This window comes from Mya arenaria, chromosome 4 (assembly GCF_026914265.1).
Source record: "Mya arenaria isolate MELC-2E11 chromosome 4, ASM2691426v1".
NCBI lineage: Eukaryota > Metazoa > Mollusca > Bivalvia > Myida > Myidae > Mya > Mya arenaria.
The window spans coordinates 2,596,192-2,668,280 of NC_069125.1; the positions used below are offsets into that span (position 1 = coordinate 2,596,192).

The following is a 72,089-nucleotide window of genomic DNA, read 5'->3' on the forward strand; positions in this document are numbered from 1 at the left end:
AGTTCCAGTGTTAGTAACATTTGCCGGACATTCGCTTAATTATGTCGAATCTTCCACTCATTCAGAGATATTAGTTTACTCTAAATATGGGATCCAGACAACAACACGTATTGAAGAACGGTGCCAAAAGGGCAAAAACCATTCCACGCTATGAAATGTTGTGAACTACATTGCGAGGGTTATTGTCTACTAAAGTCCGTAAGCATATATCGAAAAATCATTATTCTAACTATTTTGTATGGATGCAAATTGTGTAATAACCTCAAGGCATCGGATCTTGATATTACCAAATGAACTCAACATTATGTTGTTAAAATGATCCAAGGCTTTAATAAACACATTCGTTCCAACCTGTATAGGTTAATGATTGGACTATATCGTCTAATAAGCTTAGTCGAGATCCGCCAATTATCTTTCATGCAAAAGATAATGGAAATGCCTGTGACATTTATAAGAACAGATATAACATTTCTTAATCGTCAAACAAGAATTCCAATGCTTGACTTGTACATATGCGTAAACAAATACCGCTTACAAGATAATCTTAATGATTTCATATTGCATAATGTAGCACGTACGAACTCGTGCTGGAAACACTGTCAATAAAACCGTTAAACAGACATAATTTACTTTATGTCACAAAAGCCTTACCAGTGACAGGGACTTTCTACTGTTCAAAAACCTCCATAAACAAATTGAACCATGTACTGTGTGGCAGTCAGCAAATAACCGCTCGGACTTGAAACTTGCGCACGTCATTGCTTACTTGTGACTAGAACCTAACCCTCTTTACTGCACTCCGTGTGTGTGTTTAAATTGCGAACGCGTTTTTTATGACAAAACCCAACATACTATTTTAGCTTGTCCATGTACAGCAACAGTACGTTAAAGGTTTTAAAGTGACCTTAAAATTGTATATGGTCAACATGTCGGATTCGATTTAGCTAAAAGGATTTGACTATTTTCAGAGATTTTGTTTTTGGGAGAAATTACGTACAAAATGAAGACTGTATTCAATTGCTGTTATGCAAGCTCAATTTTCGTTATCATCGACTGTCATCAACAGCTGAAGTGAGGCGTTCTACATGAAAGGTCCAACCTTACTATCACAACATGCGCTATGCAGCTACTAAATTTCATTTACCCTCAGGAGCAAGTATGTGCAAATACTCACTGTGGTAAATTTACCCTAATTTGCTTCGTGTCTGGGGGTTATGTAAAATCCCCCGTAATTAGTTTCATGTCAAATAAACATCTTATCTATTGATTTTTTTTCGAGTTGAGCTATCTGGTCTCTTTTGATATGTTCGGATACAACTGAAATATATCTGTAGATTTTCGAGTCCTTTGTTTGTATTATGTCATACGAAAGGAGATTCTAAGCCAGTTACTTTGCTACTAGACTCGTAATGATTGATTGCAAGATATATCATGATATATTTCTCTTACACACATATGGATAGAACATGAAAACAAGTCAAAAAGCCCTCTTATTATTAATGTTCAAACACAGTCCAATTAAGTACACCTTAATCGAACTCATACGATAAAATTGATTTTTATGACTTGACAACAACTTTAAACTAGAGTCACACCAATGCCGGACCTAACACGGACCACTAAGGATTAACAACGAACACCCCGGATCAATCGGGTGGTCCCCGGGTAGCGTAGATCTTACTGTTCCGGTTCTGGTTCCGGTATCTCCCGGTAAAAATAGGCGGTTTACCGGCTTGATCCGGGATGATCCAGGACATTTGTGCCCCTCCCCCCGCAAAAATGCATTTTTATCTTACCGTTGCTATCCCCGTGTGCCCCTGATTTGGTAGTCGGATGTTCCCGTATAACCCCGGTCTGACTCGGTGGATTAACGCGCCGGCGAGTATCTAGGTCCACCCGATGTTATACAGATCTTGCCGGTTCAAACCGGTAGAACCCCGGTCGAGCGCTGACGAAGCAATCGTGTCATCCGGTGTCCCGCGATAGAATGTATGAACCGATATGAGCATAAATAAGCATCATTTTTCTATCATCTGTCGAAGAAAGAAGCATCTATTGTAAATGTTGTATCATCTTTGAAAAATAGAACAAAGATAGATCCGCCTGTTAAAAAAAGTGTGATGAATAATAAAGTCTTCACCAGATCGTAAATCACAATCACCAACACCGACGCAACATCGACAGAAAAAAGTGCCAGAAGGTGACAATTCCTAGACCAGGAACCCACCTGTGACTGTAAAGAAGCATGCGATGAATGTGTAACAGAAGAAGAACCATCATCATATGACAAATCTATCTTGGGCCAACAAATCCATCCAAGAGTTACTATCACTTGAGCGCCGCAAGATTGGGTCGAAAAAGCAACAGACGATTGCGCCACTTATTTTGAGGGATGGACAGGGGGAAGAAATTGCAGATTGGTTAAAGTCAGATGAGTGGTTGTACATGAATGGGAAGTGGGAGTACAAAGATATTGCAAAGAAGAAGTCAATGTGCGATAAGAATGCAGCAGATCTAGGAGTCGCGGTGAAGTCCTTTATGACGTGGTAGAACTCTGTGATGACAAGGGTTGACAAGTAAACAGCACAGACCAGCGGTTCATGCCAGGGTGAATACGGACAGGGACGAGCTCATACTAAAGAACTTGGGATTCCTCAAGGCTAATTTAGTACGGTTGCCACCGTGTTACTGTTGAATTTTGTGTATTTATAATAATATGCCATTCCAAACCATGGACGCTGCTGTTGTGAAAGTTAATGGCATACTGAAAGGTGATATAATTGAATAAACTCGTTATTTTTAATCGTGCTAAAAATGAAATAACATTGCTTTCAATAAAGTTCGTTACTTTTAAATAATATAGCATTTTCATGTGTATTATATTTATTTCCTCTTCAGTATTTCTAGATGAAGACAAAATTACAGGCTACAGTTGCAACAAGGGTTAACATGGAGACTGCCCTGCTAATTGACTCTGACCCGGAGGAGGTAGATGGTGGGTAACCATCCTCATAGCAAACAGCCCAGCCAGGATCCTCTCAGGCTGAAGAGCCATATATACTTCCACCACGCCACAAAAGTGCATACCCGGTGCATTATCGCGCCAGCACAGGCGTCTCCCGCTCAGCTATAGGGGTCGTGGGTCGTGACAATGGCTGTGTTGTTTCATCCGTCACTTATGGACCGGTTCTACCTGGAAACATTTCAGCATTTCAGCAGGTCCAGAGAAACACAAGAGAGAGTGACCATCCTACAATGATCTACAGCCACAACAGATGTAAATAAATGAGCCCTTGCAATCACTTCGGCGCAACCTGTTGATGGGCCAACTTTTCCTGACAATTTGCCAACTCTAGGCTGTTTCTGGTCTGGATCATATAATTCATCTTGCTGATGTTCGATTCTCACAACTTATACATTCCGGGAAACGGGATAATTCGGCATGAACCCTGAAAACCCGGGTCAGTCTGTAATGAAACGGGGGTCTACCGGCCTCAACGGTAGAGATCAGGTGATGCGCCGACAATTAACGGCGTCGTGCCGGACCTACGTGGATAATACTATTATTATTATTATTATTATTATTACTATTATTATTATTATGTGTTTTATTGCATTTTTTTATTCTGTATATTTCCATTTGCCAAAGACATTCACATACTGCTTTTGCCAATAAAGTGCGTTTTAGTGCTCAACGTCAGCCTTGTACCCTGCTGCTTGTTGAAGCGACGTGTTTTTTCTCCATGTGATTTTTCATAGATAACGTTCCCCGTTTGTCGCTGAGCCTACATGAGCAAGGACGAAATTCACCTTTAAATATGACATACAATCATAAATTTTCAAACTGTACGTGTTATTTTTCAGTCGGCCTGGTTAATTTGGTTGTGTTTCTTTTGTGACGTGACATGTTTATACAGGTATCCGCGGGTATTGACGATCGGGTACCCCGGTCAACAAATTCAGTTGAGCAGTTGGCTAGTGAAAGAAGTCCAATTCTAACTCGCAAACAAATTTAAACATTTTATAGATCTTTTTTTTTCAGCCAATTAGTATATATCATAAAAGATTAGCAAATTTTATCGTACGCTAACCTTGCTGCCGTTATAATTGCTATATAGCTGTATTTTTTTTGGTTGATCGGTGCAGTGGGTTATTAACAGGCATTGATAACCGTTGAATGAATGTGAAAGGAATTATTTGATAGCACTTGATGAATAATGTTGACGATTACTCACATTTGAATGGGACTCATATTTTTTAACGATTCCAATTTCTATTGAAAACCCATTTTAAATTAACCAATTAAAAAGAAAGTTTTGTTCCTAAATGATATCAACGACAGCCGTATCAAGGTAAGTACTTATTATTTTGGAAAAGTAAGCCACACATAAATACTGACGAACGATACAAAATAAATATTAATGAGGCAAGGTTACTGGAATACAGAAAACATTCATCATAATACTCATAATAAACAAGTTTAAGATTCAATTGTTATTGCATACAAAAAAAATTTTTTTTAATATACTAAGAGAAGAAATGTAGTATGCCTTATGCAATTGAGGCATCGTCTTGAAATAAAAAAAAGGTTTAAAGGACCTAAACACAAACCGGTAGTTGAAATATATCTCATGTCTATTTGAGTCCAATCGGTCAGCAAAGTTTTGATTATTGTAAGGTTCGCATGTGCAAGGCTATGGAAGGATATTGTAATAAAAACTCGAGCTTGTCCATTTTGCTTTATTGCATGGCAGCGTTTGAAAAGAAGTCATCTTGGATGTTATTTTCGCTTAGTAAGTTGGGTTTATTCAGTTTAATAATGAATCAATTATAGACGGACTTAGAATAGCTTGACACCTTATTTTAGTAAATTTATATTAATTTTAGATGTTCTTTTGTGGCTACGTCCAGTTGTATTTTTGCACTGACATTAAAATCTCACAAAAGCATACTGCAATAAACCCGTATCATCAAAACATACCGCGGGTCAATATCTGCAATTATATTGGAAAATAAAATTGTGTTTAGTCTAAAGAGCACATACATACGCTCCATAAAATGTTGTGTAACACTGTCCTCACATAACTGAAACTAAAAGGTAAGTGTTATGGTATCAGTCTAACATTTACAGCTTCATTCCATATCATTTTGTCCTGTTCATTTTTTAGAATATTATGATTTGTAATGGCAAGTTGTGTCACAGCATCCCACTGACATTGACCACAAATACACTAACTAAGAAAAACTTTTATTTACATTGCACACTCATAGTACACTGGACAAAAATATAAATATTCTGAAAAATGTCACATTTTTAACTTTAACTTGTTATCGTATTGTTTATTGACAGTTATTTTTCCTACAGTTTATAACAGAAAACCTCGATAAGCATTGCTATTTTTTTCAATTTGAATTTTGATCAAATGATTATACGACAATTTTGAAGTCTATAATTTTGATATGAATATTGTCACATCTGTGCTAAATCATCTACCGATTTAGTCACTGTTTTCCAAACGCTTGACTTTAAAAACAAGTTGACCATTAGTTGGCTAATTGTTTTTCAATTAAATCGTGTGTAAAACAGTGACTATATCGTTAAATGATTTAACACAAATGTGACACCTGTGATTTTTGTATCAATGTGGTCCCTCATACCAGCGGCGAATTATATGAATAATAAATATAATACATCTGTAGGTTAAACAACTAAATGAAATGAAACGGCCTTTTTTGTATTAAATTAAGCGCTAAAATTTGAGCAAACTGTTACTAAACATTGAATATATTGCATATCCTAGTGTATATCCATGCCAACTTGGCTTGTATTACATGTAAAATGGGGAAAAAACACTGTAAAAATCCCCTAAACACGCGGTGGCCAGGCGATATCTTCAAAAAAACGACGAGTAATAGTTATTGAAGAAAAATGAGTGCATCATATTACCATTCATTATAATACATTCTCCACAAGATGATTATACTGCTAAAATAGATATAGATAATATAAGAAAATAATTGTCATGCTTATAAAGAAGAACATCAAAACATACAATTATACGTAAGGTTCAGGTCAGGGATACAATGTGTATGCAAATACCATATTAACATAATCATCTAACGTAGTTCATTTAAACATATCCATTATTCCAAACGCAAAGCAAAATTGTAATATCTATTAAACACATCTTTACAAAGCAAAATACTAAGGTTAAATAGCAACATATCATTACAGTCTTGGTTTGTTATTTCATTATTTCCTAAAGCCAAATCTTAATGATATTCAGTCTTTCTTCTTCTTTCAGCTTAGTCTGAATCGATATGTTTACACAAATTAAATCAAGATTACTTCAAACGCTCGTGCACTTGAACAGGGATTGTTAGGTTTTGTTAAGTTAAGCTTATTAATAAACCGAACACGGTGAATGTAGTATCGGCGTTTTTTTATTTACCACTTATGAGCAATGAGGTTCGCAAGCTTTCAGACAGAGCTAATATTAGCAGACTACCATACAGCACATGTCTCAAAATGTTTATGAAGATTCTGAACAGTGCAATTATTTGCTAATCCGTCGCGCCAATGCCTTAATTCCGTTTTTTATTAATTTTGGGCAGGACCTTTTCAGCTTCACTTTAAAAATGTGATATTTTGCACGATAAAACTTCTAATACTCTGTTGAAACCGGTAATTGTATAACAAGGCTCTTATATCTGATATAAAGCAAAGCATATATTGTCTTGTGTTATGGTTAAGATATATTATCTTATACATAGTAGCAAAGTCAGAACATTGGCAACGCCATTATAAGGTGTGTTTTTTTTCAATGAATCTTGATAGTAGATATATCCCCACCTTTGACTTGCACATGGTCAATCGAGAGTTTTCATTGAAATTTTGGATCATTTTCACAATATGTTGCTGAGTTATAATGCCAATATCAAGTTCCGACTTTTTTAGTTTATTTAAATAATACAAGCTCAGTAGCAATTTTTTTAAACATAAACCCGGTTTAATGGCACTGGGTAAACACCAAAGACATAGAGTATAAAATTACAAACAAGAAACATCGAAGAACAGTACAAAACTCCAAAAGCAGCACAGTGCATACATACTATATATACAAAACTAGGTATGTTTATCAAGGATTGTTAGGTACCGCCTTGGAACGGTCAGTAAAATGTATATTTACTGGGGGGTTTAACCAGTTTATGTGCACAAACCTCACTCTTATTCCAACATTCCTAAATAAAGATAAAACGCAAAAGGTAAATCTTATCAAAGTATGCATTTACTTGAAGAAACTTAACAATAAAACAGATAACAATAAACCTCTAGGTAAACCCCAAGTTCTTCTATGATAAGGGATCCCAACTCTATCTGCAGACGGAGGAATACAATTCAAAGCATTTAATGCAAAAACTTTTTCAAAGATACGATGCAGCCATTGTTTGAAACTATGAACATCACACACAGCCTGCTTTATAAAATAAAAGGTTTAAAACTGTGTGATCATAGAGTTTCATAATAAAAAGCATCATTGTACGGAAACTGGGAACAAATAAAGGAAAACATTATTAAAAATAAAAGCGACATGTATTAGCTAATATTTCCTTCCAAATGATTTGAAAATGTAACAAATTTGAAGAAAATAAAGTCACATGTCAATACACTCCGAGTCAGCCAAAAAAGATTTTAAAGATAACATGAATTAGCAAATTCTTCATAAAATCAAAGGACTGAAAGCTTAGTTATGTTAGGATATAGGTATATGTTAGGTATATTCAACCCTATATTTTGTTTCAGGAATTCATCTTCAAAAAGTAGAAGGCAAGTGCTCTTCAAAATATTGCCTTTATATCCACGGTTTAAATAAATTCCAAGTAATTCATGGAGATTATCTGTCCAACTACATGCTGGAAACATTTTAATTTTACGAATTCTCTTTAAAACATCACTATAAACGTCGGTATGAGCAATATTATTAGCAATCAGCGATTTAAGACTACTATTGTACTTTAATATGAGATTATAATGACCATAAACAAATTTTGAGAAAGTTTTCTTTAATTTATAATATCTGAAACCCTGTTTTAGAAGTTTTTTTGTCATAAGTTTACTGCGAGAGCTCACTTTTTTACATCTGTACATATTCTAGCACATCTTATCAACTGTGCAATATTTAAAACTTACTTCGCTGCAGAAGTGTCGAAATAAAGCATTTTCGATACATGCTTATACTCGTAAACGGACTTAGACCATCACTATGCTTCCCATGGCAATTCATAGAACGGAAGGAGTTTGTTCCTTTTGAAAACGGTCCATGCGTGCTTTAACTCGTATCCAGTATATACAATTGACTAAAATTCCTACTTGGATGGAAAATTCGACATACTTTAGAACTTGTCTTCCAAAAGTTACAAATAATGACGATGCTTGGCATTTGGCCGAAAACGGCATGTAACCTTGGCTTATTTATTTCCAATGTGTTAGTATCGCATGATCACAGACGATTTTCAGCATATATTTTAGGCCAAAGACTGTAACAGTGGTATATTGTCCAACAGGGTTAAGTTATCTGCAATCTGTTGCGCCAATGTCATATTGTTTACTATTTAAATATGCCATTCATCAGTTCCAAGTAATTTCAAACTGACTATACGCCCCCTTGCCGGATTCTTCTGAGAATATTAATATATTTAGTGGAAGATTCAGTCCACCGAATACTTGTTTGAGGGTTTTGTTGACCGTCAAATATTGTTTTTAATAATTGTCCATGAATTCCGAGATTGCATATTTTAGAAATAAGATTTCTGCAAAGCAATGACAACAACGCTTTTTTTCAAACCTGGAGAAACATAAATATCTTTGTCGGGATCTTTAATATTAAAGGCAGGTATACAACTAATTCCAATTTGAAATCCTTGTTGATGCCATGCTCGAATCTTCGATTAAGCGTTGAATAAAGGAAGACCCGCCTTTTACTACTATCACTTGACCGAAGATTGTCATTTCGTTTGTTTATCGGAATACTGACGCAGGACCCTTATCGATTTATATCATTGAACAACACTTAACGAGTAATACCAACTAGTTGCTAACTGTGTGAAACGTGTTTTTCAACACCGAGTCTGGCCTTTCCTGCATTTTATCTTTTACACGCGAAACTAATGTATATTTGATCAATATGTTGAGCTATCATGGCATATCAGGGTCAATTCTGGAACAAGAGCAGCTTCAGACGTGCCGCGAACATAATAAGTACGCTCTCGTCCAGACGTATTTGTTGAAGTAATCAAATAAAAAAGTTTGCTTTATTGTCGCCTTGTCATTTCCTTTATTTGCGATACCTCTAATCTTAGCTCATAATTTTATTCATGTTTTTTTGATGTTCGTTACAATCTGGTTTCTTATTTGTTTGTCTGATCCGATATTGGTTTGCACACGTTTGTAAAAAATATATTTCATTGTAAGATAGGTATTTAGGTATTGTAAATATACTGCCATTGTATACAACGTTAAGGAAACATATTTCTTGTATGTTGCATTTGCATAAAATCAAATGAAGTTTGGCGGAAGCAGATAAGCAAGTTTAAGCGACTGTACGGGAATCGTTGAAGAAACAGGCTGCGGAACCAAATTGATCTTTCGTACAAGAACATATGAAGTATTCCGGAAAGCCGAAGGCATGTGTTTTTCTCAACAGAAAATGTTAGGAACAGCTGTACAATAACCGTATATGTTGATGAAGGGGAGCGTTTAATTGGGCTAATATACCACTGTTTGAATGTTAAGACGACTCTCTATATACGCAACATGTACATTGAAGTATTTCGTTGTTTGTTTAATTGAAACAGTTGTCCATCAGTCAGCATTTTAATGACATTAAATAATATTATACATAGATACATACTTGGAAAATACGCACCGTTTTTATGGAGAAAACAAACGATGTTCCATTATCTTAACAGCTAAATATGAATGGAATGATTCTGAAATCCTGTGTTGGGACTGATGCTGCGAGTATTCAAGAACGTCAAAATAGAAATATTTTCCAAAGTACTTAATACGATCTTGGCATTGTTGATTGATCTTAAATAATTCTAAGATGCGCATATTAAAGCTTCGACAAACAAGTTTTCACAATTCCAAGATACAATTGGTAGTATTAAACGTCAGGTTTGTGTCTGCACTAATGAAACTAGCAGCGATTTAAAAGACGTGAAAATGGAAGAAAAGTAATAACATGTGATAACATGTCAGATTTAATCATCAGACGCTTGCAATCAGTTCCAATAATAATAATCTCTTACATAAAACACTTACGCAAAACATACTTACGCGCATTTAAACCCTTCCTAGCCAAGAGGCACTGACTATACCAAAAGAAATGACGACCACTATGAATCCACAACCGGATAGAGCTGTGTTTCTATGAGAACTGTAAAAAGTGGACTAGCAATATCAGTAAGCCAAGAATTTATAAATATACAAATCTCAGGCCAACCCGACTTCCGGTTTGAACAATGTACGGTTTAATTCCCGTGCTTCAGAGAGGTCTGATACTCTAAATAATCGGAGACAGTATTTTAAAACGGACGTGGCTTGCCTGAAAGAGTTGATGTAGAAACTCTTTCAGGTGAAGGAATATGGGTTCATATCGGTGACTTTAAGATTCATCTACTGATGTAATTAGATACAGTTTATAACCGTGTAGTTCTCTATAGTTAAAGCAAAAACTCAAAAAATGGTATTTTTCCTCCTAAAATGGTACGTTAAAGTAATGCTATACTCATTTTCAGAGAAGGGTTACCAAACGTACAGATGGACGTAGATCCACTAAAAAAAGGCTACGTCATAGCAATTAATTACTCTCATCAAGCATCTACGATGATAGTCGATGAAAACGATTTCATTGAATGGTTTTCACTGTCTTGTTTTATATCGGAATACCTTTCTTACGTTTTCGAATATTTAAATTTAATATCAATTTGGTGATTTAAATGTATTTTAAGGTATGCATTGCATTAAAAGTACAAAAAGGAATTATTTTACCTTAACAGAAATAAAGCTAAGTAATTATGATGCACTTATTCAACCAGCAATCACTCTAACATCCTGAATTGATCCTCGGGCAAGTTTTGTACATGGCCTTTCGCGTTTGAATAGCTCTTTTACGACTGTTCAATTAAAAAACGCTTCTCAAATAGGATATTTGTCAGCTTTTGCATTGATCCATCTGTCTCAATAAGCGAACAAATACCCTTTTCAAAAGTCTTAATTTCAAGTTATCGCATTGCCCCCAAGAGAAGGCGGTGCAATAGTATGATCGTGCAAATTGTCATTGTGAAAATATAATTTAAATACGTTTGATCATAGTCATAAGAGCGATGCACCATTATCATTGCGGCGACTGTTGGGTTAAACAACCCGGGTTCACGGCGTTCTTACCGGTTTTATTTCCCAATCAGTTAATCGACAGTCCAACGGTGGCGATATGTTTCGTAATTAAAGGAACAACCTACATTGTAGGATAAAAAGGAAATTCATTATAAATGTTTGGCTTCCGCAAACCACATATCTCGATGGCCACCGGTGAGGTATTTGTCTCAGCTGAGCCTTCATTACTATTTGATGGACGTACCGCTTAAGTCAATATCCCCGACTGGCTGTATATTCGAAGGTTGCACGCTGGACCCTGCCTCAATAAATGAGAAAGGAAAAACTATACAAGTTGTTGAGATTCATTGGCGCGTGTGCTTTGTTTGCAATCGCTCTTCGAGCCAAATTTAGTACAGAATTAAATTGAAATGTAAAACATTTAAACCTATCGATGCGTGAGGACCGCACCTGAAGCTCTGCGTGGTAGAGGAAGGAAGTGACGTTGTCTTTTTCGGCAAATTTCTCCAAATGACTGATTTTTGACGAATGTACCGAAAGAGGCCATGACCAAACATTCAAAATGGTGAGTCAGTCATTAAACCTCCGAGGCGTTTGCACTTTATTCGCTGATGAAAAAACAGATCGAAACCCTTAAAGACAGTTATTGTGCACACGGCGTTTTATTTTGGTCTTTACAACATGCAAAACGATCGACATTATATCGACTATTGTCGCATACCCCTCCATGTCTCGGACATGTTCTTGACCTTGTTGTCGTCATGCACCAACCAGTACCGCAGCTGTGGTCGGTAGATCCTCGGAAGGGTGGTTATTGTTTAACATCTAAACGCAAAGCGATTGATCATCAGACAGAAGGCCAGCAACTCTTGTAAATTCGTTACAAAACTACTTCAGTGAGCTCGCATTTGTTTAACTTGGTAAATTTCGACTTCTCGTCTTCTATATTGTCTATACTTTATAGCGGGGATGCTCACAACACAGTGCGACATATTATTTATATATTGAGGAAATGATAGATTCCTGTAACATGACTGTCCCATATCTCTGTGTGAATTTTATGGCATTCGTAATATGTACATACACTCTAAGGTGAATGCGTATTTAATCAATTTGAGCCATATATCGATGAATACAATATGTTCTGAATATTTTTGATCATGCAAAAAACTTTTGTGGTGTTGCAATGACGTTTGATCACAGGGAATACGTATAATTGACGACGATGAAACAAGTGAGTTCGTTGACGTTGCCACTGTCAAAAAGGCCACTTTTATAATAAACATTCAATATTCGATGAGGCATTATTGTTCAGCGTGTAAGTAGGATGACACCAGCGAATTTTTCACAAACATTGAATATTGTAATTTCTTGACACCCTTGGACTTCCCTTATCGTAAAGAGACTACATATTATGATACACCGATAAAAAAGATACATTAAAATATCATGTAGACTAAAGCTAAGTACAACTAGGTTAATGAATAATGTATAAATTTCATATTGAGAAAACACTGACTATTTTGTTACGGGTTTTGGAAAATATTTGCGGCAAACTGAAAATTAAAATATTTACACTGAGCAATCTATCTTATATCCTTTCATGAATTATTCGCGGTATTAAAAAGTTGTAACAAGTCTCAGCATGCTTATCACTTTCCACCCCAATACACCCTTTAGAAAATAATGCTATTTATCTGTAAGATTGTGCAAGGGTTGCACATAAAATCTACTCAAATTTCATTGCCAAAATTGAGTCATCTTTAGACAGTTCATGTTTCAGGTTGGAACGGGGACTTGCATGTCAACTCACGTAACCATGTACTGAAATAGACGTTGTGCAAGTGGCCAATTCGAATTCGTTTTAATATCCACGTGATATCGTTACTACTCAACTATTTGTGTTCGCAACGCCGAACCAATGGTCTTGATGGAATAATGCGTCATGTCAACGTTTTGTGTATAAAAGACAGCGCGTCTTGTGCTCTGGGCGTCAATTCTTCATTGAATTTCTAGTTTCAGACTGTTGAAGGACAAAACAGGACAGCAAAATGGTAGGATCATTTTACGTTTTAATTGTCTTCATTTCAAATTATTTTATTATTCAGAGAGATTAAATTATATCTGTTTGGTGTTAAAATTTTCTTATAATGCACAACGTACGTTTAATTGGCAAGATTTTGATATTATCAATTTTCGGTTGCCTGAAAATTTGTAAATGTTTTTTATCAATAAATGTTTAATAAGATGGCAAAAAAGTGAAAATATAATTTGTATTTCAAAATGTTTAGGACTCTAACTTATATTACAGATTAGTGCATCTGATCTGAATTTAGATTATGCACAACAACATCATCTACTACATGGGATTTGGCAAGACGAATATACTTAGTACAATTTAGAAACGGAATTTACTTTTCAATATGCTAAAAATGTAAAAATTGTTAAAATTATTGATAGGAATATTATATAGTGTTACGCTTGCCAAAAACGTAAAGTAGACTAAGTCTCAAATAAAGAAAATATTTTCGATCAAATGAAAGTTCACGTTTTCGCTCAAATGAATGTGTTTCATGCCAATTCGTCGGTATATTTATGCAAACGTTTCGGGTTTAAAAAGTTGTTTTTATTTCTTTACATATTTTGGTCAACTTTATTCGCACTCACAAAAACGGTTTTTGTGCATTTTCAATATATTTTTTTTCTTGAATGTATCCATTATTTATTTATTTTATTCATTGGAACTTGTTTTACTTAGATTTCGTTTCGCATAAATTGTTTTAAAGATTTTGATGTCAAGCCATATATCAAACCTAAACGAAATCAAATGCAATCGAACTATGAATAATTTTTGCCATGTTAAACAGTAAATGTTAAAACTTTGTGTGCTTTCATACTTTTGTCGATACGTTTATAATGTTTAGAGTCGCAAAACTAAACGTATTTTGCTAACATCATACAGCATCAGGCCCATTGAAAACGGACAGTCTGAACTCTAGATTCGGACAAAACGTTTTATCAATTGGCAACAAATCAACTTGTTTATTCCTCTTACAAAATATTTGTGGAAAAAAACACTTTTGTTTAGTAAGGTAATTAAGCAAATTTCACTAAATATATACCAAGCTTTAATTAAAAAGAATATGCGACTCTAATTTTAAAGAAAACTGTTCAGAATTTTGTTAGGTTTACAAATAATCAACTGCATCGTTTTTAACTTTAAATACTGTACTATACTTTGTTATGGGCATCTCGTAATTTGAAGTATTACAAATTTTGAGGCAATATATTAGCGCATGTTTAAGAATTTCAATTTCATGCCTTTTGAAGAATTCTCGGTTTACTGAACAAAAAGAAAGTCTGGTTTTGCAATGAGAAACAATCCAAAAAATCTATTACATTTTAAAAGCCTTCGCACTTGACACAATTATGCGAGATTAGTTTAAAAACAGTAGACCAGTTTGCATTAAATTGCAAATAAACCGCAATATATATCTTTTTCAAATAGGTGAAACACACAATTGTGCAATCTTATCAATTGTGCAATCTTATCAAACTTTCGTAAGATTAATAAGATTCAGATCAAGAATTTCAATAAAAAAATAAATGAAAAGACGTTTTTTTATTGCTTAAAACTTATTAGCTTCACAAATGATTTCTAATAAGGGTATAAAAGTGTTTATTATAATGAATTTACTATATTAAAAACGTTAAGATTATTACTACCAAACTTTGAAGAAACAGTTTATTATTATCGTTGTGTCCGCTTTATTCAAACTCTGAGAGATGCTTAATTTCATAAGTAATTCTCTAAAAAATATATGTACCGTCGTTTACTCCTCAATTCTAACGTACTTTTACGATTATTCTTTTTCTTTGCATTTGCTTACAATTTTATGTATTTTACTAGGTTATCTATAAGCGCAGTCTATATTGGTTTTCATTCATTTATGAATGATAAATTTCTTTTTTTCATATTGAAATCTACTCCCCCTACAATTGTACGTCTTGCTGTTGTCATAACTATAATACCAAGGGTAGCAAAAATAAGTCATATTGGATAAGTGCATTTAACCAAGGAGATTAAGTCACATTAAAATTACGCGTCTGTAAAAATAACATTTCCAAAAATAAATATTCCCAACTTTAACGCTACAAATTGTCTATACAACCAGTAGGCTTTTATAATTATAGATTTCAAATCACTGCAGCCTTTTCAACAAACTACTAAGAATCTACCGAATAATATTTTGCGAAGTATAACTTTAAAATATATATGTTAAGTCCTTGAAAGACATGATATGATGTTACGTTCGCCAACGATATCAAATGTGCAGAGTCCCAATATAACTCGACAAAATATTTTCGTTCAGATAAATTTTTATGTTTTCGCCCACTGTTTCGAGTTTATGAAGTTGCTTTCTTTTCTTTTCTTAACTATTGTTTGAGAAAAAAAAAACTGAAAGCTTTTCTGTAATATTTGTATCAGTTTTTATGTACGTTTCTGTAATAATAACAAGAGTGCTGTAGTACTGAAGCGAGTTTTGCTTTAAATCTGTATTTATTATGAACATTCAATATTTCATTACCATGTGCTGCAAATCTACACATCGTCTGAAATTCACTTTGGGTAAATATGTAATCTTACGTACGTTTATTTTACAGTTAATATAGAAACAAGCTATAACGTAGAAAATTAGACTTATATAAACTCTATAATGAAATGAATTGACCATTAGAACAGTCTACTGACACATTCTGCATGATTAAATCTCTAAAAAAAACTGTTTTATTGTTTATCATTTTTTCTTATTATCAGCAGATTGAGGTTAATAATTCAAACTTATGTAATACCGCATGCATACCTGTTTTTGCCTTATATTAAAGAATAATAATTTTTACTTGTTAGGAAATGTAAAAAAATTTCCAAAAGACCACAAATGTTAAAGTTTGTTGCAGGAGCCATTTCTTGAATAAAATTAAGAATGAGTTGAAGTTTTTGTGAAGAGCCTAATTCATACAAACAACGTGGCAATCATCTGCATTATGCCATTTAACACCAATGCATATTTCGAACAGTAAATTCCCTTAATTATGATGTTGATAAGCGTTTTTGTCTCCTCAAACTCTAGTGACCGTGCTCCTGTCTGTGTTCTAATTACGTTCGGCATGGGGGTTGAGACAATCGCATTTTTAAGTTGCGTTTTTCCTTTAATTCTGTACTTAAAGGATTTAAAGCTAAGAAATGGATTTGTTTTACATTTGTACAAGAATACAAGTATTTGTACAATAAGATAGCGAATAAAATACGTTAAATCTTACTAAGAAAATCTATAAAGCGTGTTAATACTTTCGTTTACGTACATATTATAAGTCAATACCGCACAAAACTCGCGCTCTAGATCGTGGACTATGAGTACAATGGCTGACTATACTGCTCAGATTTAAATCCGTCTACGCCTACGTCGATTAAAATTATGTGGTAAAAAGGATTCATCGTACTAATTTGAATTAAAATAATTGGTGAGAATGACAGCAATGTACGCAATCATACTGTGGTGTTTTTATAAACAGGCATTGAGAACTTCTATGAGAACCCATCAGCCTTAAACAAACATGGAGCAATCATCTAAAGACAACCAAAATGAACCTCATAAAAATCACGGGTAAAAACGCTCAGCGAAACAGAAGAGGTCCGTTGCTTCCAATAGTTATCAAGATAAGAACAAATTTAAGCTCGTACGCATCATCGGAGAAATATGAACTTGACAAACATATATATGCACTATAAATCACCCAAAACAGACAATCGTATACATTAACATTCAAATAGCCAACGACTAGATGCAGATAGCACTAGAAACAGTCAAGCGGTTAGCGAAATACAGAAGACTTTGGACTAAAAGCTTGCTATATAAATGATATTAAGGTTAGCGCTGTGGTTGGCGACCTGGGTTCAATTCCCGGCCTGGTGGCATGTGAGTTTGGTTAGTGGTCACCAAGCCGGACAAGTGGGTTTCTCAGGGAACTCAGGTTTCCCACACAACACAAAACCACACTCTCGTGCAACATAATTCATATTAAAAACAAATAGATGTTTTCTGAATGTATACATTTGCAACCCATTACAAGTCAACGGAGATCGGGGAAGCATTAAGATTGATAGCAGAGAATATACATTGCTCTTGTAAATAAAGCCGTTTTCCTATATACGGTCGTTAAATTATGTATGGGATTCCACAACTGTCGATGATTCTGTTTTTTTTATCGATATGTAACAATTCATTGATTCATGCGCATTCAATCTTAGAATTTGCTAAAAAGCGAAATGTTTAAGGGCTTGAATTCCGATTTGATATTTGTGACGTTTTATGTCATGCAGTTGTTTGTTTATTTAATTTCTTTTCCCATTCAAACAATCACTATACAGCATATGCCATATTCTCAATAACCATATGTCCTTCTTATCGGCAAAGTGAAGCATTTTAGCAAATTTTAACAATATAGAAGTATGACCAAATATGTCTTATTTGAACTTCTGATGATGGTTTACCTCTTTTACAAGAATTTTGTTTAAATGTAGAAACATAAAAATGATCCAAACGAAACTCTTTCAAAATCTAGTTCTGAGTCCGCAGGCTAGCGAAAATCTTGTATGGTTTATTACTTTACATACTATCCGTCTTTCCGGTGGTTAGTTAAACGGGGATCCAGTGTACTAGTGCTAATTATAGGCTTGCCCACGTAAAATGAGTAGCTGTAACCGGGCTACACATTGTCTGTAAACTTTGCCCAAAACCTAAGAATGTTAATGCTTTCCTTTTCACAAACCCCAATTCATAGTCCGGTCATGTCGCAAAATAACACCGTTAACAAAGTGTTTTGCCACACAATAGGTCACTTCACTGTGATCAGAAGTAAACAATTAAGGCAATCGTGGTCGACTTTATCAAGATCGATGCGATGAATCAAACGATGATAGCAATTAAGCGCAAATTTCGGTAATTCAAAATAAGAAAATTTCTTATAGTTTATTGAACGCTTTTTGAACGACACTGGGGTTATTCATATGATAAATTATCTTGGTCTTATGACCTTTAAAGTTTATGTAATGAAAGACAATACTTTATATTTATACAGACTTGACGTGTATAAGCATCGATAGTCTGTCATATCTTATTATATAATGGGTTGAGGACATAAAGGTATCATATCTAGGCGTTTTATTATCGAGCTTGGTAAAGTGTATATTGAAGTTATATTAAAATGCTTTTTACAGGCAAGTTTCATCCATTATACGCACTGCTTTTATTTCAGAACGCGATTTTGAAAACGAGCTTTCTGTTTGCTGTTTTGGTGATTGTTGCAAACGTGCAACTAACCATAGCAGGTAATATTTTTTCCTATCAATTCGATAAATCATAAATCATTGTCGTCATTCGGTCTTTTGATAGGAAATATAATTAACAACTATTTGACATTCAAAACAATTCAGACCTACCCCATCCTACTTCCTGCGGCCTGACCTTTCGTTTGAAGCTTTGACTATATGTAATTGCAAACTTTCACTTTCGTCCTCTGATGTCATCCTGCATCGAAATTGCAGCATTAAACATCCAATAATGCGTGGCCATTTTCTTTATAATGCAGTTGCCCTAGACGCCACGTGCACCTTCGACTGCGATTGCACTGTGGCAAATTCAAAATGTTCTACTACGTGTGTTTGTGCCGATGGTTACACCAAAGAAAGCACAGCGTGTAAAGCAAGTAAGTAACGCAGCTTTGTGCAAGATAACGCTGCATGTAATCATCATTTTAGTTCAATAGAAGAGCCTATCATTTGGTAATATGTTATCACTATGTATACATGCACATGTACCTGTAGCAACAAGTAGTTGTAAAAGTTGCTGAAGGGCTGGGATTCAAGTCGTTGTAAATAAAATATATACGTGTAACTGATATTGTCTTAAATCACTCTTTTTGGGCTTTCATAAATGTCCCTCTTAAATACGATGTAGACATACCATGATGAAGTAAGGTACAAAAAGATGTCCGCGTGCACGTGTCTGCTCATATGTTATTTAGACCTAGATTGTATATACTGGAGTCCTCAATCACATAAATATAATCGAATTGACCTTACATCAACTACTTGTACTGTAAATAGAACTCTTAATTTTCAACGATCATCATTAACAGAGAAGCTGATTCGACGACTTAATGTGTACGTGTTATAAAATATAATCAAACCCTTTATTTCAGACTACGGTACGGCTTGCACAAGTGACCCGGACTGTATAACCAATGGGAAATGCGACCTCTTTAGTAATCCCCAAGTTTGTGCTATAAGTAAGCGCCCTGGTAGTATTAGCATGAAATATAAAATATCTATATATATCTACAAAACTTATGTTTATGGACCATTGAAGAGAATCAACTTGTATTTATATTAAAATTGCAATGACAAAAAACATCTGATCATTTCCTATGATGTAAATATTTTACGTTTTTGCTCCATATAATAAGAGACTTATTTGCAGAAAAAGAAAATAGGAAATAATTAAAAAAAATATTTGTGTCCATAAATAAATAGGTCATTTACGTCCGATATCAGTATCACTGAAATGAAAAAAGAAGAAATTCTATAACTGTTTGTTTAATGAAGCATTGGTCATTTATTGTTTCATCTTTGTAATCAGCAAGCTTTGAAATGCTACCAATATAACATGGGTTCACCACGTACCACATTAAAACATAATCGTCAAGGAAAAATCAGAAAAAGCGTTTATTTGTAGGCCGAATAATTTAATTTTAGAGGAGGGCGACACATGCAATGATGGCACTACTGACAATTCTGCCTACTGTGTCTCTAACGCCGCGTGTACAGGAACGGCCAACACATTATGTGCATGCAGCTCCGGCTACACTGTAGATGCAACTACGAAACTTTGTGAGGCGGGTAAGCTCATTAAATTCGGCTTATCCTATTCTTATTTCTATTACTGTCTATACTTTTAGTTTTCTTATAGCCCATTATACAAATAAATAAAGTGTTTAGTCAAATAGCTGTTGCAATAATGACTTAAATAATTGTAGAGTTGAAATAAAATTTTGTTGCAATAGAACTTTTAAATTGTGACCTATATCAGTTAATTAAATATTACTTCAAATCTAGATGGATACATCAATTAAAGCATATACATATCACTTTAAAGCTTAGATTACTTCTAGCATCGTATCCTTGGCGACTCATTTTCAGACACTGGAACAACTTGCGTGAGCGCAACACACTGTTCCACTGGCGTATGTGATACTAAAATTTCCCCAGCGAAGTGCAAAATCGGTAACCTGTTTTACATTACATACGTTGTTTTTATACCGTGAATTGCAGATGCCATTCAATACACTATAACACATCACTTATATTTAGTTCTATTCTCAATAAGCATTTAGTAATTAGTTTTATTAGGCTCAATCCTAAATTATATGATTATGAATGATAGAGTTTCTCTTTTTAGATATGAAATGAACGGCACTTGCGATATATAAAACTATTCCAGGACATGGGGAAGATTGTAACGACGGCACTTTAGACAATTCTGCGAGCTGTGTCACCGGCGCTGCATGTCCTTCATACTCAACTACTGCTGTGCAGTGTGCATGTGAAGCTTCCTACACGGCAGCTTCAACTCTTTGTGGTTCAAGTGAGCAATTTAATCAGTATCTCTTACATGTATTTTAACATTACTATTAATTCATTATAAGGCACATATATTGGGTTTTCATTGGTGCACACATGCACGTTTTTAAACTAGTATACTCAGGATCTGATACGATTTTAATTTGTAAATATCCGATTTACCACATAAGTCATGCTAACTATGTAATCAAAGTCACTTGTAATATAGTAAAGTATTGTACTCATACTTTATGAAAGATTAAACTGTTACCTCCCTGAAGTTTATCTCTTTCATCACGCAATACCATTTGATGGATATATGAAGCCAGATAAAGCCAAAGAATATAAATCTATAATATATTTTAAAGAACATATCCCATTTCAACATATCATCGGTTAATATATGAGCATAAAAGGCTAGTCTCAATAACCATGATTCAAGTAAAACAAATGTCACTGTTACAATCAAATTATTTATGTTTACTTTTTTGCCAGATATTGACGTCGCCTGTGCTGCGGACACTGACTGCATCGCAAACCATGTGTGTGATACATCGCTAGTGTGCAAGAAGGGTAATAAATTACTTATAAATTAACAAAGGACAAACTGCATATTTATAATAGTTGAAAATAAAGAAAAACATCATAATTAGCATATTAAACATCACTGCTTTACTTATTCATACATACTAACTATATTCCAGATCTCGGTCAGAATTGTGGTAGTAACGCTGAATGTGTATCACCTGCAACATGTGCTACGACTTGCAAAGTGGGTAAGCATATCACGCGTTATGATATCAACACGTATATGCAGAACATAATTTAGGCAAATGTAAATATTTTAACACTGAAATTATTATATCATGAGTTTGATGTTCATGTTTTATTTTTAAAGAAAATGCATGATATTACTGACGATGTTTAAGGTCTCGGGGAAACCTGTGCTGCTGATGCAGATTGTTCAGCCGGATTTTGCGATACCACTGTGACGCCAAACAAATGCTTGATCAGTATGTATTACAATATTATTGGCAGTTCTACTTTGAAAAATACAAAGACAAAACATGTTTATAGCAGTGTATATTTCCCATCGACAATCGATCCTTATTAAAGTATTGTACTCACCTTATTCAAATAGCATAACAGGAACAAAATAAAAAGTAACATTAACCTTATAGTAGAATAATGGTACAGCACCTATACTTCGACCCAACAAATCCACTTCACATATTTGATATATATATGTTGGAAATTTATTTATGTTAAGGTTTCTACATTTGAAAGGCCAGTTGTTATTCAATTCCAATACACTTCTATGAACACATGCATGTTTCAACCATAGGTAATTTAAGTTCAACATACATTTACTGTATTAAAAAGGCAATGCCTTGTAAATTTAGAGGCCACCGAAGCTGGATGTACCACGGACGACCATTGTGTTGAAAACGCTCAGTGTACGTCTAGTTCCTGTGCATGCAAATCTGGCTACACTAAGGATCATGCATCTACAGCTACATACTGCAAAGGAAGTAAGTCTGATGGAGCTAATAACTGCATTGACTTTGGAGCATTGATATTGACGGCCATATTAATGTTTTAAATGTTTCGTAAGCACGCGGTTATCCTGTCATGATGTACATATACCACATTAAAAGCTTTAAATGAACAAAGATTGATTAAAAAACTTCTTTCGAATCGAAGATTGGAGGACACATATAAGAAATAGTACCTGAAAAGTAACATAGCTTAATATTATTCGAAATGCTTAAACATAATAGTCTGTAAATATATTCTAGGGACACAGAATACTGCTATAATTCGTGTTTAGGGATAATGGTGTTGCCATTGCTTAAGGTGACCGTGTAACCATTGCCTAAGATGACAGCAAAATCATTGTTATAGGCGAAAATGTAACCATTGATATAACGACAGTGTAGTCATTACTGTAAGTGACATTGTAGCTTTTTCTATGAGAGAAAGTTTAGTCATTGTCTAAGGAGAAAACGTAGTTATTGCTGTAGGTGACAGTTTAGCAATCGCCATAGGTGACAGTGAAGCCATTGCTATAATTGACAGTGTAGCCACTGGTATAAGGGACAGTGTAGCTATTGATATAAATGACACTGTAGCCATTGCCATAGGTGACAGTGTAGCCATTGATATAGGTGACAGTGTAGCCATTGCTATTGTTGACAGTGTAGCCATTGCTATTGTTGACAGTGTAACCATTGCTATAGGTGACAGTGTAGCCATTGCTATTGTTGACAGTGTAGCCATTGCTATTGTTGACAGTGTAACCATTGCTATATGTGACAGTGTAACCATTGATATTGTTGACAGTGTAACCATTGATATTGTTGACAGTGTAACCATTGATATTGTTGACAGTGTAACCATTGATATTGTTGACAGTGTAACCATTGATATTGTTGACAGTGTAACCATTGATATTGTTGACAGTGTAACCATTGATATTGTTGACAGTGTAACCATTGATATTGTTGACAGTGTAACCATTGATATTGTTGACAGTGTAGCCATTGCTATGGGTGACAGTGTAACCATTGCTATGGGTGACAGTGTAACCATTGCTATATGTGACAGTGTAGCCATTACTATAGGTGACAGTGTAGCCATTGCTATTGTTGACAGTGTAACCATTGCTATAGTTGACAGTGTAACCATTGCTATATGTGACAGTGTAGCCATTGCTATAGGTGACAGTGTAGCCATTGCTATGGGTGACAGTGTAGCCATTGCTATATGTGATAGTGTAGCCATTGCTATTGTTGACAGTGTAACCATTGCTATATGTGACAGTGTAGCCATTGCTATTGTTGACAGTGTAACCATTGCTATATGTGACAGTGTAGCCATTACTATAGGTGACAGTGTAGCCATTGCTATTGTTGACAGTGTAACCATTGCTATAGTTGACAGTGTAACCATTGCTATATGTGACAGTGTAGCCATTACTATAGGTGACAGTGTAGCCATTGCTATGGGTGACAGTGTAGCCATTGCTATTGTTGACAGTGTAACCATTGCTATAGGTGACAGTGTAGCCATTACTATAGGTGACAGTGTAGCCATTGCTATTGTTGACAGTGTAACCATTGCTATAGTTGACAGTGTAACCATTGCTATATGTGACAGTGTAGCCATTACTATAGGTGACAGTGTAGCCATTGCTATTGTTGACAGTGTAACCATTGCTATATGTGACAGTGTAGCCATTACTATAGGTGACAGTGTAGCCATTGCTATTGTTGACAGTGTAACCATTGCTATAGTTGACAGTGTAACCATTGCTATATGTGACAGTGTAGCCATTACTATAGGTGACAGTGTAGCCATTGCTATTGTTGACAGTGTAACCATTGCTATATGTGACAGTGTAGCCATTGCTATATGTGACAGTGTAGCCATTGCTATAGGTGACAGTGTAACCATTGCTATTGTTGACAGTGTAGCCATTGCTATATGTGACAGTGTAGCCATTGCTATGGGTGACAGTGTAACCATTGCTATATGTGACAGTGTAGCCATTGCTATGGGTGACAGTGTAACCATTGCTATTGTTGACAGTGTAACCATTACTATAGGTGACAGTGTAGCCATTGCTATATGTGACAGTGTAACCATTGCTATGGGTGACAGTGTAGCCATTGCTATATGTGACAGTGTAGCCATTACTATAGGTGACAGTGTAGCCATTGCTATTGTTGACAGTGTAGCCATTGCTATATGTGACAGTGTAACCATTACTATAGGTGACAGTGTAGCCATTGCTATAGTTGACAGTGTAGCCATTGATATTGTTGACAGTGTAGCCATTGCTATAGTTGACAGTGTAACCATTGCTATATGTGACAGTGTAGCCATTACTATAGGTGACAGTGTAGCCATTGCTATTGTTGACAGTGTAACCATTGCTATATGTGACAGTGTAGCCATTGCTATATGTGACAGTGTAGCCATTGCTATAGTTGACACTGTAGCCATTGCTATGGGTGACAGTGTAACCATTGCTATATGTGACAGTGTAGCCATTGCTATGGGTGACAGTGTAACCATTGCTATTGTTGACAGTGTAACCATTGCTCCAGGTGACAGTGTAGCCATTGCTATGGGTGACAGTGTAGCCATTGCTATAGGTGACAGTGTAGCCATTGCTATATGTGACAGTGTAGCCATTACTATAGGTGATAGTGTAGCCATTGCTATAGTTGACAGTGTAACCATTGCTATGGGTGACAGTGTAGCCATTGCTATATGTGACAGTGTAGCCATTGCTATAGGTGACAGTGTAGCCATTACTATAGGTGACAGTGTAACCATTACTATAGGTGATAGTGTAGCCATTGCTATGGGTGACAGTGTAACCATTGCTATATGTGACAGTGTAGCCATTACTATAGGTGACAGTGTAGCCATTGCTTTAGGTGACAGTGTAGCCATTGCTTTAGGTGACAGTGTAGCCATTGCTATAGGTGACAGTGTAGCCATTGCTATATGTGACAGTGTAGCCATTACTATAGGTGACAGTGTAGCCATTGCTTTAGGTGACAGTGTAGCCATTGCTTTAGGTGACAGTGTAGCCATTGCTATAGGTGACAGTGTAGCCATTACTATAGGTGACAGTGTAACCATTACTATAGGTGATAGTGTAGCCATTGCTATGGGTGACAGTGTAACCATTGCTTTAGGTGACAGTGTAGCCATTACTATAGGTGACAGTGTAGCCATTGCTTTAGGTGACAGTGTAGCCATTGCTTTAGGTGACAGTGTAGCCATTGCTATGGGTGACAGTGTAGCCATTGCTATATGTGACAGTGTAACCATTGCTATGGGTGACAGTGTAGCCATTGCTATATGTGACAGTGTAGCCATTACTATAGGTGATAGTGTAGCCATTGCTATGGGTGACAGTGTAACCATTGCTATATGTGACAGTGTAGCCATTACTATAGGTGATAGTGTAGCCATTGCTATGGGTGACAGTGTAACCATTGCTCCAGGTGACAGTGTAGCCATTGCTATGGGTGACAGTGTAGCCATTGCTATATGTGACAGTGTAGCCATTACTATAGGTGACAGTGTAACCATTGCTATGGGTGACAGTGTAGCCATTGCTATAGTTGACAGTGTAGCCATTGCTATAGGTGACAGTGTAACCATTGCTATAGTTGACAGTGTAGCCATTGCTATAGGTGACAGTGTAACCATTGCTATAGGTGACAGTGTAGCCATTGCTATAGGTGACAGTGTAGCCATTACTATAGGTGACAGTGTAGCCATTACTATATGTGACAGTGTAGCCATTACTATAGGTGACAGTGTAGCCATTGCTATATGTGACAGTGTAGCCATTACTATAGGTGACAGTGTAGCCATTGCTATATGTGACAGTGTAGCCATTACTATAGGTGACAGTGTAGCCATTGCTATATGTGACAGTGTAGCCATTACTATAGGTGACAGTGTAGCCATTACTATAGGTGACAGTGTAACCATTGCTATGGGTGACAGTGTAGCCATTGCTATATGTGACAGTGTAGCCATTACTATAGTTGACAGTGTAGCCATTACTATAGGTGACAGTGTAGCCATTGCTATAGTTGACAGTGTAGCCATTGCTATATGTGACAGTGTAACCATTACTATAGGTGATAGTGTAGCCATTGCTATATGTGACAGTGTAACCATTGCTATATGTGACAGTGTAGCCATTACTATAGGTGACAGTGTAGCCATTGCTATTGTTGACAGTGTAACCATTACTATATGTGACAGTGTAGCCATTGCTATATGTGACAGTGTAGCCATTACTATAGGTGACAGTGTAGCCATTGCTATTGTTGACAGTGTAACCATTGCTATAGTTGACAGTGTAACCATTGCTATATGTGACAGTGTAGCCATTGCTATGGGTGACAGTGTAGCCATTGCTATGGGTGACAGTGTAGCCATTACTATAGGTGACAGTGTAGCCATTGCTATTGTTGACAGTGTAACCATTGCTATATGTGACAGTGTAGCCATTGCTATATGTGACAGTGTAACCATTACTATAGGTGACAGTGTAGCCATTGCTATATGTGACAGTGTAACCATTGCTATGGGTGACAGTGTAGCCATTGCTATATGTGACAGTGTAGCCATTACTATAGTTGACAGTGTAGCCATTACTATAGGTGACAGTGTAACCATTGCTATGGGTGACAGTGTAGCCATTGCTATATGTGACAGTGTAGCCATTGCTAAAGGTGACAGTGTAGCCATTACTATAGTTGACAGTGTAACCATTGCTATAGTTGACAGTGTAGCCATTACTATAGGTGACAGTGTAACCATTGCTATGGGTGACAGTGTAGCCATTGCTATATGTGACAGTGTAGCCATTGCTATAGGTGACAGTGTAGCCATTACTATAGGTGATAGTGTAACCATTGCTATGGGTGACAGTGTAGCCATTGCTATATGTGACAGTGTAGCCATTGCTATAGGTGACAGTGTAACCATTGCTATGGGTGACAGTGTAGCCATTGCTATATGTGACAGTGTAGCCATTGCTATAGTTGACAGTGTAACCATTGCTATAGTTGACAGTGTAGCCATTACTATAGGTGACAGTGTAGCCATTACTATGGGTGACAGTGTAGCCATTGCTATGGGTGACAGTGTAACCATTGCTATAGTTGACAGTGTAGCCATTGATATAGGTGACAGTGTAACCATTGCTATTGTTGACAGTGTAACCATTGCTATAGGTGACAGTGTAGCCATTGCTATAGGTGACAGTGTAGCCATTGATATAGGTGACAGTGTAGCCATTGATATAGGTGACAGTGTAGCCATTGCTATAGGTGACAGTGTAGCCATTGCTTTAGGTGACAGTGTAGCCATTGCTATAGGTGACAGTGTAACCATTGCTATAGGTGACAGTGTAGCCATTGATATAGGTGACAGTGTAGCCATTGATATAGGTGACAGTGTAGCCATTGATATATGTGACAGTGTAGCCATTGCTATAGGTGACAGTGTAGCCATTGCTATAGGTGACAGTGTAGCCATTGCTATGGGTGACAGTGTAGCCATTGCTATAGGTGACAGTGTAGCCATTGATATAGGTGACAGTGTAGCCATTGCTATAGGTGACAGTGTAGCCATTGCTATAGGTGACAGTGTAGCCATTGCTATAGGTGACAGTGTAACCATTGCTATAGGTGACAGTGTAGCCATTGCTATGGGTGACAGTGTAGCCATTGCTATAGGTGACAGTGTAGCCATTGATATAGGTGACAGTGTAGCCATTGCTATAGGTGACAGTGTAGCCATTGCTTTAGGTGACAGTGTAGCCATTGCTATAGGTGACAGTGTAACCATTGCTTTAGGTGACAGTGTAGCCATTGCTATAGGTGACAGTGTAGCCATTGCTATAGGTGACAGTGTAGCCATTGATATAGGTGACAGTGTAGCCATTGATATAGGTGAAAGTGTAGCCATTACTATGGGTGACAGTGTAACCATTGCTATAGGTGACAGTGTAGCCATTGCTATAGGTGACAGTGTAGCCATTGCTATAGGTGACAGTGTAGCCATTGCTATAGGTGACAGTGTAGCCATTGCTATAGGTGACAGTGTAACCATTGCTATTGTTGACAGTGTAGCCATTGCTATAGGTGACAGGGTAGCCATTGATATAGGTGACAGTGTAGCCATTGATATAGGTGACAGGGTAGCCATTGATATAGGTGACAGTGTAACCATTGCTATAGGTGACAGTGTAGCCATTGCTATAGGTGACAGTGTAGCCATTGATATAGGTGACAGTGTAGCCATTGATATAGGTGACAGTGTAGCCATTGCTTTAGGTGACAGTGTAGCCATTGCTATAGGTGACAGTGTAGCCATTGCTATAGTTGACAGTGTAGCCATTGCTATTGTTGACAGTGTAACCATTGCTATAGGTGACAGTGTAACCATTGCTATAGGTGACAGTGTAGCCATTGCTATAGGTGACAGTGTAGCCATTGCTATAGGTGACAGTGTAGCCATTGATATTGGTGACAGTGTAGCCATTGCTATAGGTGACAGTGTAGCCATTGATATTGGTGACAGTGTAGCCATTGATATTGGTGACAGTGTAGCCATTGCTATAGGTGACAGTGTAGCCATTGCTATATGTGACAGTGTAGTCATTGCTTTAGGTGACAGTGTAGCCATTACTATAGTTGACAGTGTAACCATTGCTATAGGTGACAGTGTAGCCATTGATATAGGTGACAGTGTAGCCATTGATATAGGTGACAGTGTAGCCATTGCTAAAGGTGACAGTGTAGCCATTACTATAGGTGACAGTGTAGCCATTGCTTTATGTGACAGTGTAGCCATTGCTATATGTGACAGTGTAGCCATTGCTATATGTGACAGTGTAGTCATTGCTTTAGGTGACAGTGTAGCCATTACTTTAGGTGACAGTGTAGCCATTGCTATAGGTGACAGTGTAGCCATTGCTTTAGGTGACAGGGTAGCCATTACTATAGTTGACAGTGTAGCCATTGCTATAGGTGACAGTGTAGCCATTGATATAGGTGACAGTGTAGCCATTGCTATAGGTGACAGTGTAGCCATTGCTTTAGGTGACAGTGTAGCCATTACTATAGGTGACAGTGAAGCCATTGCTATAGGTGACAGTGTAGCCATTGCTATAGGTGAAAGTGTAGCCATTGCTATAGGTGACAGTGTAACCATTGCTATGGGTGACAGTGTAGCCATTGCTATAGGTGACAGTGTAGCCATTGCTATAGGTGACAGTGTAGCCATTGCTATAGGTGACAGTGTAGCCATTGCTATTGGTGACAGTGTAGCCATTGCTATAGGTGACAGTGTAGCCATTGCTATGGGTGACAGTGTAGCCATTGCTATAGGTGACAGGGTAGCAATTGATATAGGTGACAGTGTAGCCATTGATATAGGTGACAGTGTAGCCATTGCTATAGGTGACAGTGTAGCCATTGCTATGGGTGACAGTGTAGCCATTGCTATAGGTGACAGTGTAGCCATTGATATAGGTGACAGTGTAGCCATTGCTATAGGTGACAGTGTAGCCATTGCTATAGGTGACAGTGTAGCCATTGATATAGGTGAAAGTGTAGCCATTACTATGGGTGACAGTGTAGCCATTGCTATAGGTGACAGTGTAGCCATTGCTATAGGTGACAGTGTAGCCATTACTATAGGTGACAGTGTAGCCATTGATATAGGTGACAGTGTAGCCATTGCTATAGGTGACAGTGTAGCCATTGCTTTAGGTGACAGTGTAGCCATTGCTATAGGTGACAGTGTAGCCATTGCTATAGGTGACAGTGTAGCCATTGATATAGGTGAAAGTGTAGCCATTGCTATATGTGACAGTGTAACCATTACTATATGTGACAGTGTAGCCATTGATATAGGTGAAAGTGTAGCCATTGCTATAGGTGAAAGTGTAGCCATTGCTATATGTGACAGTGTAACCATTACTATATGTGACAGTGTAGCCATTGATATAGGTGACAGTGTAGCCATTGATATAGGTGACAGTGTAGCCATTGATATAGGTAAAAGTGTAGCCATTGCTATATGTGACAGTGTAACCATTACTATATGTGACAGTGTAGCCATTGATATAGGTGACAGTGTAGCCATTGATATAGGTGACAGTGTAGCCATTGCTATAGGTGACAGTGTAGCCATTGCTATATGTGACAGTGTAACCATTACTATAGGTGACAGTGTAGCCATTGATATTGGTGACAGTGTAGCCATTGCTATAGGTGACAGTGTAGCCATTGATATAGGTGACAGTGTAGCCATTGATATAGGTGACAGTGTAGCCATTGCTATATGTGACAGTGTAACCATTACTATAGGTGACAGTGTAGCCATTGATATTGGTGACAGTGTAGCCATTGCTATAGGTGACAGTGTAGCCATTGCTATAGGTGACAGTGTAGCCATTGATATAGGTGAAAGTGTAGCCATTGATATAGGTGAAAGTGTAGCCATTGCTATAGGTGACAGTGTAACCATTGCTATAGGTGACAGTGTAGCCATTGATATAGGTGAAAGTGTAGCCATTGCTATATGTGACAGTGTAACCATTGCTATAGGTGACAGTGTAGCCATTGCTATAGGTGACAGTGTAACCATTGCTATGGGTGACAGTGTAGCCATTGCTATATGTGACAGTGTAGCCATTACTATAGTTGACAGTGTAGCCATTACTATAGGTGACAGTGTAACCATTGCTATGGGTGACAGTGTAGCCATTGCTATATGTGACAGTGTAGCCATTGCTATAGGTGACAGTGTAGCCATTACTATAGTTGACAGTGTAACCATTGCTATAGTTGACAGTGTAGCCATTACTATAGGTGACAGTGTAACCATTGCTATGGGTGACAGTGTAGCCATTGCTATAGGTGACAGTGTAGCCATTGCTATAGGTGACAGTGTAGCCATTACTATAGTTGACAGTGTAACCATTGCTATAGTTGACAGTGTAGCCATTACTATAGGTGACAGTGTAGCCATTACTATGGGTGACAGTGTAGCCATTGCTATGGGTGACAGTGTAACCATTGCTATAGTTGACAGTGTAGCCATTGATATAGGTGACAGTGTAGCCATTGCTATTGTTGACAGTGTAACCATTGCTATAGGTGACAGTGTAGCCATTGCTATAGGTGACAGTGTAGCCATTACTATATTTGACAGTGTAGCCATTGCTATAGGTGACAGTGTAGCCATTGCTTTAGGTGACAGTGTAGCCATTGCTATAGGTGACAGTGTAGCCATTGCTATAGGTGACAGTGTAGCCATTGATATAGGTGAAAGTGTAGCCATTACTATAGGTGACAGTGTAGCCATTGCTATAGGTGACAGTGTAGCCATTGCTTTAGGTGACAGTGTAGCCATTGCTATAGGTGACAGTGTAGCCATTGCTATAGGTGACAGTGTAGCCATTGATATAGGTGAAAGTGTAGCCATTACTATAGGTGACAGTGTAGCCATTGCTATTGGTGACAGTGTAGCCATTGATATAGGTGACAGTGTAGCCATTGCTATAGGTGACAGTGTAGCCATTGCTATTGGTGACAGTGTAGCCATTACTATAGGTGACAGTGTAGCCATTGCTATAGGTGACAGTGTAGCCATTGCTATTGGTGACAGTGTAGCCATTGATATAGGTGAAAGTGTAGCCATTACTATAGGTGACAGTGTAGCCATTGCTATTGGTGACAGTGTAGCCATTACTATAGGTGACAGTGTAGCCATTGCTATAGGTGACAGTGTAGCCATTGCTATAGGTGACAGTGTAGCCATTGCTATAGGTGACAGTGTAGCCATTGCTATAGGTGACAGTGTAGCCATTGATATAGGTGAAAGTGTAGCCATTGCTATGGGTGACAGTGTAGCCATTGCTATAGGTGAAAGTGTAGCCATTGCTATGGGTGACAGTGTAGCCATTGCTATAGGTGACAGTGTAGCCATTACTATAGGTGACAGTGTAGCCATTGCTATAGGTGACAGTGTAGCCATTGCTATGGGTGACAGTGTAGCCATTGCTATATGTGACAGTGTAGCCATTGCTATAGGTGACAGTGTAGCCATTGCTATAGGTGACAGTGTAGCCATTGATATAGGTGAAAGTGTAGCCATTGCTATAGGTGATAGTGTAACCATTGCTATAGGTGACAGTGTAGCCATTGCTATTGTTGACAGTGTAACCATTGCTATTGTTGACAGTGTAACCATTGCTATAGGTGACAGTGTAGCCATTGCTATTGTTGACAGTGTAACCATTGCTATTGTTGACAGTGTAACCATTGCTATAGGTGACAGTGTAGCCATTGCTATAGGTGACAGTGTAGCCATTACTATAGGTGACAGTGTAGCCATTGCTATAGGTGACAGTGTAGCCATTGCTATAGGTGACAGTGTAGCCATTGCTATAGGTGACAGTGTAGCCATTGCTATAGGTGACAGTGTAGCCATTGATATAGGTGACAGTGTAACCATTGCTATAGGTGACAGTGTAGCCATTGATATAGGTGACAGTGTAACCATTGCTATAGGTGACAGTGTAGCCATTGCTATAGGTGACAGTGTAACCATTGCTATAGGTGACAGTGTAGCCATTGATATAGGTGACAGTGTAGCCATTGCTATAGTTGACAGTGTAACCATTGCTATATGTGACAGTGTAGCCATTGCTATAGGTGACAGTGTAGCCATTGCTATAGGTGACAGTGTAGCCATTGCTATATGTGACAGTGTAGCCATTACTATAGGTGACAGTGTAGCCATTGATATAGGTGACAATGTAGCCATTGATATAGGTGAAAGTGTAGCCATTGCTATATGTGACAGTGTAGCCATTGCTATAGGTGACAGTGTAGCCATTGCTATAGGTGACAGTGTAGCCATTGCTATTGTTGACAGTGTAACCATTGCTATAGGTGACAGTGTAGCCATTGCTATAGGTGACAGTGTAGCCATTGATATTGGTGACAGTGTAGCCATTACTATAGGTGACAGTGTAGCCATTACTATAGGTGACAGTGTAACCATTGCTATAGGTGACAGTGTAGCCATTGCTATAGGTGACAGTGTAGCCATTGATATTGGTGACAGTGTAACCATTGCTATAGGTGACAGTGTAGCCATTACTATAGGTGACAGTGTAACCATTGCTATATGTGACAGTGTAGCCATTGCTATAGGTGACAGTGTAGCCATTGCTATAGGTGACAGTGTAGCCATTGCTATTGTTGACAGTGTAACCATTGCTATAGGTGACAGTGTAGCCATTGCTATAGGTGACAGTGTAGCCATTACTATAGGTGACAGTGTAGCCATTGCTATTGTTGACAGTGTAACCATTGCTATATGTGACAGTGTAGCCATTGATATAGGTGACAGTGTAACCATTGCTATAGGTGACAGTGTAGCCATTGCTATAGGTGACAGTGTAACCATTGCTATAGGTGACAGTGTAGCCATTGATATAGGTGACAGTGTAGCCATTGCTATAGTTGACAGTGTAACCATTGCTATATGTGACAGTGTAGCCATTGCTATAGGTGACAGTGTAGCCATTGCTATAGGTGACAGTGTAGCCATTGCTATATGTGACAGTGTAGCCATTACTATAGGTGACAGTGTAGCCATTGATATAGGTGACAGTGTAGCCATTGATATAGGTGAAAGTGTAGCCATTGCTATAGGTGACAGTGTAGCCATTGCTATAGGTGACAGTGTAGCCATTGCTATAGGTGACAGTGTAGCCATTGCTATTGTTGACAGTGTAACCATTGCTATAGGTGACAGTGTAGCCATTGCTATAGGTGACAGTGTAGCCATTACTATAGGTGACAGTGTAGCCATTGCTATTGTTGACAGTGTAGCCATTGCTATAGTTGACAGTGTAACCATTGCTATATGTGACAGTGTAGCCATTGCTATAGGTGACAGTGTAGCCATTGCTATAGGTGACAGTGTAGCCATTGCTATAGGTGACAGTGTAGCCATTGATATAGGTGACAGTGTAGCCATTGATATAGGTGAAAGTGTAGCCATTGCTATATGTGACAGTGTAGCCATTGCTATAGGTGACAGTGTAGCCATTGCTATAGGTGACAGTGTAGCCATTGCTATTGTTGACAGTGTAACCATTGCTATAGGTGACAGTGTAGCCATTGCTATAGGTGACAGTGTAGCCATTACTATAGGTGACAGTGTAGCCATTGCTATTGTTGACAGTGTAACCATTGCTATATGTGACAGTGTAGCCATTGATATAGGTGACAGTGTAGCCATTGCTATTGTTGACAGTGTAGCCATTGCTATAGGTGACAGTGTAGCCATTGATATAGGTGACAGTGTAGCCATTGCTATAGGTGACAGTGTAGCCATTGCTATAGGTGACAGTGTAGCCATTGATATGGGTGACAGGGTAGCCATTGCTATAGGTGACAGTGTAGCCATTGCTATAGGTGACAGTGTAGCCATTGCTATATGTGACAGTGTAGCCATTGCTATAGGTGACAGTGTAGCCATTGCTATAGGTGACAGTGTAGCCATTGCTATAGGTGACAGTGTAACCATTGCTATTGTTGACAGTGTAGCCATTGCTATAGGTGACAGTGTAACCATTGCTATAGGTGACAGTGTAGCCATTGCTATAGGTGACAGTGTAGCCATTGCTATAGGTGACAGTGTAGCCATTGCTATAGGTGACAGTGTAGCCATTACTATAGGTGACAGTGTAGCCATTGATATAGGTGACAGTGTAGCCATTGCTATAGGTGACAGTGTAGCCATTGCTATAGGTGACAGTGTAGCCATTGCTATAGGTGACAGTGTAACCATTGCTATAGGTGACAGTGTAGCCATTGATATAGGTGACAGTGTAGCCATTGCTTTAGGTGACAGTGTAGCCATTGCTATAGGTGACAGTGTAGCCATTACTATAGGTGACAGTGTAGCCATTGCTAAAGGTGACAGTGTAGCCATTGATATAGGTGACAGTGTAGCCATTGATATATGTGACAGTGTAGCCATTGCTATAGGTGACAGTGTAGCCATTGCTATAGGTGACAGTGTAGCCATTGCTATATGTGACAGTGTAGCCATTGCTATTGTTGACAGTGTAACCATTACTATAGGTGACAGTGTAGCCATTGCTATAGTTGACAGTGTAACCATTGCTATAGGTGACAGTGTAGCCATTGATATAGGTGACAGTGTAGCCATTGATATAGGTGACAGTGTAGCCATTGCTATTGTTGACAGTGTAACCATTACTATAGGTGACAGTGTAGCCATTGCTATGGGTGACAGTGTAACCATTGCTATAGGTGAGAGTGTAGTCATTGCTATAGGTGACAGTGTAGCCATTGATATAGGTGACAGTGTAGCCATTGCTATTGTTGACAGTGTAACCATTACTATAGGTGACAGTGTAGCCATTGCTATGGGTGACAGTGTAGCCATTGCTATTGTTGACAGTGTAACCATTACTATAGGTGACAGTGTAGCCATTGCTATAGTTGACAGTGTAACCATTGCTATAGGTGACAGTGTAGCCATTGATATAGGTGACAGTGTAGCCATTGCTTTAGGTGACAGTGTAGCCATTGCTATGGGTGACAGTGTAACCATTGCTATATGTGACAGTGTAGCCATTACTATAGTTGACAGTGTAGCCATTACTATATGTGACAGTGTAGCCATTACTATATGTGACAGTGTAACCATTGCTATTGTTGACAGTGTAGCCATTGCTATAGTTGACAGTGTAGCCATTACTATATGTGACAGTGTAGCCATTACTATATGTGACAGTGTAACCATTGCTATTGTTGACAGTGTAGCCATTACTATAGTTGACAGTGTAGCCATTACTATATGTGACAGTGTAGCCATTACGATATGTGACAGTGTAACCATTGCTATTGTTGACAGTGTAGCCATTGCTATAGGTGACAGTGTAGCCATTACTATAGTTGACAGTGTAACCATTGCTATAGTTGACAGTGTAGCCATTACTATAGGTGACAGTGTAGCCATTACTATGGGTGACAGTGTAGCCATTGCTATATGTGACAGTGTAGTCATTGCTTTAGGTGACAGTGTAGCCATTACTTTAGGTGACAGTGTAGCCATTGCTATAGGTGACAGTGTAGCCATTGCTTTAGGTGACAGGGTAGCCATTACTATAGTTGACAGTGTAGCCATTGCTATAGGTGACAGTGTAGCCATTGATATAGGTGACAGTGTAGCCATTGCTATAGGTGACAGTGTAGCCATTGCTTTAGGTGACAGTGTAGCCATTACTATAGGTGACAGTGAAGCCATTGCTATAGGTGACAGTGTAGCCATTGCTATAGGTGACAGTGAAGCCATTGCTATAGGTGACAGTGTAGCCATTGCTATAGTTGACACTGTAGCCATTGATATAGGTGACAGTGTAGCCATTGCTATAGGTGAAAGTGTAGCCATTGCTATAGGTGACAGTGTAACCATTGCTATGGGTGACAGTGTAGCCATTGCTATAGGTGACAGTGTAGCCATTGCTATAGGTGACAGTGTAGCCATTGCTATAGGTGACAGTGTAGCCATTGCTATTGGTGACAGTGTAGCCATTGCTATAGGTGACAGTGTAGCCATTGCTATGGGTGACAGTGTAGCCATTGCTATAGGTGACAGGGTAGCCATTGATATAGGTGACAGTGTAGCCATTGATATAGGTGACAGTGTAGCCATTGCTATAGGTGACAGTGTAGCCATTGCTATGGGTGACAGTGTAGCCATTGCTATAGGTGACAGTGTAGCCATTGATATAGGTGACAGTGTAGCCATTGCTATAGGTGACAGTGTAGCCATTGCTATAGGTGACAGTGTAGCCATTGATATAGGTGAAAGTGTAGCCATTACTATGGGTGACAGTGTAGCCATTGCTATAGGTGACAGTGTAGCCATTGCTATAGGTGACAGTGTAGCCATTACTATAGGTGACAGTGTAGCCATTGATATAGGTGACAGTGTAGCCATTGCTATAGGTGACAGTGTAGCCATTGCTTTAGGTGACAGTGTAGCCATTGCTATAGGTGACAGTGTAGCCATTGCTATAGGTGACAGTGTAGCCATTGATATAGGTGAAAGTGTAGCCATTGCTATATGTGACAGTGTAACCATTACTATATGTGACAGTGTAGCCATTGATATAGGTGAAAGTGTAGCCATTGCTATAGGTGAAAGTGTAGCCATTGCTATATGTGACAGTGTAACCATTGCTATATGTGACAGTGTAGCCATTGATATAGGTGACAGTGTAGCCATTGATATAGGTGACAGTGTAGCCATTGATATAGGTGAAAGTGTAGCCATTGCTATATGTGACAGTGTAACCATTACTATATGTGACAGTGTAGCCATTGATATAGGTGACAGTGTAGCCATTGATATAGGTGACAGTGTAGCCATTGCTATATGTGACAGTGTAACCATTACTATAGGTGACAGTGTAGCCATTGATATTGGTGACAGTGTAGCCATTGCTATAGGTGACAGTGTAGCCATTGCTATAGGTGACAGTGTAGCCATTGATATAGGTGAAAGTGTAGCCATTGATATAGGTGAAAGTGTAGCCATTGCTATAGGTGACAGTGTAACCATTGCTATAGGTGACAGTGTAGCCATTGATATAGGTGAAAGTGTAGCCATTGCTATATGTGACAGTGTAACCATTGCTATAGGTGACAGTGTAGCCATTGCTATAGGTGACAGTGTAACCATTGCTATGGGTGACAGTGTAGCCATTGCTATATGTGACAGTGTAGCCATTACTATAGTTGACAGTGTAGCCATTACTATAGGTGACAGTGTAACCATTGCTATGGGTGACAGTGTAGCCATTGCTATATGTGACAGTGTAGCCATTGCTATAGGTGACAGTGTAGCCATTACTATAGTTGACAGTGTAACCATTGCTATAGTTGACAGTGTAGCCATTACTATAGGTGACAGTGTAACCATTGCTATGGGTGACAGTGTAGCCATTGCTATATGTGACAGTGTAGCCATTGCTATAGGTGACAGTGTAGCCATTACTATAGTTGACAGTGTAACCATTGCTATAGTTGACAGTGTAGCCATTACTATAGGTGACAGTGTAGCCATTACTATGGGTGACAGTGTAGCCATTGCTATGGGTGACAGTGTAACCATTGCTATAGTTGACAGTGTAGCCATTGATATAGGTGACAGTGTAGCCATTGCTATTGTTGACAGTGTAACCATTGCTATAGGTGACAGTGTAGCCATTGCTATAGGTGACAGTGTAGCCATTACTATAGGTGACAGTGTAGCCATTGCTATAGGTGACAGTGTAGCCATTGCTTTAGGTGACAGTGTAGCCATTGCTATAGGTGACAGTGTAGCCATTGCTATAGGTGACAGTGTAGCCATTGATATAGGTGACAGTGTAGCCATTACTATAGGTGACAGTGTAGCCATTGCTATAGGTGACAGTGTAGCCATTGCTTTAGGTGACAGTGTAGCCATTGCTATAGGTGACAGTGTAGCCATTGCTATAGGTGACAGTGTAGCCATTGATATAGGTGAAAGTGTAGCCATTACTATAGGTGACAGTGTAGCCATTGCTATTGGTGACAGTGTAGCCATTGATATAGGTGACAGTGTAGCCATTGCTATAGGTGACAGTGTAGCCATTGCTATTGGTGACAGTGTAGCCATTACTATAGGTGACAGTGTAGCCATTGCTATAGGTGACAGTGTAGCCATTGCTATAGGTGACAGTGTAGCCATTGATATAGGTGAAAGTGTAGCCATTACTATAGGTGACAGTGTAGCCATTGCTATTGGTGACAGTGTAGCCATTACTATAGGTGACAGTGTAGCCATTGCTATAGGTGACAGTGTAGCCATTGCTTTAGGTGACAGTGTAGCCATTGCTATAGGTGACAGTGTAGCCATTGCTATAGGTGACAGTGTAGCCATTGATATAGGTGAAAGTGTAGCCATTGCTATGGGTGACAGTGTAGCCATTGCTATAGGTGACAGTGTAGCCATTGCTATGGGTGACAGTGTAGCCATTGCTATAGGTGACAGTGTAGCCATTGCTATAGGTGACAGTGTAGCCATTGCTATAGGTGACAGTGTAGCCATTGCTATGGGTGACAGTGTAGCCATTGCTATAGGTGACAGTGTAGCCATTGCTATAGGTGACAGTGTAGCCATTGCTATAGGTGACAGTGTAGCCATTGATATAGGTGAAAGTGTAGCCATTGCTATAGGTGATAGTGTAACCATTGCTATAGGTGACAGTGTAACCATTGCTATTGTTGACAGTGTAACCATTGCTATTGTTGACAGTGTAACCATTGCTATAGGTGACAGTGTAGCCATTGCTATTGTTGACAGTGTAACCATTGCTATTGTTGACAGTGTAACCATTGCTATAGGTGACAGTGTAGCCATTGCTATAGGTGACAGTGTAGCCATTACTATAGGTGACAGTGTAGCCATTGCTATAGGTGACAGTGTAGCCATTGCTATAGGTGACAGTGTAGCCATTGCTATAGGTGACAGTGTAACCATTGCTATAGGTGACAGTGTAGCCATTGATATAGGTGACAGTGTAACCATTGCTATAGGTGACAGTGTAGCCATTGATATAGGTGACAGTGTAACCATTGCTATAGGTGACAGTGTAGCCATTGCTATAGGTGACAGTGTAACCATTGCTATAGGTGACAGTGTAGCCATTGATATAGGTGACAGTGTAGCCATTGCTATAGTTGACAGTGTAACCATTGCTATATGTGACAGTGTAGCCATTGCTATAGGTGACAGTGTAGCCATTGCTATAGGTGACAGTGTAGCCATTGCTATATGTGACAGTGTAGCCATTACTATAGGTGACAGTGTAGCCATTGATATAGGTGACAGTGTAGCCATTGATATAGGTGAAAGTGTAGCCATTGCTATATGTGACAGTGTAGCCATTGCTATAGGTGACAGTGTAGCCATTGCTATAGGTGACAGTGTAGCCATTGCTATTGTTGACAGTGTAACCATTGCTATAGGTGACAGTGTAGCCATTGCTATAGGTGACAGTGTAGCCATTACTATAGGTGACAGTGTAGCCATTGCTATTGTTGACAGTGTAACCATTGCTATATGTGACAGTGTAGCCATTGATATAGGTGACAGTGTAACCATTGCTATAGGTGACAGTGTAGCCATTGCTATAGGTGACAGTGTAACCATTGCTATAGGTGACAGTGTAGCCATTGATATAGGTGACAGTGTAGCCATTGCTATAGTTGACAGTGTAACCATTGCTATATGTGACAGTGTAGCCATTGCTATAGGTGACAGTGTAGCCATTGCTATAGGTGACAGTGTAGCCATTGCTATATGTGACAGTGTAGCCATTACTATAGGTGACAGTGTAGCCATTGATATAGGTGACAGTGTAGCCATTGATATAGGTGAAAGTGTAGCCATTGCTATATGTGACAGTGTAGCCATTGCTATAGGTGACAGTGTAGCCATTGCTATAGGTGACAGTGTAGCCATTGCTATTGTTGACAGTGTAACCATTGCTATAGGTGACAGTGTAGCCATTGCTATAGGTGACAGTGTAGCCATTACTATAGGTGACAGTGTAGCCATTGCTATTGTTGACAGTGTAGCCATTGCTATAGTTGACAGTGTAACCATTGCTATATGTGACAGTGTAGCCATTGCTATAGGTGACAGTGTAGCCATTGCTATAGGTGACAGTGTAGCCATTGCTATAGGTGACAGTGTAGCCATTGATATAGGTGACAGTGTAGCCATTGATATAGGTGAAAGTGTAGCCATTGCTATATGTGACAGTGTAGCCATTGCTATAGGTGACAGTGTAACCATTGCTATAGGTGACAGTGTAGCCATTGCTATAGGTGACAGTGTAGCCATTACTATAGGTGACAGTGTAGCCATTGCTATTGTTGACAGTGTAACCATTGCTATAGGTGACAGTGTAACCATTGCTATAGGTGACAGTGTAACCATTGCTATAGGTGACAGTGTAACCATTGCTATAGGTGACAGTGTAGCCATTGCTATAGGTGACAGTGTAGCCATTGCTAAAGGTGACAGTGTAGCCATTGATATAGGTGACAGTGTAGCCATTGCTATAGGTGACAGTGTAGCCATTGCTATAGGTGACAGTGTAGCCATTACTATAGGTGACAGTGTAACCATTGCTATAGGTGACAGTGTAGCCATTGCTATAGGTGACAGTGTAGCCATTACTATAGGTGACAGTGTAGCCATTGCTATTGTTGACAGTGTAACCATTGCTATAGGTGACAGTGTAGCCATTGCTATAGGTGACAGTGTAGCCATTGCTATTGTTGACAGTGTAACCATTGCTATAGGTGACAGTGTAGCCATTGCTATAGGTGACAGTGTAGCCATTGCTATAGGTGACAGTGTAGCCATTGCTATTGTTGACAGTGTAACCATTGCTATATGTGACAGTGTAGCCATTGATATAGGTGACAGTGTAGCCATTGCTATTGTTGACAGTGTAGCCATTGCTATAGGTGACAGTGTAGCCATTGATATAGGTGACAGTGTAGCCATTGCTATAGGTGACAGTGTAGCCATTGCTATAGGTGACAGTGTAGCCATTGATATGGGTGACAGGGTAGCCATTGCTATAGGTGACAGTGTAGCCATTGCTATAGGTGACAGTGTAGCCATTGCTATATGTGACAGTGTAGCCATTGCTATAGGTGACAGTGTAGCCATTGCTATAGGTGACAGTGTAGCCATTGCTATAGGTGACAGTGTAACCATTGCTATTGTTGACAGTGTAGCCATTGCTATAGGTGACAGTGTAGCCATTGATATAGGTGACAGTGTAGCCATTGCTATAGGTGACAGTGTAGCCATTGCTATAGGTGACAGTGTAGCCATTGCTATAGGTGACAGTGTAGCCATTACTATAGGTGACAGTGTAGCCATTGATATAGGTGACAGTGTAGCCATTGCTATAGGTGACAGTGTAGCCATTGCTATAGGTGACAGTGTAGCCATTGCTATAGGTGACAGTGTAACCATTGCTATAGGTGACAGTGTAGCCATTGATATAGGTGACAGTGTAGCCATTGCTTTAGGTGACAGTGTAGCCATTGCTATAGGTGACAGTGTAGCCATTACTATAGGTGACAGTGTAGCCATTGCTAAAGGTGACAGTGTAGCCATTGATATAGGTGACAGTGTAGCCATTGATATATGTGACAGTGTAGCCATTGCTATAGGTGACAGTGTAGCCATTGCTATAGGTGACAGTGTAGCCATTGCTATATGTGACAGTGTAGCCATTGCTATTGTTGACAGTGTAACCATTACTATAGGTGACAGTGTAGCCATTGCTATAGTTGACAGTGTAACCATTGCTATAGGTGACAGTGTAGCCATTGATATAGGTGACAGTGTAGCCATTGATATAGGTGACAGTGTAGCCATTGCTATTGTTGACAGTGTAACCATTACTATAGGTGACAGTGTAGCCATTGCTATGGGTGACAGTGTAACCATTGCTATAGGTGAGAGTGTAGTCATTGCTATAGGTGACAGTGTAGCCATTGATATAGGTGACAGTGTAGCCATTGCTATTGTTGACAGTGTAACCATTACTATAGGTGACAGTGTAGCCATTGCTATGGGTGACAGTGTAGCCATTGCTATTGTTGACAGTGTAACCATTACTATAGGTGACAGTGTAGCCATTGCTATAGTTGACAGTGTAACCATTGCTATAGGTGACAGTGTAGCCATTGCTATGGGTGACAGTGTAACCATTGCTATATGTGACAGTGTAGCCATTACTATAGTTGACAGTGTAGCCATTACTATATGTGACAGTGTAGCCATTACTATATGTGACAGTGTAACCATTGCTATTGTTGACAGTGTAGCCATTGCTATAGTTGACAGTGTAGCCATTACTATATGTGACAGTGTAGCCATTACTATATGTGACAGTGTAACCATTGCTATTGTTGACAGTGTAGCCATTACTATAGTTGACAGTGTAGCCATTACTATATGTGACAGTGTAGCCATTACTATATGTGACAGTGTAACCATTGCTATTGTTGACAGTGTAGCCATTGCTATAGGTGACAGTGTAGCCATTACTATAGTTGACAGTGTAACCATTGCTATAGTTGACAGTGTAGCCATTACTATAGGTGACAGTGTAGCCATTACTATGGGTGACAGTGTAGCCATTGCTATGGGTGACAGTGTAACCATTGCTATGGGTGACAGTGTAGCCATTGCTATATGTGACAGTGTAGCCATTGCTATAGGTGACAGTGTAGCCATTGCTATTGTTGACAGTGTAACCATTGCTATAGGTGACAGTGTAGCCATTGCTATGGGTGACAGTGTAGCCATTGCTATATGTGAAAGTGTAGCCATTACTATAGGTGACAGTGTAACCATTGCTATATGTGACAGTGTAGCCATTACTATAGTTGACAGTGTAGCCATTACTATATGTGACAGTGTAGTCATTACTATATGTGACAGTGTAACCATTGCTATTGTTGACAGTGTAGCCATTGCTATAGGTGACAGTGTAGCCATTACTATAGTTGACAGTGTAACCATTGCTATAGTTGACAGTGTAGCCATTACTATAGGTGACAGTGTAGCCATTACTATGGGTGACAGTGTAGCCATTGCTATGGGTGACAGTGTAACCATTGCTATGGGTGACAGTGTAGCCATTGCTATATGTGACAGTGTAGCCATTGCTATAGGTGACAGTGTAGCCATTGCTATTGTTGACAGTGTAACCATTGCTATAGGTGACAGTGTAGCCATTGCTATGGGTGACAGTGTAGCCATTGCTATATGTGACAGTGTAGCCATTACTATATGTGACAGTGTAACCATTGCTATTGTTGACAGTGTAGCCATTACTATAGGTGACAGTGTAGCCATTGCTATTGTTGACAGTGTAACCATTGCTATAGGTGACAGTGTAGCCATTGCTATGGGTGACAGTGTAGCCATTACTATAGGTGACAGTGTAGCCATTGCTATATGTGAAAGTGTAGCCATTACTATAGGTGACAGTGTAACCATTGCTATATGTGACAGTGTAGCCATTACTATAGTTGACAGTGTAGCCATTACTATATGTGACAGTGTAGCCATTACTATATGTGACAGTGTAACCATTGCTATTGTTGACAGTGTAGCCATTGCTATAGGTGACAGTGTAGCCATTACTATAGTTGACAGTGTAACCATTGCTATAGTTGACAGTGTAGCCATTACTATAGGTGACAGTGTAGCCATTACTATGGGTGACAGTGTAGCCATTGCTATGGGTGACAGTGTAGCCATTGCTATGGGTGACAGTGTAGCCATTGCTATATGTGACAGTGTAGCCATTGCTATAGGTGACAGTGTAGCCATTGCTATTGTTGACAGTGTAACCATTGATATAGGTGAAAGTGTAGCCATTACTATAGTTGACAGTGTAGCCATTACTATATGTGACAGTGTAGCCATTACTATATGTGACAGTGTAACCATTGCTATTGTTGACAGTGTAGCCATTACTATAGTTGACAGTGTAGCCATTACTATATGTGACAGTGTAGCCATTACTATATGTGACAGTGTAACCATTGCTATTGTTGACAGTGTAGCCATTGCTATAGGTGACAGTGTAGCCATTACTATAGTTGACAGTGTAACCATTGCTATAGTTGACAGTGTAGCCATTACTATAGGTGACAGTGTAGCCATTACTATGGGTGACAGTGTAGCCATTGCTATAGGTGACAGTGTAGCCATTGCTATATGTGACAGTGTAGCCATTGCTATGGGTGACAGTGTAGCCATTGCTATATGTGACAGTGTAGCCATTGCTATAGGTGACAGTGTAGCCATTGCTATGGGTGACAGTGTAGCCATTGCTATGGGTGACAGTGTAGCCATTGCTATATGTGAAAGTGTAGCCATTACTATAGGTGACAGTGTAACCATTGCTATATGTGACAGTGTAGCCATTGCTATATGTGACAGTGTAACCATTACTATAGGTGACAGTGTAGCCATTACTATGGGTGACAGTGTAGCCATTGATATAGGTGAAAGTGTAACCATTACTATAGTTGACAGTGTAGCCATTACTATAGGTGACAGTGTAGCCATTGATATAGGTGAAAGTGTAACCATTGCTATGGGTGACAGTGTAGCCATTGCTATAGGTGACAGTGTAGCCATTGCTATAGGTGACAGTGTAGCCATTGCTATATGTGACAGTGTAGCCATTGCTATAGGTGACAGTGTAGCCATTGCTATGGGTGACAGTGTAGCCATTGCTTTAGGTGACAGTGTAGCCATTACTATAGGTGACAGTGTAGCCATTGCTATAGGTGACAGTGTAGCCATTGATATTGGTGACAGTGTAGCCATTGCTATAGGTGACAGTGTAGCCATTGATATAGGTGACAGTGTAGCCATTGCTATTGGTGACAGTGTAGCTATTGCTATAGGTGACAGTGTAGCCATTGATATTGGTGACAGTGTAGCCATTGCTATAGGTGACAGTGTAGCCATTGATATAGGTGACAGTGTAGCCATTGCTATAGGTGACAGTGTAGCCATTGCTATAGGTGACAGTGTAGCCATTGCTAAAGGTGACAGTGTAGCCATTGATATAGGTGACAGTGTAGCCATTGCTATAGGTGACAGTGTAGCCATTGCTATAGGTGACAGTGTAGCCATTACTATAGGTGACAGTGTAGCCATTGATATAGGTGACAGTGTAGCCATTGCTATTGGTGACAGTGTAGCCATTGCTATAGGTGACAGTGTAGCCATTGCTATGGGTGACAGTGTAACCATTGCTATAGGTGACAGTGTAACCATTGCTATAGGTGACAGTGTAGCCATTGCTATATGTGACAGTGTAGCCATTGCTATAGGTGACAGTGTAGCCATTACTATAGGTGACAGTGTAACCATTACTATAGTTGACAGTGTAGCCATTGATATAGGTGACAGTGTAGCCATTACTATAGGTGAAAGTGTAACCATTGCTATGGGTGACAGGGTAGCCATTGCTATAGGTGACAGTGTAACCATTGCTATATGTGACAGTGTAGCCATTACTATTGGTGACAGTGTAGCCATTGATATATGTGACAGTGTAGCCATTGCTATAGGTGACAGTGTAGCCATTGCTAAAGGTGACAGTGTAGCCATTGCTATAGGTGACAGTGTAACCATTGCTATAGGTGACAGTGTAGCCATTGCTATAGGTGACAGTGTAGCCATTGATATAGGTGACAGTGTAACCATTGCTATAGGTGACAGTGTAGCCATTGCTATAGGTGACAGTGTAACCATTGATATAGGTGACAGTGTAACCATTGATATAGGTGACAGTGTAGCCATTGCTATAGGTGACAGTGTAACCATTGATATAGGTGACAGTGTAGCCATTGCTATAGGTGACAGTGTAGCCATTGCTATGGGTGACAGTGTAGCCATTGCTATAGGTGACAGTGTAACCATTGCTATAGGTGACAGTGTAGCCATTGCTATAGGTGACAGTGTAGCCATTGCTATAGGTGACAGTGTAACCATTACTATAGGTGACAGTGTAGCCATTGATATAGGTGACAGTGTAACCATTGCTATAGGTGACAGTGTAGCCATTGCTATAGGTGACAGTGTAACCATTGCTATAGGTGACAGTGTAACCATTGCTATAGTTGACAGTGTAGCCATTGCTATAGGTGACAGTGTAGCCATTACTATAGGTGAAAGTGTAACCATTGCTATGGGTGACAGGGTAGCCATTGATATAGGTGACAGTGTAGCCATTGCTATAGGTGACAGTGTAGCCATTGCTATATGTGACAGGGTAGCCATTGATATAGGTGACAGTGTAGCCATTGCTATAGGTGACAGTGTAGCCATTGCTATTGGTGACAGTGTAGCCATTGCTATAGTTGACAGTGTAGCCATTGATATAGGTGACAGTGTAACCATTGCTATGGGTGATAGTGTAGCCATTGCTCCAGTTGACAGTGTAGCCATTGCTATGGGTGACAGTGTAGCTATTGCTATAGTTGACAGTGAAGCCATTATTATATATGAAAGTGAAGACATTGCCAAACATGACAATTTAGCCATTGTTGGTTTGGCAGTGTTTTCATTTGCTATTAAGCGATCGCTATAGGAGAATGTGTAACAAATATTGTAGTTCACAGATTTTTTCGTTAAAATTAACTGGGTAGCCACTGTTATTAGTGCAAAGTAGCTTTCGTCTGCTTATATGCAACCTTGCTCACTTTTTTGGTACATTATTTATAATTTGCTATAACTTTCTTTGCTTAGACTGTTGTCCTCTTAATATGAGATTTTAGCACGAGTATTTCAATTCTACCTACATGTCTAACATGTTCTTTTAAGGCGTTGGTACGACATGTGCAGCTCTGACAGACTGTGACCAACTGACAACTTTGATCTGCGATACAGCACTGGCAACCCCGGTTTGCAGGAAAAGTATATCGTACTTTCTTACTGCCCTGCATTGTGTTTGTTTATCAATACGAAACTATCACCTGTCACTGGTAGAAACTGGTCAAAAAGAACAGATCCTCTGTAAGACTGCTACAATGCATTCGCTGTTTGCGTGAGAAACACAAGATTTGCGATCACAATCGTAATAGACTTGGGAAAATGTTGTTTTATTCTTCTTAAGGTTATGCTTGGAATGTTTTTTTACACGTTCAGCATTATGTTTGACAGACTAAACGTCATTCTTATTATTTCAATTGTATCGCTTACTCCACTTAACCAGTCTTTTGCCTAGAATGCCCTTATCCTTTTCATCACATATTTGGTTTTATTTGATTATACATAAAATACTTTACACCATTATCAGCAGCTTTACTGAATAACAGAAGCAAACATATTATAAGCCTTTAAGCTTTGAAGTCGATAACAGCACAAATGACAAAGATGCCACATTACCACAGGTTGTTCCAAATAATTGATTATAAAAAGATTGTTTTCAATAAAGGTAAAATGTATTATATTTCATTAAATAGCATTGCATTCACATCGATGTATTGTGTTTTTGTTCCCTTAATATACATTATAACGATCATACTTTTGTTCGTCTACATATAAAGGCTTTATGATTAGCTGATCTTCATCTTGAACGATTTGCTTATGAAAACACATTTATTTGTTTTTCTTTTCAACGAGCACACGTAAATTCAATTATGCATAAGATCACGAAAAATTAAAATTAAATCTTAAAAACATGACGTAATCTAAAATTGGATTCCTTCTCTACAGAGAAATGAAAATACATCATTATTGTTATAATAACAGTTCCTATAGATATTGACATTTTATGGGTATGCGAACCTTATATTAATGTATATTGAACTACATCTGAAATTTGAATCATATTCAAGGTGTATATGTTTATTACAGAGATGGCAGACTGCTTTGCTGATCAAACCAACTGTGTAGCAAACAGCGAGTGTGACGCAAGCGCCTGTTCATGCATGACTGGTTTTACCCTAGACGGAACATCATTCGTCTGTGGAGGAGGTATTTTGAAGGACCAGTTTTGTTGAAAATAATCTGGAATAATAACTTCCTTACAAAATAATGTTTATACTTAGATTGGAATGTCATTGCAAAATACCAATAATAGTCTCTAAACCGATAGTGATGTTTAACTTCTTAGATTAGCATATTCGAAATATGATACAAACACATGAAAATGATGGATGCCTAGCGACCTGGCTATTTGGTTTCATGTTAGATGAGTTCATGTATAGGGCAAGAATATTGAAAACATCGACTAAAACACTTTCTTGATATAATAATTAAGTCAGAAATATCCTTTTGAAATGTTATCAAATTTATATTCCTTTCCTTACAATAAAAATAGTAATATGCGTTAATGGAACCTGTTAAAGAGCTTTATTATTTTTCGGTTAAATACCTTAATGGTATCTATATGTCCATTATCGAAAAATCAAATTGCAATGATAAAACAGCTTTACCTTTTTTATCAACTGTAACAGGTTCTTTCGAGATGTGTACATGGTTTAAGCAATCGATCCAAAAACCAATAGGGATAAGTCGATTACATTACTTATTGTAGCTTAGGTTTATTTTGATAAAATCAATATTTCTGGTATAATCAAAGTATTGTCTGTGTTGTTATGATCGACAGGGTGCTTATCAAGAAGGAAAAAACACACCATATTCACGACGTATTCGTGACGTACTCCAAAACATTAAATTCTATAACTTCACAGCTAGCAGATTGCTTAATAACAGGCCATGATGATCAATTATATAATACGATATTGTGTGTTGCAGAAATCAGCAAGTCCTGTGCAAATCATGGAGGCTGTGACGCTGCTTCTAATCTTGTATGTAACATAGGTGGAACATCGACCTGCAAAAAAAGTAAGAATAGTCTACGTTGTTTTAAGGAGAACATGTATATTTTGTTCATACCTTTATACTTTAGAAAGAAGGCTACTGTACAAGCACAAATACATTGGCCTTTGTCGCTGGACACTTGTTGTATATAATAGGATCGGTCTGTTTTCAAATTGTTTAAAGATTAATAAAAAAGGCCATATTTAATGAATAAATCATCTATGAAATAAATACAGATAGGTGTTCTGATGATTCACCATTGGCTTTACAGAAGCAGCAGCAGCATGTACCTCTGGGCAATGTATTACGAACGCTGCATGCGAGTGCAGCGTTTGCGCTTGTAGTTCGGCGGCTACAGCATCAGCAATTGGCTTGTGTGAAGGTAAGTCTTACAAGAATACAAAGGTCCGGGCCGGGATGAATAAATGACATTATTGTGTAATTGTCTAGATAAAACATATTCAATGATATTAAAAAAGGAAAAATATTATAAGATTCTGATACAAATTTAGCATTAAGCCGATTGAGATAAATTGTTGATACATACTTAAATATGTTTATGGTGCGGCTTTCAGGAAATAATGGAAAAGCAGCTTTGAAAGAAATTCATTAGAGAAAAGTTGCAATTAGAATAACTTAGTACATTTTTCTCGATTATATTTTCAGTGCAAAGTAGTGCAACAATGGGAGCTTACATCTCCGCATTCGTACTTACGTTCTGCCTTCTCGGCACCAGGATATAGGCTACCGCAATACCATCCCCACGAGTATTTCGGATAAACTAATTATCTTAAGGACATAATTGCTGCAGTGAAAATATAAACTTTATATTATAAAATGAAAAACAACAACAAAGCAACAAATTAACAAAGACATTTTGTTTTCGATGTACACATACCTTTCCAAATTATTATAAAATCCATCATATTCGTTGATTTTTTTCTCTAAAATAATTCTTGAAAACATACTATGTGCATGTAATTGTTAACACTCAAACGTTATTTATGTAAAACTTTGATTGCTTGTGCTTATTTCAACTTGAAGACCGGCTTTATTTCGATGCAATGTTTTTCCCCTAACAAAAAAAAATGTTCATTTTTTCAATTCGTGACATGTTGCAATGTATTAAAATTCATTGTCTGTTAGAATAATATTTTACGTGTTACTGACTTAAACCTATGGTCTTACAAAACAACGTAACTAAATGAGCACTTAGCGTCGTAGTTACCTTTAATTGTAAATATAGATTGCTGTGATAAAATGATAACTATCTATTGGCAAACATGAAGTTAGCGAGTTTTGATAACCATCGGGTACATAATATTGACAGAAATATTATTTAGTAGAATTTATACACTTATTTTTGTGTTTTAAGCTATCCATAATGTAAACTAAAATGTCATATTAAGTGCCCGTTATGTCGATGTCGACTTGCAGACGACGTCGTTTGCAAATATTATTGTTCCCTTTTTTCGCCAATAGCAACTGACCTTCAAGTAAACTGTTACAATAGTATGAAGATAAAATCACGTAAAGTAGTTTAAGATTAATCTTCTTAATAAAATGAGCAGTAATTGATTGATTAAATGACGTCAATTTACTGGGCAGTAGAATATGAACAGGCCGTGTGCCAGTAATTTAAGTGATGGGTGATTTTGATGATAACTGTTGATACATTGTACTTGAAAGTTAGTATTGAGTCAACTGACAACACATGTTTTAAAGTCTATATTGCATTGATCTTTAATCATGTGAACTAGGTTAGGACGATCGCCTGTTAAGCGGTCTAGTGAATTACCAGTAACAGTTACTCTTGCAAAAGGCATTCTTGTAGCTATTGAAAACTGGAACAAAAATATGATGTTTTTTGTGTACTTAGAAAAATAAAACTGTTTTAAACTGCGTTTTTTTATCTTTCCACACTATTTTTGCCTACTCACTATTCGTCTTTAGGTTTTTCGAGGTTCTGAAATGCACACAATATGTCCTTCTTATTATTGTATACTATGAAAGCGTTTGACGTACATTCATTTAATGTGGTAATGTAATCTAGTCTACTTGTTTAATGTCGACTGGCGACAACTTGTCAGATTTATATCGTCTTGTTAAATGGATATGACGGCTTCATTTTGTTGACAAAGTAACAATGATTGAACACAAATATTTAAGTTTAAGGTAAATGTATATCTGCATATCGCGCTTAAAATTATTTGTCTACATTTTGACAACAGGTAGTGTCATATCTTGCCAAAGCGACATTAAAAATGAGACAATTCATCTTGATATCATCAGTACTTACAAAATAGGCTTCCATATCATACTGATTTGCTGGTCAGTCACAAGATGAAGTTTATAAACTGTTTTCATAGACGATTTTAGAAAAGAGTTTGTTATGAAAATATATTTTCGTGATGCCTCGTCGTACATGATGAAAATTTAAAAAGGTACAAATGTTTTAAACTACAAATTTTATTCGCTATGTATCCTACAGCAATAACATTGGGTGTAGAGAATCTGGGCAGTTGATCTAGGCTCATATGTTAACATCTATCCATCTAAAATCTCTTAAAGGTAAATGTGTCAGTTGTGCACAAGGTATCTAGGTCCCAATGTGGCCATATTAAACTGGCATGCGACCATATATGTGTATACTGCATATTTGCAGTCGTGGTATTCAAACGACCCCTGGAGCGATATAACCTTGTACTGGAATAATCAGGGTGCGTATTCATATCAGTACCCTCTTTGCGAAGTCTACTGAAACGGTACCCTTTTTGCACATGCGACGGTCATTCTTTGCTGAAAACAAATCGGCGATGGACAACAATCAAGTTAATGTTCATTCTACTGATGAAAGGAGGTATGCCATGTGCAAAAGAAGTATACCAGGGAACACTAGAATGCTATAGCTATGTCTTTTTTGTAATGTGCCCAATTACTGCAACTCTACAATAAGGTACACAATATCGATATGTCTTGCCTCGCCCACCGCCTCTGCATGTTCTGCGGGCTTAAATGAACCACTGATTTGATTGTGTACACACGAGGAGGAGGAGGAGGAGGCGGTGGATAAGCAGGACTATAGTGATCATCATCATATTTTTATATGCAAAGATCATAACACAATGACGTTATTGATGACCATATTGAGTAAGTGTCAATATGACTTGACTTACATATAAATGGGCAGTGCTGGTTTGTTTGTCAACACATATATTATCCACCACGTTAACACATATACATATCTCAGTCACAATAGGTCTAACATCCTCATTTCTGTCGTTTCAAAAATGAATCATGTCAAAATTATGCACATTTTAGAATTGAGGTTCACTCAAAACAATTAGTGTAATACCATGTATCGAAAACTGTACTTTGTGTTTGACGATTGATTCACTGCCATTTCAAAAACGAACTGACAATACCTGACACACAACATTAAGAGAGCTATTATGCAGACATTGCAAGTTAAAACACATCATTATATTGAGTGGTAAATCACAATCAATGCCTCTAAAACTATAATGTCATATAAAAGAAAAGCAAAATGATGTAACATTGACTGTAAGCACTGTATGAAATGCGGCCCACATCAAATCGTCGCTGTGACGTTGACGTCGTAATTTCTCGTCAACTCATCCCATTTTGAAAAATGGACGTTTTGTTTCGAGGCAAGATAAATATATTTTTACGGATATGAATACTAATAGGTGTGCTTCTAAATCCATTATTCTGTTGATGCGTTGAAATGTTCACATTCAATATCTAAAAAATGTTGAAGTATTTACAACCGCTCTGATTATTGTGTTAACGTACACTCTTATACCACACACAGGTCAAATAGCGTTTTTAAGGCATTATTTCCGAAAACATTGCATAGGCAAGTTCGATTTAATTGCAGATCGTTTCACCTTTCGCCTGCATCTAAACGAGCGGATCTGTCTTTTGTGTAGCACTTAACTTTATTCTGTTCAGGCACAACTAAAAATAAATGACATAACATAGGATTATCTCTTTTATTTCACAACCGGTTCGATTTAACCTAAATCATTAAGTGAAAGCGGTTGGCAAATACATTAGGAAAACCCCATGTGATGGTGTTAATATTTTATTTATAATCTTCTTGAATTTGCACACCTTTACGTCTTTATATTTCTACGAGCACTGAGACAAGGGAAATAACTAAATTTCAGCTTGGACATTCCATATGAACGGAGCAAGTAACTAAAGGGAGACTATACGAACTTCAAAAGTTTATATCTTATTTTAAAGTTCTGTCATTTATTTATTTTTTAAAAAAAATGGTGTAATGCTGCTTTAGCAGTCGTTGTTGTAATTGTTATTGTTGTTGTTGTAGTTGTTATTGTTTTTCCAAGATAATGTTCAGGGGCGTAGCACAGACCAAATCGGACGTTCAAGCCTATCAATCAATGGAAAATGGCATTTCCCGTCGTTGGGTAGGAATTTGCGGATGTTGCGATTGTCACGTAACAGAATAGAATGTGACGTAATACGTTATATTTAAGATATAATTAAGATTTAATTAAATTGATATGTGTCTACATACTGTATGTGTAGTAATGTAGGGCATATTTGATTGACATTTGAATATAAAAATGGTTGACAGCCGACCTGGTACAAATGTACAAAATGGTCATGTTAATTACAAAAACGTGTATTCCTTGGGTTGTAAAGCTGTCATATTCAGACCACAAATTAGTATAAGAGAAATGATTTTGGATGTAAAAGGACAGTTGGCTTAGGCAAGGCAAGCAACGCGGCCTTGGGTCCTTAATGGACGGCAGTTAGGATGTGGGATTACCTTAAATGTCATGCTGTATTATATACTGATTATTATAATTAGAAAGAACGTTGAACAATAAAGACTTAGAACACTTGAACAGTTGTTGGTTGGTTACTGGAGGAACTATCACGAAAGTCAAGAGAGCGTTGGCGTTACGTGACACGATACACTTCTCGCACGTTTACCTCTACTTGCAGAGCACATATAATGCGATGTGTAGTAATTACTTGCCAAATGAAATTACCGAGACAATACCTTGTTGATGAGAAAGACTTTATAGATACATAAAAAATACGCTTGGGTATTGAAGTATTCAATTTTAAAACATGTGAAACAGTTGAAATACATGTATACATATAATAAAACAATGTATAATATAGCTATTGAAAGCATATCAAACAATATTTGAAATAATTATTCAAGTAAAGATCATCAAAAGGGTTCAATCACGGGACTTCTCGATTGCTAAAGCTGCACTTCTGAGGCATCGATATAAAACGATAGTCATGTAACAAAATATAGTATATTCATGACTCTATCGGAGTTTGTCGGCAATAATCAGGTTACTCAGCTAACCTCCCTTTAGTGATGCGATGAGAGTCCATTGAGTGATCGGTATTGGGATGTCAGTGGGGTTTAAGAAAAAGAGCCTTCAAATACGGATATATCAATTGTATGACTTTCACCAACCCCTAGTTGGTCATTAGAGAGTCCCTTGAGTGAATACTATTTGAATGTAAGTGCAAGCAGTGAATAAAAGTACGGGCATTTGAATGCTCACAAATTACTTGCGGGAAAGTCCCTTGATTGACTCGTATTTGAGTGTGAGTGATGCCTGAGATTATTTGCACTTGAATACAGATATATTACTTGGGGGCTATTCAGCTTACCCTACTCAAGTGGTCACTTGCGAGTCCCTTCAGAAAATAGTATTGGAGTGTAAGTGTAAGTGGTGAATAACAATACGGGCCCTTGAATGCTAGTGGTTCACTTGATGGTCCCAAAGCTTACCCCACGCAGTAGTCAATTCAGAGTTAAGCGGAGTATCTTCGGCAACAATGACGTCAAGGGTCTGGGTTGAACTAAGACATGGAAACGGACGCACCTTTACGTAATAAGATCTCTGAGAACCGGTATAAAACGTGAGAATCTAGCGATATATAAAATTATTTTTCGTCGTTGTGAAATTTATACAAAGTGCAAAACCTAAGAGTTGTGTTGTCAACAATTGCTATTAACGACTTCGCCTCTGGAACCGCCTGTTCGAATTATTCATAGTGTTGCATAATTCACCCCCCAAAGTATGTTCGCATAGTTCCAGTTAGGTTATCAACATTGCCACAAGAGAGAATTTAAAAAACAACTTTCATGGCAGTTTTATCTTAAACTGTACAACTATTCCGTTCTTAGCTTTATACCGATTTTGTTTAAAACATTGCTTATGCACGTTCATGTATCTATATTATATTGAAGATAATTGTTTCAGAAAGCGTTAGATCGCAATATACTTCACCGAGTGAGCACAGAACATTTAATTTCACGAGATATTGTCACGAGGGAATAATCCACTTTTAATCCTCACTCAGTAACTAGGTGCAAAACATTTTCTTTCTGAATTGTGAATGGAGCCAAATTTCGGCCCCATTTTAGGTGTAGAAAAAACAGTGAATTTAAAACCATGACTATTATGCCCTCCAAAGTAACTCAATCCATTCTTGTTTAAAAAACAATATTATGAGACGTTGCGGTAGAAGATCGAATTCTTGCTATTTCAACAGTATCAACATCCATTGCCTGGCTGACATTTCCATTGAAGTTGCTGTTACCTTACTTTGGCATTTCATAAATCATTCTTTTATAAATACTTTGCTTGGTTATTATGTTTGCAATCCTTTAAAAGGCGTTATTCTTATAGAGCCGGTATCATGTTTTTAGTTAGGTTCTCAAATCTCGAAGCCTTGTCATTTGGTGTGAGATCCATTTGTTAGTTGTTATTTCCCTTTACTGGCGTTCATAATAAAAAAGATTTCAACAATTGATCGTCGAAGAGAGTTAGGAAAAAAAATGAATTGAAATTACAAAAAAATGGAACACAAATCAGTATCAAGTTCCTTAAAGAATAATTTTGATATTATTCAGTTAAGTTGTGTGTGTAGTTAATGTACCATGTTTTCAAAACCACTGTATTTTAACCAATTAAATGTAAAAGGATTTTCTTCTTTGATAATTTTAAAGAAGCCACCGACCTCCTCCATAGACCCATAAACACGATGATGCCACATGTATTAACTACGTCCATGTAGCCCTGACCTATGTTTGGCAATAAAGACTATCTAGTTGCAGGTCGGTTGTGTGACGTCTCGAGACATACAATAAGTCGTGACAATGCCTTTGTTCCAAAATCGAACTCTTCGCCCTGTGATATGATATGATCGCTGTGTTAGTTTCATGACGTGTTGTGGAACTGATACCAAGGCCAACTTATATACGAGAAGATTCGAGTAGCCACAATCACGACTTGTCCCGAGAGTGTTCGGACTGATCTCATATCATGTACGATTTTACTTATGAAGTACATTTTATCATAGGACCGCCGTGACTTACCGACAGGTTCAAACCATGTAAGAAACAGGAAATGTAGTAACATGATACAGACTTAGAAAGAAGATACTTGATACCAAAATCATATCAATCAAAAATATAATCTTAATTTACAACAATATATATACGAATTACCATATTCCATTCACACATAAATGAAATGGGCGGAGGAGTGAGTAATCTTTCTTTATTATGTATTGAATACATTGGGTAGGTATTGTTAGTTTGTGAAACGTAAAACCTGGGTACACTGTAAGTGATCACGGGTCTTCACATAACGATCAGTGATTACATGCTGTCACTTTAATACGAAATTGTTGCATTTTAAACAATAAATGTTGAATATAATAAAAACAAATTATAATTTTAATAAATGAATAAAAACGTCAATACACTTATAGTTCTGTTATGAAAGTTTTATCAACATTTAAAAAAATGCATTTGATTAAAGGAAAGAAAAAAATCACCTAATGAATGAAATAATGAAAACATTATTCATATTACTATTATATTTCTATATTAGTTATACATCCATATGCATTGTATCATTACACATCCAATTTCGCACGCGCAATGTATAGATATTTATATACATATACATTGCTTTGAAAAGCCGGGAATCGAACTAGGTTTGCTGGATTGCCGGTCTTTAGCAAAAACTTCATTAAGTCAGACTTTTTATATGCGATTTGTCTTTTTATAGGAAACTGATTCTCATTTGTCGAATTTATTTATATGTATGTATATTGTACTGGACCAATTGTCAATGCACAAGACATTGACTCAATTATTGTATGAGTTAAGCCCGTTTGTATATTATACAAGATAAAAGTCATAACCCGCATTACTTTCATTTATTACAGAACGATTGTTGAAAATGTTTTCAACTTCAAATATGGATACATATCAACCAGTTTACTACTGACAACCGACCATTACTTAATTTAAGGTTGTTCCGCTTGTTGAGATTTGAGAGGGAAACATTTTTGTTAACAAGGACTGATACAGGCTTTGCTGTAGAGTTTGGATTTCAGCCTGCTACCTTCCCGTTGCCCGGCTCTCAGGCTGCTAACTTCATGTTGCTCGTCTTTAAGTCTGCTTATTTAACGCTGTCAGGTTGCCAAGCTTCCAACTTTGTGGACACCTAGTTGATAAGTGATGCCTTAAATTTATCCTCTGTAGAAATGTTCGTGTGTTGAAATCCAGTGAAGTCGCATATTTGTGTTTTCTGGTTTGATATTTGTTCTATGATATACAAGCAATCAGAAAAACAAACTACACCTCAATGTCAAGGAAAGATAACGGAGGGTGACAACTTCAGGTTGGTGTCGAGACTGAGTGTGATAAGCGCAAATGCAGCCCTTTGCTTCAGCCAAGCTGAGCGATCCCGTCACTTCAGGTAAGACGACTGATACCGAGTAGAAGATTGATACAGATGCAGCAAGTAAGAAGTCATCTGTAAAGTCTGTAACACAATCAGAAACAAAATGACAGGTAGTAAAAAATTGAAAAAAAACTCAATTTCATTATAAACGATTTCTTAAAAAAGCAATCAGACTTTCCAAAAAAGGATCATGCACTACATTTAAAGTAAAAATAAGTACAAACGCGATGTGCCGTCAGCAATATCCTAAAAAACCCTCAAATTCTAGTAAAGCTATGTTATTGTGTCAAAAATACTGATGTTACAATGATAACATATGTATATTTACGCAAAACCGATGAAACAAAATAGGAAGGAATATACCTTTAAAACGGGCTCTAAACCGAGGGAAGCTCGGCAGAGCCCTATTACAGCTACATGTATGCGCGTATACACAAAACACCACTTTCAAAAGTGCAACCACTATGAGCCTGAAAAAAGACGTTAAGGTGATGGAACCAGTATTTTTATGTTCATAAACCATAATGAGCGCGTGAATGCCGGACACCAAAATTTCACCAGAGCGTGACGACACTGCGTTCGGTTGTTTTCGTCATCGCAAAATCGGCCGTTTCCGTGAGTATGAAAACTAAAACTATGAGATGCGAAATAACGCCCCAGTAATTATGAAATTATTCAAAGTATGCTTATAAACGATTACTGTGAATACTTTTGGTAAACAAACAAAGACAAATAAATAATATTTCTTTAGGTTGTCGGATATATATATTGTGTATTCACTTTTTCATTAAAGATATTCAAACGCATTGTTTACCATTCTAAACGAAGGCCACTATCCAGTAGTTGTCATTATGGATTTTACAATACTATTTAAATGTTTGACAATTGGTGATCGGATAGAAATTGCCAAGAATTTATCCCTGTTTGATAACCGATTTAATTACGACCATGGACAACACCGGTACGCATGGTAGAGCTTGCGACAGGTATGATTATTTTGTAAAAACACTATCAGTAATGAAAATATTAATTTCATAAACTTACGATATGCAATTGACCAGTTCAGAAATCGCTATGTCTGGGTGAGATAGTGTCAGTGAAAAGATCGATGGGGTGTATGTGAGCCACAACCATGAGATTATGACTTAGATCAAAGGATGGGGGCACCTTTCAATCATCAACACGGCTGATTGAGAAACTGAAACTAAAAAGATATGCAGGAATATTGTGTGGCAGGTGAACTCTTTGTGTGACAGATTGTTATTAAATTAAGAAGTTGGACGGGGAGGATGCGGGAGGGGTATCCCCTCTTGCCAAGCGAAACCGTGGCAAAGTGCGAGATTATGACTGAAAAGATAAATGGACAGTTGCGGTCCGACACCATGGCTTTGTGAGTGATTGATACTATAAAAATGAATGGTTTTGCTTTGATCCACAGATTATGTGAAAGATTGTAATTATAAAGTGCGGGAAGGGTGACCCCTCGTGCCAAGCAACACTATGGCGGATGAGAGATTGTGGCTGAATATGTTGACAGGGAGCTAGTGTGAGGGATTGTACAAAGAAGATGGATTGGAAGGGAATTCCATCTTGCCATGCAACACTATGGCTGAGTGAGAAATTGTGACTGAAAAAAAGTGATAGAGTTGGTGCGGACCAATATCATTGCAATTTCAGATATTCTGATTATAACGACTGACAAAAAGGTGTCAACATCTGTCAACAAACAGCCGGGCTGAGAGATTAAAAAAAAAATACTGCTGGGAATGGTGTGGCAGGGTTTTCGTGCCAAGCAACACAATGTCAGTGTAACAAAGAGTAACTCAAAGGTTGGGCGGGAGGGTGCGGGAGGGTTGTCTCCTCCTGCCAAGCAAAACCATAGTGGAGTGCGAGATTGTGATTGAAAGATGAATGGGCAGTTGCAAGCCGATGGTGTTTCTGTGTTGAACAGATTGTGTGAAATATTGTAACTCAATAGTCTGTCCAGGGTGTGAGAGAGGCGATCCCGCAAAACACCGCCATGGCTGAGTAAGAGTTGCGACTAAAACCATGGATGGGATGGCCACAAGGACTGTACCCTTTCCATGAAACAGCATGGCTTGGTGAGAGAATGCTACTAAAATCGGCTTAATTTACAGGTGCACCTGTATCGTATTAAGATGTGCACCTCTATATATGCATACGTGCTGTCCTAAACATAGAGTTGCACCTTTCTTTAAAACTTTAAAATGGAGGTGCTCCTCTTTCATAAATACAACTGCACCTCTATATCATAAATGAAGGTCACCTCTATATTTAGACCGGCATGCCTTTTCTTAGACCTGAACCCTTAATAATTAGGTGCAACTCTATTTTTCAACTTAAATCGCCGTTTAGCGACTTTTTCCATAAATGGTAAGTCAAACTGTACTGGCTTGCTCAGACTTAATCTCATGGTCAAATTTGTTAAAAATAGCCATTGTGTCAAAATTCCTGCTTGTTAATTAAGTAAACAAGGCTAAATGAGATGACTCACACACCATTGCCGACTGAAAGAATGTAAATGTTATTCAAATTATGTAATCAGATGTATCCTTTGCATTTTTTCTTAAAAAAGTTCACTTTGGCAATTGCAGGAAGGGAGTGGGGATGGGGTTGTTTGTGTCGTTAAATATAAAGACCCTCTGCCATTTACTCAAATCTGCGTGCGATAAAGCCACAGTTTCTCGAAAAAACTTAAGCATAACCGGCTAAAATGTCTTAGTTCTGAAACTTGATTTTACAAGACAAGAAATAGTTTATATTGTTAGTGTTAAACATAATTTCATTGTATTGTCATGAAATTAATTAAATCTTTATGAAGGAAGTTACATAATTTACAAATTTTACTGTATTTCAGAACGCATCCATACCACCTGGTGTTTGACATTACAACTGTTGACTGATGTTCAGCAATGCAGGTATTGCCATGTTATGTTTAACTGGCGGCAATAAGTTTGAAAATAAACTGGACATTGTCAATTTTTCCCTGAAATAAAATTAGAGAAGCTTCTTAACATAAACAAATGCCAATATGTTACTTGCTCTTTGATATTTACATTCGCCTGTTAATACATCATTATCCGATTGGATAAGCGTGACATGATTTAACCAATGATGTAGGAGGTTACAAATATCAGCTATTAGTTTATACCAACGTATGTTATCTGTTACATTTCTTTAAGAACAAATACTGAATTGTGAAGATACTGCTATTTCAAAATCGAAATAAATAATTATTTAAAATTTAAATATAAGTATTGATCGCAATTATTCTTGCATTTATGCTATATTAACGCAGTTCTTCAAGCGAGCAAACTAGCTTTAAGCTCGCGTGCCCTACTGAGTTCATACAGCATAAACGCAAGCAAAAAGCGATCAATCCTTAAATAAAACTAAGCGTAACAACTCATGAGTAGCCTAATGTTTCAATTGTGCATACACATTCAATGATTATCCTCAGCCTTACACCGATATTCAACAATTATCCTCTATATACGGCTCAAGACCAGAGTTATCTGCCCCCAATTGACCAAGACCCGGATGTAGAAACAGAAAAAGAGTACTTGTGTTCAAGTATGAATATTATATTAAAGTTGAATGAAAGAGAATAAACAGGTAGTCTTTTTGCATAGAGATCAACATAATTTGACACTGTTTTGCAAAATATGATAGTTTTCAGTGTGAAAATTGAAAAAAATGTCTGTGGAACTGTGTCAAGTCAAGTCAAGTCAATATTTATTTATTGTCGGGTACTATCATCAACAGTTTAACATAAGCTATGAATAGCTTTTGACCGACATTATAAACTAGCATATTTTATATAACTAATATATCACACACATGAGTTCATGCAAATAATAATATTCAGTATGTACACTTGAAAAAAAAAAAATAATTCTTATAGTAAAATCACATAAACAAATTTGGCAGTTAAAAGACATTAGACTATATATAGAATGTAGGTAGATTAGCATAATTTATAGCATAAGTTAATCGAAAATACGAATCACAAGGTAATACGACAATGTATTTAGCATGGGAAATAAAACAGAAGAAGTCACAATTAATTAAAATGATTTAAATCAAAGACACATTGAAAGAGACCAGCTGCCTAGGCAGTCTAAGCTCGCGAGGTCCCATCCAACATATCTTTGATTAAGACGTTTTACAGCATGTTATATGACAGCATTCTTATATGCAAAATGAGCATTTGCAGTTATCTCCGCTCCATGCCCGGACTAAACTCTTGAAATGATTAAAATTAGTTTCTTCCCTGAAATGTTGTGGAAGGGAGTTCCAGAGTTTAGGGGCACCAGGCGGAAAGAATTGCACCCATATGTTGTAGTTCTTACAGTTGGGATAGCAGCCATAATCTTATATCTAAAGTTAAAGGAATTTTCTTTTATTACCACTAAGTCATGTAGATACATTGGACCCTGCTTGTGGATAATTAATCCACATAATTAATTGTCAATTGGTTGTTTGTAGCCTTATTCCGTCTTGACCTCAGGGTCACGTATTACTACTCAATTTTGTGAGACACCGCATAGGTCAACCCTATGCTTTCTTGTGATTAAATTTTGTGTCTTGGATTGTTCTACAGCAGCCAGTTACATGCTTTTCAATTAGGACTGTTTTCAAGTGAAAATCCAGGTCAGTGTCTATATAAAACAGTGTCTGATATATGGAAGAAGCTTTGAGAGGGGTGGCCTACTTTAAATTGTTATAAATTCTTAATTGACACAGATATCTGGTTGAAATTTGCCAAGTTGACAGTGCCTAACCATAGAATATTGGTGTTTGAGTATAAAATTTGAAAATATAATATTACATAATAAAAAATATATATATAATTGTTCTTATAAATTTCTGACAATTTAAAAAAAACAATAACTTTCGTTTTCAAATTAATGTTTGGAAGTTGTTCCAAAGGCTTTAACCTAATAAAAAAGCCTCACTTTTAATTCCAAAGTATAAATGGAAGGATTTTTAAAATATCAACAACATAAATTTGCTCAATGAAAAAGTACGGCCAAATGCCAAGAGGCAAATCGCCGCGGCATATAGTTAGGTACTCTCACGCACAGTCCAATGAGGTATGGGGTTGTCAATTCAAGGTTTCTTGATAGCACCATGGGCCATAGGCAACATGTTCACAGGTTGCGATACGGGGTTTAAGTTTTAGCTTAATCGCACCTGTTTTTGAGCCACTTTTGGTCGCGTCGAAATGCTTAGATGTTGAACCCATCAATTTAAACTTGTATGCCAGAGATGTGTTAATCAAGTCTGTTGAATAGGCTATAAATGCAACAATGATTGTATGTTAAGGTAGGTGTTGTGCTTTTTTTCCCTTTCTTGTTATTTTAAAAATGCCCGGGAGGAAAAATAATAAAGAACCAGCCAACCAGCTAGCCCGCCAAGCTGCCCGACTCGCTAAGCTGTACTTGGTGTATGCAAACATGCCAACATACGGTAATTTGTTAGTACTTCAAGATCATATAATGGAAAATTGTATCCAAACTGAAGCATAATGTGAGTAAGTTTGGTCATATAAGCTCATTGAAACTGTTTGTTTCATCTCTAAATGAATTTCTTACATGTTGTTTGTCAATCGTTTCTGGTGCGGCTTTGAGAAAATATCATTTTCTAATGAAACTGCTGACTTGTATTGGGTTTTTTAGTCTGTATTGTGCATCAATTCGCACATTTTGTATGATCTTTTAAGGAAACATTGCATTAATTACAAATTCTATAAGCAATAAAACAAAACTTTCCACACATAAGATGCAGAATGTTTTATTTAGTGCGCATATGATTTTCGGCTTACGGACAAGATAAACATCTTCTTCAACAAGCACAGCAGCACAATGAGATCGCTATTTAAAGGTTTAATGCTACTTTTTATTAATTCATTAATTCTTACGATCACTCATATATATATATATATATATATACTTAAAACTGCCGTCATATTGGGACTCCGTGTCAAACACAACTATTGGTACCACACAGAAGGAGAACACGTAGAGCTTTAAAACCTGTCAAAAGTGCTGCTGCATGGTATTCTGTTTGCGATGCCAGCGAGTGATTTGATGTTAATAACTTAATATATAAACTTCATAAACACACAATAACACCTGGGTCCGACCCAATAATATAATTGGGGCATAGGCCTAATTCTAATTATAAATAAACACGTGTAATAGTTATATACGTAAACACTATATATTGGGTCAGTTCACCTTATTCCAAATACTAGTATTGGGACTACGGCATGAAGATATGGAAGTCAAGTTCATCGCAACTAAATGGTGAACACATAATCAAAGGCCAAAATACAGTGTACCAAATAGTTTAAGATGTGTTGGGTTGCAATCAGTCAAGCGCTGACCAGCCAAATGAAAAACGTATAGCAACTGGGTAGAGTCACATGTGCAAAACATAGCTACCTGTACAGATTGTCCTGCTGTTTTAGTTGGCACCCAAACATTTGACATAATAAAACGTTTATGTTTTGCTTTAGTTGTTAGGTTCACTACCAGTAATAGTAATGCCAACGTAACCGAAACATGCCCCAAGGGACGTTAGTTTCAGGAGTGCGTAATTTGGTTAGTTTAATATAATTTTTATGCAAAATGTATTGTCGATATTCATGATGTTTTTTTGTGAATAAAATTAGCTTTAATTTGATATAATGCTTATTCTGCATTTTATTCTAGTAACTTGGCGATACTTGGCGATACTTATCCCTACCGATGTGACAATACCTTTCCGCTTAACGCATGTTCAATTTGAAATATTTTGAGAACCTATGTACATCAAAAATTCCCTCTCAATAAAAGTCCAAGAAATTAATACTTTGAGTGGAAAATCAGAAACGGAAGTAACATTTATGTTTTGTTTGTATTGTTCATCATAAAAATATAGTGCACAGTATTTTCTTTATCGTTTTTATCATCTAGATGTGTGCGTGTAGAGCAAGTCAAATACTATATAAGGGTGTCAACCTTCTAAACACTGCCTAAGTTTAGGGTAAGCATACTGAATACGGCTTAGAATTTGGATAATCGTACTGAAAACTTAAGTGTTTGTTGTTCGCGTACTGTGTACCGATCCCCTTTGCATATTGAATGCTGCTATATACGCCCCTTAATATCACGTACCAAAAGAGGGGCGACACCGTCATATATATTTGCCTCTGCATTTTTGCGGACTGTTATTGGTACAATTCACTCACTAAGTTTTGTACATTTTTGTTGACGCTCTACGATCTGATAATGTACTTTCTTTATACGGGCTACTCACTTTAATAATGCTTTGTACTGCGTGGTTCTAGTCCCCCCCCCAAAAAAAAAGAGTAAAATAAAGCAAAATATAATACCCCCATCACAATAGACGAAAACAACGAAGACCGAACTACGTCCTTGTAATTTCGACAAAACGCAGAGAGGACGCGGTCAAATTCTTCAAAAATGCTTTACTCAAGTTCCTAACTCGTCCTAACTGCGTCCATGCCGGCATTCACTGCGTCTCAAACGTTCCAAGTACGTTTGAACTGTGCGCATCTTCACCGACGCACCACGTTCAATGCGTTCTTAATACGAACGCACCAAGTTGTCCGGTTAGCGCAGTGGTTAGCGCACTCGCTTCTCACCTAGGCGACCCGGGTTCGATTCCCGGCCTGGGCGCATGTGAGTTTGGTTTGTGGTCACCAAGCCGGACAAGTGGGTTTCCTCCGGGTTCTCCGGTTTCCCCCACAACACAAGACCACACTCTCGCGTTAAATCGTGCCAACGAGAGTGATTAATATAATGTTGTAATAACTTGTTTCACAATCGTTGTAAAATAAATATGTTTAAACTAACTAACGCACCAAGTCCAATGAGTTCTCTATACGTTCTTACTGCGACCAGGACGATTGCACCACGCGCTTACCAAGTGCTTGTCATGTCCTCATTACATTCGTATGATTTGAATTCATTTGTAATTGTGATCGAGATGGAATTGCAGTGTTATGTATAACGAAATTAATAGGGATAAAGTTTGTTTGTTGATTTAATCATTTATAACCGAAGGTAATGATTTCCATAATTTCCAATTGACAAACTCCAGCAAAAGCGATTAATCAAATTTAGAAGTGAAATATCTGTAATGATATAGAAACTCGGGTCTCATTGTCAAATGACGGCAATATGTAAATGTGTTTTTAACGAGGAACACGACAAAATATTCCATGATGTTTTGTATTGTTTAATTTCTATTACGCTTTTAAAACTGAATATTTTAAACTTGATTATCAAAAAGTATTTTTATTTCAGGAGGGCGATATTTAAAACTTATACAGATTGCTTTCTAAATAAATACCAAACAGATGCGTTTTCGTTTCAGTGACCTCCTTGGTGTTTGGATGCATTGTCATGCGCTTAACAACGAGCTGTTAGCCTCTGGCACTTTTAACGAACATAATGTCGCAAATATTACAACAGTACTTGGAAGAGTACACTAGCGGCTTCAACTGATGAATAACTGATGGTACACTTATTGAAACAGTGTATAACTACGCACATACTTGACTTGACTATAAATTTAGCTTTGTTTGAAAAAGTCTGTTTAAAAGATTTATAAGTGATGGTTTGTAAGCTATTAGTTCGTTGGTGTTAAACTTAATAAGGCGGCATTGCTTTCACACTCTTTTCGTCATAAATAAAGTTATTTGTAATTTAGCAGACATATACATAGACCATTAAGCATTATAATATTGTCGGGCAGATCAAGAACCTTATTACTTGTTTTGGATCAGTTTCGGAAAGTACCGAAAATAGTAATGAATTAATAGTATATCCATACCTCCGAATGCAATTTCTTTATTAAAGGCAACATAAGTTCAAGGAAAGTGAAGTACCTCAAAACGAAAAAACGGCTTTGTCGACTATTGGCCAGTGCTAAGTTTGAAGCACTTTAAAAGAATCGAGCTCGAACGTCTGTTCCTAGTTTCTGGTATATGCAAAACCACCAGTATTAACCAAGAACCATCAGTGGCGAGCAACTAAGTAGGTCTTCAATATCAGATAAAGCAATAAATATTGGCAACGATGAACATACCAGAAGTCAGAAGGCTAATTTTAATACTACTTTTATTCTTGCAAGTACTTCCTGTTACTCATGTCGATTAACCAAGTTTATTAACAAGTGGAATGTTAGTTATTACTAACCGAAGGTCGACATAGGGTCAACTTGCATGAGTTGTTTATTGCTCACCTCAAATTTTATTGATCAATTAAAGTCTCGCTTTACAAATACTGATCCTTTGTGGATTCAAAGTCAGGTCATCGTCGATACAAGGTGTGTTAGATGTTTTGGAATTAATTTCTCTGTCATTTAACAAAGAATTTTACAGCTATTTGATATTAATTGTTTTGCTTCATCATATTTAAGTTTATATATGATGTGTGAGTATACGTGTAATATTTATCGGCTTCACATAAAATTATTATTTGTTTTCATATGTCCAATCATCCGATATTTGTCTAGCTGCACATGTTACCCGTTTTATACTATAACTATACATTGTTTGGTTATTGTAGTCCTAAATATCTAGAACAGAAAGGTAATGATAGCTACCGCATAATAAACTGAGCTGAGAGAACGCATCTTGTCATTCGCTTTTATGCTACAATTCTTGACTTCAACATACGCCTTTCCGCTCAGAGGACCTTCAATTTAATATGTGAGTTGGAGTAGTATAACAGCTATGCAAAGTAGTTTAGTGGGCCAGTTTTAAAGTAACTACCAAATATAAAACTGCAAGCAAATAGGCTGTTGTAAAAATAAAAGTGCTAGCTAATGGTTAATAATGCTTTCGTGTTCTCGTTAAATATTTTCTTTTCGATTATCGACATGTCATTGACGGATCTTCGCGACATCATCCATGAGGTGCGGCGGAGGGCCAAGCGCGTTTGGTTCGAGACGGCCAGGCCGGTAACAGGGATACTGTCCACGTACACCCAGACGAACACAATGAACGCTCAAGCTGCCAGCCACGTGGCTCAGCCGTCGGGAGCACCGGCAATTCTCTCAATTCTAGGAGAATTGTCGTCATATAGAGACCATAAACCCCGCAATAGTTAGCCCTTTTCACGGGTGTGTTTTCTCTGAAATCCTACCCTTTTTCTGAAATCCTTGACCCCTTGAGGCAAGTAAACAGCAAAGTCGGCCATAAAGCTAGTAAGAAAATTGGTTTTGAAATGCATGCAGTTTAATGTTTTCTTTAAGGCATTGGAAACTGATACACATGCAAATGAAATTGCTGATTCCATTTCACGCAAACAGTGGCAGAGCTTCAACGGGCTAGTACAAACGGCTAGGTTTTCTGTCGCTGACCTAAGAAATAAAAGCAGGAGACTAATATCGTCGTCATTATCTGTTACACACTAGAGTCCTATATTGTTGGGCTTATAGGTTTCGGGATTTTCGATGTATGTATCAATTCCCGGATACATGCCTGCGGATGTTGATCATATAGTCGTTTTTTGTCATATCTTTCTTTAGAAATGCAATACAATTAGTACTAATAAACGAATGTGCGGCCGGTCATCCAGGTGTCACAAAAATTACATAGTTAATCGTATGCTAAATGATACCCAAAAAAACCCAAATCGCCTTCTAGAACAAGGCTACTTATAACGATGAACTTGCTAGAAAAGCTTATTGGTATATTTCCTTCTGTTACCACCAATCATTATGAATGTCAGTTGTTATCCGCTACCTTCAGCTTCGTTTTTATGTTGGTTTAATTCCGGAGGAATGAAAACACTGTTACAAAACAAGCGGTCATAAATGAAGTAATTGCAACTTATGACGTGTGATAGCCTGTAACCGGTAATAACCGCCGTTCTGGTAGGCTGCTTCCCTATCTGGCACGTTTGGCCATACAAAAAAGCTTAATGGTTTTCAAAAGTAAACTGTTTCATTTGAATACGCAGTACCTACGATTTACTTATTTCCCTCATACCGCTGTTTGCTTTCATATTATCTGAAACTTTTATAAGTTTCTTTTGTATAGTATTTCACATAGAGCCATGTAAGTTGTGGTGGCAAGCCAACGGGGCATAGGCATTAAGAAAATGGAAAGATAGATAAACCTTCTGTAACGCGTTAACATGTGATAGTCACCAGCCATGAGAATAATGCATTGCCAAAATTGATTCCAATATGTCTTTCCCATTTAGGTGTTAGATACGTGTGGATTGTGGGCTCTTCAATCATAACGTCAACGTTTTGCCACGCTAGAAATCAAAAAGCTTTTATATCCCTAAATGCAAAATCAAGTGAGTTAATACGGGAGGATGCGATAAATGGAAGTTGGGTCGCACTAACAGCAATCCTCAGTCCGTCTTGGTTATCCACTCCGACGGTTTCGACATTAGAAAACGTTAAATGAAAGAAAAGATGGGAAGGTATTTATCTTTGCTTGACAAGGTCCGTAGCCTGCTTTCTATAGTATTAGTAGAACTTATCAAATTTTACCATGAACCAATTTGTCACTCTATCAAAAGGATGTTCTACATTTCCCATACAGTGAGTTGATCGCACTTTCTTCCCGAAATCATCCACATGACTCTAGCATGAAACGACTTGTTCGTACGTGCCATAGCATAAACGATAATGATGATGATTATAATGATGGTGATGTGGTGGAAGTAGTTGTACTTGTAAATGCCCCATAGAAACGCTAAGTGGCGCGAGCTTTATGTGGTGTTGCAATGCATGTATGAAGCTAGGCAAAATCCTTCACCACGATGTCTTACATGACTATATATTCCGTTAAGCACAAATAATTTTTCAAACAACTAGCAGGCCTAACTGACAAAAACTACAGGTGATATTTGTGCAACTAAATTTTACATCTGAAATCTGACATCAGATGCCTTACATATTTATCAACATTAAAGTGCACGGCCAGTATATTTCTTGTTAAACTCCTTTGTGAACAACCATATGTCACACTGTCAGTTGAAAATGTGAAGGATGGGATCTTATATTCCACATATGTGTGAACCATTTATCTGTGCAATATATGCTCACGCAGTTTACCCTTTAGTCTTTGTCTCTAAGGATAAGTAAAATTCGTTCCAAAATTTACCAACCAATTTTTGCACATAGACTCTACGATATATTCAAACATTATAAAAACAAATTGTTTTATTATACTCCAAAGTACTTCGAGATATCCCTAATATCAAACAAGATTTATTAGTGTTTTTCTTTTATATTTAATAATATTTAACAGTATCTGTATTTCAATACTACCATGACAATATCTAGTAATAATGTCTTATTTAAAAATTCATATGTCATATCTTTCGTATAGAGAAATGGATTTTGAGCAGTTGCTTATTTTACGTTCTGGTGTAAATCAAAATGGGTCAAAATGACTATTACCTGTGATATAGTCGGAGATAAAGCGCGATACATATGCATCATATTCGAAAATTAATGAGTTTTAACCTTATTTTATTTTCTATCTATCATGTAAGACGTTTTAAATTACTGCTTCCTTTCAATATCCAGAGAGATATTAACATTTTTGTTACTGGCTGACAAGTCGAAACAGTATTTTGCAAAACAAGATCAATCTTATTTTCGAAAAACCATTTTTCAAGATTGAGCCTATATATAAGGGTACATTTGTAATGTTTCATACCAGCTCACGTAACTATAAACAAAAATACAAATAAACGCTGTTCAAGCGACCAATAAAAATTCGACAAATAGATCACGTGGTGTCGTTTCTTTTCAATGATAAGTGATAGCAACTACGAACCAAGGTGTTTTTGGAAAGAGTGCGTGTTACCAACCTGATATAAAAGACGAGGCTTCGTGTTCTTTAGTCGTCGATTCATTAGGAGGCTATACGTTTCAAACGGACCGTTGAACGAAAAACAAAATAGCAAAATGGTAAGGATATTTTATTTCATTCTAAAATCGGATTTTAAAATAGAAACATTTTATTTTTGTTTGTTAAAAGTATTTTTTTCAGATCATTATATGATCAGAAAAATGGTAGATAAATGTACGTTATATTTTCTTTATGATCTATTGCTTTAAAAAC

At 37.5% G+C, this 72,089-nt stretch overlaps 1 protein-coding gene across 1 annotated transcript; it reads left to right on the top strand.

Annotated features, from left to right (window-relative positions):
- Positions 1–18,649: 18,649 nt before the first annotated feature.
- Positions 18,650–52,070, top strand: LOC128231595 (prion-like-(Q/N-rich) domain-bearing protein 25). The gene is made up of 15 exons (XM_052944617.1): positions 18,650–18,788; positions 19,049–19,165; positions 19,661–19,747; positions 20,214–20,357; positions 20,658–20,741; positions 20,959–21,102; positions 21,573–21,650; positions 21,782–21,853; positions 22,007–22,090; positions 22,481–22,609; positions 48,165–48,257; positions 49,200–49,319; positions 50,103–50,192; positions 50,440–50,550; positions 50,835–52,070. Exons 1-15 carry the CDS (start codon positions 18,665–18,667, stop codon positions 50,909–50,911), a joined length of 1,554 nt encoding a protein of 517 aa, XP_052800577.1. The 5' UTR covers positions 18,650–18,664; the 3' UTR covers positions 50,912–52,070.
- The last annotated feature ends 20,019 nt before the right edge of the window (positions 52,071–72,089 follow it).

What these genes read in the sequence shown, in the direction of transcription:
- LOC128231595 (XM_052944617.1), top strand. Translation starts at nt 18,665, where the DNA reads ATGCTTTTTACAGGCAAGTTTCATCCATTATACGCACTGCTTTTATTT. An exon ending in TCCCCAAGTTTGTGCTATAA is followed by an intron (nt 19,748 to 20,213) that starts GTAAGCGCCCTG and finishes ATTTAATTTTAG; the next exon opens with AGGAGGGCGACACATGCAAT. An exon ending in AGCTACATACTGCAAAGGAA is followed by an intron (nt 22,610 to 48,164) that starts GTAAGTCTGATG and finishes TGTTCTTTTAAG; the next exon opens with GCGTTGGTACGACATGTGCA.